This window comes from Silene latifolia, chromosome X (assembly GCF_048544455.1).
Source record: "Silene latifolia isolate original U9 population chromosome X, ASM4854445v1, whole genome shotgun sequence".
NCBI lineage: Eukaryota > Viridiplantae > Streptophyta > Magnoliopsida > Caryophyllales > Caryophyllaceae > Silene > Silene latifolia.
This window is the reverse complement of record NC_133537.1, coordinates 81644775-81716863: the sequence shown is the minus strand read 5'-3', so window position 1 is coordinate 81716863 and position 72089 is coordinate 81644775. Positions and strand designations below refer to the sequence as shown.

The following is a 72089-nucleotide window of genomic DNA, read 5'->3' as shown; positions in this document are numbered from 1 at the left end:
GTGTGACTTAGAAATTCCAACTTTGCCCACACCGATCACTTTACCCTTCTTGTTGTCCCCAAAAGTAACCTTTCCTCCGTTGAAAGTTTTGAGTGAAAGAAACAAATTTTTATCTCCAGTCATGTGTCTTGAGCATCCACTGTCAAGATACCATTGATTGTTTTCTTTCACTATTACCTGCAGAAATGATTAGATACAAGTTTTACGTACCCAAGCTAGGTTGGGTCCCTTATGATTAGTTACTCTATATACTCAATCCTTTCGTACCCATACTTGTCTAATGACTGTCTTTTAAACCTTGGGTTGCTTTGTCTAGAAGGGTTTCTAGGTTTAGGGATTTCTCTAGGTCTAACATGACTATTCTCCTTGTGATTAGTCTTGCTTTGTTTAGGTCGACAAGGAGTTTGTGAAGTTCTAGGTTTCTTGGTGCGGTCAAAGGACATATCATAGAACCAACGAATGTTGTTGTTCCTTTCTTCGTTAGGTTCTTTTGTGGGGGATTTTTCACCCTCGACTGTTGTGTCAACCCTTTTAACAAATTCGGTATTTTTTCGGATATCATGAACACGTTTGACACAATTGTTTTGGATGTGACCCGCATGACCACAGTAATTGCAAATCAAATATTCAGGAAGATCAACCTATTTTCTTTTTCTGAAATCGTAATCAGAAGGTGTTGATTTGCATTTAGAGTGATCTCTACGGCTGTAGCAATCATATCCTAACCCAATCTTCATATTATTGTCAGATTGTTCGGTTAGGAAGTTTAAGACTTTTGTGTTACCTTCCTACTTATCATGGACTTTCCTTGCGTGAAGAAGTAAGTCTTTTAGGTTCTTAATTTCTTCGAGACATTTCGTGTGATCTATGTCATTCTCCTTCTTATAATTGTCACGAAAATCTTGGAACCTTTTGTTAAGAATGAGTACAACATCTGAGTGTTGTTTCTTAACATTGATCATCTCAGTTTTAAATTCCTTCAATTGCTTTGTGGGAGAATCAATCTCTTTCTTCTGGTCTAAAATCACTACTTCATCAGATGTGATTTTAGTTTCAAGAAGTTCCTTGGCTTTTCTAAGTTCTAAAGTTATAGCTTCATTAGCTATAACTTTGGCTTGAAGGTGCTTAATATTAAGCTTTAGATCTGAAGTTATAGCTTCATTAGCTATAACTTTAGATTCTAATTCCTTCTTTTCAGCATTAGCAGTATCTAATGTTATAGCTTTATCAGCTGTAACTTTAGATTTCAACTTCTTAGCTTTAGCCTTTAAAGTATGATTCTCCTCAGCAATATCAAGAATTTGTTCCTTTAGATCCTTTAATTCCATATTCTGTTCATGACATTTATCGAGAGATTGCTCAAAGAATTCAATTAAAGCACTTTTAGATAATTTCTTAACACGTTTGTTAAGGTCAAGATAACTAACCTCATTATCGTCGTCTTCATCCGATTCTCCTAGAAAGCAATAGTTTGATTGAGAATTCGTGCTATCATCGTCGCTGTCGGAGATTAGGTCAAGACTGACGCTGCTGATACAAAGGTTGGCTACTTCGTCATCTTCGGATCCTTCATCGTCCTCTGAGTGAAGATCACCCCAACACGAAGCCATCATTACTTGTTTGAACTCCTTCTTTGTCTTCTCGCGTTTTACTTTGTCCTTGATTTTCTCCCATGTCGGACAATCTTTGATCATGTGATCAGATTCTCCACACTTGAAGCAACCTCTGTTAGAAAAGGAAGACTTTGATTCTGTTGCTGTCTTGTTAGACGACTTGTTATTGTTATAAGATGATTTTATTTGTTTGTTTCGAAAGATTGTATTTTTGAAATGGCGTGCAAACAGGACGGTTTCAACTTCTATGTCAGAGTTAACATCTTCACTTTTTAAGGCCATACTTTTACCTCTGCTAGGTTCCGCGTCATCCGCATTCAGAGTAATTTCATGGGCCATGAGAGCACCAATGAGTTCTTGGTAGGATAGGTTTTCAAGATCTCGCGATTCCTCCATTGATGTGACCTTCGCACGCCACTTTTTAGTTAGTCTCCTAAGAACCTTCCTTGCAATGTCCTCGGTACTGAACTTTCTTCCCAAGTTTTTCAATTCATTTATGATGCTTGAAAAATGTGCAGACATACTATCCAAGGACTCATTAGGCTCCATACTGAACAGCTCATATTTCTGCATTAGCAGATCTATGCGGTGCTTCCTAACAATGGAAGTACCCTCATAAGCTAGTTCAAGGCCTTCCCATACCTCCTTGGCCGTCGAGCACGAAGAGAACCGATCAAATTCATTAGTAGTCATGCCATTCTGCAATAAACTTATCGCCTTAGAATTCTTTTCGGCCTTCTTGTAGTCAACCTCGATATAGTCCTCTTCCTTTTTCTCGTAAGTAGTGCCTTTAGTGGAAGTGACCATAATTTTAACTAGTCCATTTTGGATAATCTTCCAACACTCCCAATCATGACCTTTCACATAGTGAGTCATCATGTTTTTCCATAACCCATAATTCTTCCCATCAAAGACGGGACACTTGAGGTATTTGGAATCCATTTATCACGTGATAGGCAGCGGAATTTAAAACGATTAGATAAATAAAGATAGATAGATCAGACTCTTTGCGGTTAGGCAATCAAGAGCAAGAGGCTCTGATACCAATTGAAGAGTCTATCGATCCGAAATACTCAAGAGGGGGGTGAATTGAGGATTAAAACTTTTTCGATTGTATATGTGTAATTAATTATTTGAAATTTATTGATTAAACTTTAACTAATTAACTAATTAACGAACAAAAACAAAATAAACAAACGAACGAAGGAGAGAGACACACAGTTTTTGAAGTGGTTCAGTTTCACAAATCGAAACCTACGTACACAATTCTCGATTAATAAATTTAGTACCTTTCTACGGATTACAAATTTACTAACCCAACTCGTACAACTAACCCTAGTTGTAACTCAAATGAGTACCGTTAAATACTCGAGTGACTAACTTACGCTAATAAGAAAACATTAATGATTCTTGCAAAGGTTCACGTTAATGAACAAGTAAGAAATCGATTGAGCACTATTATCTTATAACGAAAACTAATGAATTAATATACGAGTTTATAAACACACGACTTTTTTCGAAAATTGCAAAAACGGTTTTCTTGCTTTTGAAACACATGGTTTTGCTTTTAAAATAAAATCAATTTTTATGCTTTAGGTCTTACTTTCAAATATTGCACAAGCAAAGTATTTATAGGCAAGGAAGGAGTAGGGCACATGGTTTCATGAGAAACCCTAATTGCCGAAACACAAGATATGCAAACGAACATATCTTTGTTATTTCTTTCCTTAAACCCCTAAGAGATAATAGAGAATATTTCAAAAGATAAACTATAAGATATTCTCATATTATTCTTTCCTTAAACCTAAAGATATGATAAGATTTTCGATAACAAGTATATCCTTATCATAAATAATAATATCAAACTAAATATAAAAAATATGTCAAGATAAGATCTTAACAATGATAATCTTTTATACCTTTGGTTACGCGAAACAACAACAGCCCATAAGCCTCGTTTTTCCGTGAAAAACCCTAGCTCGAAATTAGGTTAGATTTTTAGGGTTTATGAGTAAGCTATATCAAAACCCTAATTAGTAATATGGCTCAACTCATAAGTTGATCCAATATGATTACTAATTATAAGTTCAAAATAAAATCATACTCCACATTAATACGGGCCTTCTTTAATAAATACTTTTGCTAGATTATTTGAAAGAAACAAAAACATTTTTTCAAAAACAATTTTGAAAACATTTAAAGTCGTGTAGTATAAACTCAGTATCTCAATGTTATAGTAGAAGAGCTATAACATTGAGTTCTTTTACAAGTAATGTTATAGCTGCCATGTAACACCCCCATTTATTCAGGAGCCTTTAGCTAGACATTCCCAAATAAATAGAACTGTTACCATCTCGGTTTTCCGAGGTAGTGAATAACAAAGTCCAACTTACCAAAGTACTTTAAATTAAAACTTAATATTTACATGCTTATTACAACTTAACCAACTAAAACTTAATATAAAATACAATATATCTCGCAGCGGAAATAAATAAAGTGATATAATTGTTCTATGTGATCTAGACTTCAACTATGGTCCAAGTCGAGCTCTCATCCCAATGCTCCCGAGTCAGCTAATATTTAGTACCTGTCAAATTTGCTCCCCATAAAACGGTTCACCGCAGGTGTTCACGAATACACAGTCAACCGCGAGGTGGAGTAGGAATAAATACTAACAACAAAAACATACGATAAATAATCCAATTTCCTTTTTCATTGCACAACCCCCTGACAACGTGCTCCTTTCTTTTACTACTCGTTACACTAATCATCCCACCAATCCCTGGCCGGGGCAAATTTCAACTGAAGGTGAGTAAACACACACTACATTACCAAAAGGTAATGTCCGCCTCAACATATAGTTGATTAATATCCACCAGATGGCCTGCACCAACTGGGCCCGCCGAGTAAATACGATAAATATCGTCTGCCAGAATAAATCTGTTCAACCACTCCACATTACTATAAGTAATGTCTGCCAGAATAAATCTGTTAATACTACAACAATACTCAACCACAATAACCAAAATATACAATGTAATTCGCCCTTCCAACAATTACGATATGATTAACCAACTTATGCAATATAAATCTCCCTTCCAACAATTACGATTATATCAACCAACACAATTCACATACGATCAAATCACTTTAATACAAACCATCCAACAAGCATTATCGAGTAAAAGTTGAGTAGGATTTATCCCTACCTGGCAAGTGATTCCAATTAAGCAGCTCAAGCAATCCAATAAATAAAGCAATCCGATCAGATTATAATTCTTCACAAACGTCACCTAATCAAAATATTATAATTCAATTCAATTATTCAATTATTTATTTATTTATTTATTTAATCCTTTTATTTAATTATTTAAACTAATTATTTATTATAATTATTAAAGGTTACGATAATAAAAACCCGACTCAATTACAAACCCGAGTCACCCAAATAAAAACCCGTCTTTAAAAAAAAAAAAAAAAGGTCAACCCACACAAATACCCATAAGTACGTGAACACCCCACACCCATACAATATACACCTTATTAAATCCCCAACCTCCCACGACAACACGCACCACCATCACAGCCCCACCGACCACAAACCCACCACGACTAACCACCACCACCTTGCCTGACCAATACCCGCAACATCACCACACTTGGTTGCCAAATACGAACCCAGCACAACAACAAACGATGCTAACTAATCCAAAAGCCCGTCATACACCACTCAACATTTAACTACTACTTACGACCACCAACAGCCTCTGACAACTCCATCCAACCTAGCCACCACTAGTCTGCAACCCAACGCACACACACACACCCTAACCACCCGCCATACCGCCACCAGCATCCCACAAAAAGTCGCCCTAAACAGCCCTCTTCAAATCCCGACACAACCAACATCACACCCTCACTCACCTCTTAAACCACCCTAAGACCACCAGTGGCCACCATGGTGGTCTCCCTTGACCCACGGTGGTCCCACCACCAGTCACGACCCCATGCAACAACTCATTACCACCCAGAACCGACACCAACAACCCACGATAGCCCCTCCCCTGTTCTTGCGTAATTCCGGCCACCACCGCCACAAACAACCACCCCAGATCAGCCTACTACCACCACTAGAACCGCCTAACCCCCACAAACCCAACCAACCCAGACCCAAGTCTGTTCGAGTCACAGCAAAGGGTTTAATGCGTGTTTTATGCGAAATCAACAACCATATAACCACCCACCAAAACCCCTTCGAACACCCCCTTCACCGCCGGTCTAAGGTGGTCCACGGGAGTCAAATTAGGTTTCTGTTGGTCCACGATCACAACAATGGTCACGGCCTGTCCTACGGTGGTCTAGTTTACAAGTTATAATATCTCAAAGTATATACATAAGACGGTCTTAAAGAATTGCCTTGAGGCGATAATAATATTAATTCCTTTGCTTTTCTCTTCCTTAATTCTTCTCTTCTTTCTTTTAGATCTCTTCCTTCTCCTTTTATGAATTATTTTCAGATTTATTATGGTATTTATAGTGTAAGATTAAAGAGTATGTGAGGTCAATTAGGAAACTTATTATAATTACCTTATTCTAATTATTATAGGAACTACCATTATAAATTATATTATTATTATTATTATTATTATTATTATTATTATTATTATTATTATTATTATTATTATTATTATTATTATTATTATTATTATTATTATTATTATTATTATTATTATTATTATTATTATTATTATCATATATTATTAGTCTTAGCATAAGTAGGATTCCCTCATACTATCTTTACTAATTTATTATTGCCATAACTTTATTATTATTCCCATATTATATTATTATCAATTCCCGATACCAATCCCGATTATACTCATACCAACTTAATAAGTTTCGGTCCAATAAATAATAGCACACGGCCCATATTATATTAGCTAAACCCAATTCCCGACTTGTACACTTAATTTATTATTTAATTAACGTCTTACTTGTATTCATTATTAGAAATGTCATTTAATCAATTATTAAATTACATAAATTACTTCCACAAATTATTATCAAAATACGGAGTATTACATGCCAAGCTATAACTTTACTAGTATAAGAAATTCATTCTTATGTTATCATTATGAGACATTCACCTATACTATTCTAATCTTCTTAGGAGATCTTCGAGCATAGGCTACTTCATCATCCAATCTTGATTAATCTCTAGACGAGCTTCGTTTTCTTATGATGCTTGAACAATTCTTCTATAATCTTGATCCATAAATGTGGGCTTGATCATAATATAGTCTTGTATACTTACATCACAATTCTCTAAGCTTGACAAATAGTAAGTCTAATATGAAGAGACTAAACAAACAATTACGCGCAACGAGTATATGAAATATAAAGCACTCTTGATATCATCAAAACATAAACATATATACTATATGATTCAACATAAGGGATATAACTAGAGATTTTAAAATTCGACATTTTACTTAAGAGCCTCATGAAACTAAAATGGTATTTATGCAAGTAAATTGATTTATTTGAGATTGTTGAGATCAATCCAAAGTACATAGAAATTTATGATTAAGAGTTGCATAGAGAGGCATGTCGATGTCTACGAAGGCTAAGCTAATTGTTAACTTTGCTAAAGATTATCATTGCTATACCTCACTATGAAAAAAAGTAAGGTATTAAAACCACTTTCCAAATGGGTATTTTGAAAGGGATATGTGAATGACATATAGGGTTTTAACTAATACTTAAAGAAGCAATGATTATTTCAATTCATGTAATGTTTCGAATGAGTTATCGAGAATGAAACATGTGTATATATGAACTTGAGTGGGAGCAAATGACTGTCATGTTAAGACATGAAGTTCAGTGGGAGATATCATCCTTCAAGAATTTCATAACTTATTACTCATTGGAAATGACGTGCAAATAGGTTTCAATTCTGGATGAAATTAGACATTATGCAAATCTATTATTACATGGGATGTTGGATTGGCACTAAGATAGGTATCTTATGTTGATAATGATCCTTCATCTTAAAGATATCAACCAGTTAAGTAGGTTATTCATGTGGATGAATATAGAATTACCATGATAGAGTCATGGTTATTTACTAAACCTAAGAACTGTTGTCTACATGAATTCGATAACCAGTGCTTCTGCTGTTCCGCCATTGGTATAATCATGTATGCCATCATGCACATGTCCTAGATGAATCTCATGCTTGGAGCAAGATAAGTCGATAACAAGTTAACCCATATGAGAGTCATTGGTAAAGCCTCAAGGAACCGTCATGAACTCTCAAGGAGAACTAATGGTCTGTTCTGGAATTTGGAAGGATACTTAGTTGTGTGTTAAAAGGTTACACAAACTCAAGTTTCCAAACTCATTTGGATTTGTAAAAATCCTAGGTTGGTTTTATTGACATAAGGAGTAAATGACTAGAAAGGGTATTTTATTGTCAACCATTGCAAGCTTCTACAAAATATACCTAAGTACGTTGTGATTAGGTGGTGTACTTTAAAACTACAAGTAGTATTGTCCACCGAAACCCACATCACAAGTTATATGATAAGAGCGAGAGCTTCTTTCAAGTTAAAGAGCCTGAGTCTAGAATGAAGTCTAGACATGTACTTAGTGGAATTCATGCTATAAGGGATGACATGAAATTGAAGGAAATCGCAATTCATAAAGTTTGAACACTTTGACACATGGTATGTTCACCAGCTAAACTTTTATTGCGTTAGGCAAGTGCATAAGTACACTTATGATTATAAGACATAGAGTAGTAATATGGTATTGACTACTCGTATATGATAATCATATTTATCGTTTGAGTTATTGTTAACTCATATTGTACTTTGTTACATCCAAATGGGTTGTTGAGACAATTTTGAACCCCATTTAAGTGAACTGGATTAACATAGTATTTGCCCCTAGTTACTTATATGAGGTGACAACTCGAAGTAACTGGAGTGTGATGCAATTGATGGCAAGTTCAAGTGCTATAGAGTCATGAGAGATGACTAGTCGATCACATACACAGACTGTGAGGGACACTCTGTCGGACTTATGACCGCTTATAGAGTTCTGGAAATTTTTATAGCCTGGTCGTGGCGAGAGCTACAATAGTATTCTTATGAGTCGATTATTTGAGTAAAGACTGTTCGCCTAAGATGGCACAGTTTCTGAGTGACTTTGATTTGTGTTCTACGACCTTCGTAATTGGGGTCTTATGGGCATGTTTTGGGTTATGATGAGCAGTGGCTATTCGAAGGGCAGAGTGCGATAGGAATTGTCCATCCCCGTCAGGGTTATCTTATATCTCAAGGCCAATCGAGGAGTAATGAACTGGAAATGCGCGGCCACGCTCGGAAGGTATCTATGGTATATAATTCCAGTCTGACAGTTATTCTCCAGATCGAGTAAACCACTCATGATATGATCAGATGCAAGTACGACCTGCAAGACACCTTGCATTGAGTGGGAGATAGTAATAGGACAAGAGAATTGGTGACGCACACTTCTCGTGGACAAGTGGGAGATTGTTGGAGTATGTGTCCTCGACAATAATGCGATCACATGTTTAAATCTCATATTAAGAATACTAAAGGGAAAGTAATATTTTATTGTCAATTGATCCACATTAATCGGTAATGATTGGCTGGCTAGAGTTTGGCATTACTGTCGTATGACGGTGGTGATCAGTTGATCCCTTAAGGTCATATCTCTAGGGAAATATTCTTAATTGATTAATTAATTAATTGTATGCTGATACAAGTTAATTAATTCCTTAAAATTGACAAATGATTTTGTGAGTAAAATTACGTATCTTATTGTAAGTTGATTAAATAAGATTGGTACTAAGTAATTAAATTATTTTAATACTTACGGTTTATTTAATGTTTATGAAACAATTAAAATAAGAATTAATGGTTTATTATAAATACAAGTAGTTGTGATTTATTATTCTATGACCCATTTTAAGTAATTGTAATTGTGAATTACTAGTTAATTTTTGTATGTGATTTATTTTATTTATATAATGATTTTTAATAAGTTAAAAATGCATTATTAAAACAACATGTCTAGTAACATGTCCCAAATGTCATTACACAAATTGACATTTGACAAACTTAAAATGGACCCATTCTATCTAAGGGTGTCGTGTAAATGGAGGGATTAGGACTTAATTAGTGCTCTAATTGAGAATTAGGCATAATGATTATGTCCTTTATAGACCTTAACCTAGCCCTACACTAAGTGACTTGAGAAGAACAAATTTGTGCAAGGATTGGGCATTCTACCCAATGCCACCCGGTCCCCTAAGTGAATAAGGAGAGTTTTTCCTCTTCTTATTCTCTACAATTTATTCTTATAAGATTATTACCTTGAAAATAACTTATCTCTCTAGTTTTTGCTGTTGAACACACTAGAAAATAAAATCTCACAAATCTCTAATATTATTCCTCTATTACTAGAAGTAGTAATCTTATAATATTAATTTAAGGATACAAATACTAATTTCTAGTAACTAAATTAGTACTGTATTAAAAGTGATTTCCTTGGTACAATCCTTGAGGAGTAGATTCTACTATTGAATCTAAGGGTTTTTGTTGGAGCACATGGATTTACTTAAGAAGACTAATTGGTAGGAGACCGATTAGTATAATGCATTCGGCTCTCAATGTAAGATTAATCGATTTCTTCTTATTTTGTATCCTTTTATTTTGCATGCATAAGATCCTTTTAGTTTATGACTTAACTAATAGGCATATAGTTATTAGAAGTGTCTAATAAGAGATTAATGAATCCTACAAGTAAAGCATACAAGGTTTTTAATAAAAGAACTTTATGCATCGAGGAAAGTGTTCATGTTATTTTTGATGAGAATAATACGTTTGATATATAGCTGGACAGGATGAGGAAGAAGATATGAACGAACCTGATTTTCGTCCATCTAGAGGTGATCTCCCAGAGCTGTATGAGGAAGACAAAGAAATTGAAGGCACAAATGATGAAGGTGGAAATCCTTCAAATGAAAAGGGAAAGAGAGTTAAGGTTATAGTTGATGATAGTATAACTTTCTCTCAAAACAAGAACTTGGAAACTGAAGTTATACCTGATGAAGCTATAACTTCAAATCCAAATCAAGGTATAGAATCAAGTGTTATGCCTGGTTCTACTATAACCCCAGGGATAAACCCAGGAGGAATGCTTCTTGGATCCCAATCATTTGAAGAAGGTGAGTCCAGTTCAAATGACATTGATGCATCTTCAGTCTCTAAGAAATAGAGATATATAAAGACTCTCATCCCATGGAGAACATTCTTGGAAATGTAAGGAGAGGTGTTCAAACTCGTAGAGGATTGAACAACTTTTGATCCTTCTACTGCTTTCTCTCCACCATTGAACCAACCAATATCAAAGAAGCCCTTGCTGAATCAGATTGGATCGTTGCCATGCAAGAAGAATTGCAACAATTCGAGAGGAATAAAGTGTGGCACTTGGTTCCTAGACCTAGAGATAGATCTGTTATTGGCACAAGATGGGTATTTAGAAACAAGCTGGATGATACGGGAGTTATTGTACAAAACAAAGCTAGATTGGTTGTACAAGGGTACAATCAACATGAAGGAATTGATTATGACGAGACCTTCGCTCCCGTTGCTCGTCTAGAGGCTATCAGATTATTAATAGCTTTTGCAGCTCACAAAGAAATGAAACTATTTCAAATGGACGTTAATACTGCATTTCTTAACGGTTATTGGAATGAAGAAGTCTTTGTAGAGCAACCCCTTGAATTTCTGGATAACAAGTTTCAAAACTAAGTTTATAAATTAGATAAAGCGTTATATGGTTTGAAACAAGCTCCCCGGGCTTGGTACGACAGATTATCTAAATTTCTGCTTGAAAGCAATTTTAAGAGAGGATCTGTTGGCAAGACCTTGTTCCTAAAATTTGAGGATTCAGATTTATTAGTTGTGCAAATTTATGTTGATGATATTATCTTTGGTTCAAGTAATGATAAATTGTGTAATTATTTTTCAGATTTGATGGCCTCAAAATTTGAAATGAGCATGATGGGAGAACTCAAATTCTTCCTTGGACTTCAAATTTGACAAACTAGTGAAGGCATTATGATCCACCAACAAAAATACATCAAGGAACTAATCAGAAAATTCGGAATGGAAAATTCTCATTCTATGTCTACTCCTATAGTCACAGATACGAAATTGATATTAGACGAAGATGGTAAGTCTGTAGATGAAATGACTTACCGAGGTATGATTGGTTCACTTCTTTATTTAACTGCTAGTCGTCCAGATATCATGTTTAGTGTATGCGGGTGTGCTCGATTTCAATCGTGCCTTAAAGAATCGCATACGATAGCAGTTAAGAGAATTTTGAGGTATTTAATTGGTACGTCTAGATTATATTTGTGGTATCCTCTTGGGTATAACTTTGATCTTATAGGGTACTCAGATGCAGATTATGTAGGTTGCTCACTTGATAGAAAAAGGACCTCAGGCATCGCTACGTTTGTTGGACCGTGTATTATAACGTGGGGGTCAAAGAAGTACAATTCAGTTGCCTTATCTACTGCAGAAGCCGAATATATTGCTGCCGCTTTGGTATGTTCACAACTTTTATGGCTTAAGCAACAACTATGTGATTATGGTATAGATGTTGATGCATTCCTATTTTATGTGATAATACGAGTGCTATAATTATTTCCAAAAACCCAGCACAACACTCTCGAACTAAGCATATTGATATTCGACACCATTTTCTACGTGACCATGTCGATAAGGGGAATATAAAACTTGAATTTTGCAGTACAGAAAAACAATGGGCATATATTTTGACAAAGGCATTGGCCAGAGAACATTTTGAGATTTTACGGTTGGAAATTGGTTTAATTGGTGGCAACTAAACTTGTCACAAATATTTACGATCTTTATGACTATCTAGAAATAGACGAGATTGTATGACTGTGTCCGTATTTTCCGCTGCAAGTATACTCTTGTTAAATATTATATTATTTTACGAGAAAATTCCGTCTTCTAGTCATATATTTTTTATGTTTAATTACAAACCAAATTCCTCCGTCACATTGCTTTTGGCCGAAAATCCTATCATATTTCTCTATCTTATTTTACCATATCTTATTTCATGTGACTTACCAAATATCTATCACCATATATTTACCATATATTTTTAAGAGATTTACCCTAATAAAATCCTTCCATATAAAAAAAAAAGGAAATCTTATAAAAATATTAGCCGCCTATAATCACTTCCATATACCTACCAAAACTCAATTACCTTTACACCTATTTATACTCCACCTCCCTCACGTCTCCATCACCCTCACAACTCTCAAAATTTTCAATTTCTAAAAACTCTCCCACACTCAACCTCACCATCCATCATCATCATGTCTCCACTCACAACTCGACTCAACTCACCCTCAACTCGGTCTTCTACTAAGACCGGGTCACCAAAACCACCATGCAATAAACCCAATCAACCCGCAACCACCTCCTCACCTCAACCAAACCCAAAACCTACCAATCCCGATCATAACCGGGTTGAGACTAGCATCGAGGGAAAGCGACGTAAGCTCAATAAAGTTAAAAAGAATGCTATTGGTGTTGAGGAATCGGTTGAAGGGACAGAAGTTGTGGTTAGCCGTGATGGTCATCAAAGAACCTTGTTTCGAGAACATATGTTGAATGCTACGGTGATGGGTCTTGATAAAGTTCGTTTTACCAATGTGGAAAGGACTGTGGTGAATCGTGTTTTGCGATATGGTATCCGTGGAGGACGGTCTTATCCCGAAAAATGGTATACAAAGATGGAAGCTTTGCAATTTTTCACCGACTTCTTGACTTTCCAAGAATGGACCGAGATTTGATCTATGACCGGTCCAGTTTATCCTATCGAGGTAATCAAATTTTATGCTTCGGTCTCGGTTAATAAGAATGTGTTGCATGCAATTGTTAATGAGTCCGAAGTCACAATCTCCATTGATGATTTTCGCACTCTGTTTTGCGTCCCTGATAATGGGGTGGAAATTAACCCGAGTGCGGAATGGGGAGATGTGACCGAGGAAAAGAAGCTTCAAATTAAGCGTTCTTTTGATGATGGTGCTATGAGGTCAAGTAATATGTTGGCGGGTTCGTTTTCGCCTAAATTGAAATTCTTTTTAAATTTTCTATGGAACACGGTGGTTCCAAGGTGCGGGGGCCATGGCAAGTTGTCCAGTTATGAGATGGTGTTGGTCTTTAAATGGCTTGGAGGTTTTAAGGTTAGTCTTTCCCGACTCGTTTTTCATCGTATTATCCAAACGAGTATTTCCGTAACCGAGGACAAATTCTACACTACTTTGGATTTGCCCTTCGGTATGTGGATTTCTCATATGTTGGAACATAAGGGAGTGGTTATTCCAAATAGCAATGGGGTTATGGTTAAAGACGAGATGTGTGATACGCATCTTAAGTTGATGAAAGTGGTCGCGGTTGGGCCCGAGTTAATTTTTCTGTCAAAAGGAAGTGTGGTGGAAAAGTCATCGGATGTGTTGGTGGTCGTGGAACAAAATTTGGACTCGTTTATGACGAGTATTTGTGAAAAAATTGATGTTCAAAATAAGTTGATTGCGGAGTTAGTAGCGGGTATGGCGAAGGAGACGGTTGTGGCTCCGGTTTCTAGTGATGTGACGAATGCCAAGGACCTAGCTTACTTACGTGGGTTAGAAGGGCGTGTTGAGACTATGGCTAGAGATGCGGATAGAGCGGCTCGTGAGTGTGTCCGTCAATCTCACTTGTTGGAAAATTTGGCAAGTCAAGGCGGGGCTATATGGCGGGAAGGTAAAGCTATGCATGCGGAGATGGGGCTTATTTTCGAGGCAATGAAAGCTTTATCGTTGAAAGTGCTTAATTTTGAGACGTGTCTCACGGCACAAGCAAATCATGTGCGGTCTTGATTCCCTTGGGTTTAGGACTCGTCTCGGTTATGTGAACCCAAATGTTGTGAAACACAACATTCCATATATCCGTCTTAATCCGACCCCTTGCCCCATTTCATTTTGCTCCTTTAAACTCTTATGGCTAATACTCTATTCTGTCCATTGGCATATTTTGTTTATTCGGCCCATAGGCTTTAACAATTTCGGTTTGTATTAGACTTACTTTATTATGCATGCTTGTCGTAGATTCGTTTCTTGTTCCATAATATGTGTTTGCATGTTTATTTCTTTCCTCTGTCTATATTATTCTAGTTGTTTTATGTTTTGTTCTCCACTTTTCGATGGTGTCAAGAGGGGGAAGAAAATGACTGTGACTTAAGTATTTGCCTAAGCTTGCTCCTTGTTAGAACCTTTAATCTCTTAAGGTTCTTAGATGCTATAACTTTGAATACAAGTAGGTTGTTCTTGCGTTCGACTGACTGTAATGTTTGTAGTATTATGTTAAGGGGGAACTTGTATTTAGTCACAAATCGTAAGAGACTTGTCATCATCAAAAAGGGGGGATTTGTTGGACCATATAGTTATATGATATGTTTTGATAATGACAAGTGTGCTTTATAATGTATATACTCTTTGCTCGTAATCGTTTGTTAGTCTTTACTAAATTTAATAAAGGTTACAATAATAGCAAGCGATGTTATAGCATTCGTGGTTATAACTTTGAAGATTTGTGAAGCATTATGGAAGTAATTTTATAGCTCCTTGAGCTATAACTTTGAAGATTCTTAAAGCATCACTGTGACTACTTCAATTACAAGTATGATGTTCACTCAAACAAAAGGCATGATCAAGTCTATAAGAAGCTCAAGATGAAGAGCTTATGATCAAGATGAAGAGATTATCCTACTACTGAAAATCTCCAGGAAGATTAGCTAGTATAGAACATCATCTAATAACGGTATCTTTGGAAGGAATATTGGAAAGGTAAAGTTATAGCTATTTCACCTATAACTATATATACCAAGCTTAATGTTATAGTCATTTGTTCTATAACTTTAGGTTGCATTTTGAAGGCACGAATTTAGGGTTTTAAAATCAATTTTCGAAAGCTCAAATCATTTATATATTTTCGAAAATATGTGTGTGTATGATTGATATGAGATACGAGTTTAATTAGGTTGAATAATTTACATTTACCTTGTTGGTTAGTAAAACAATTTATGGGTCATCATGCTACCTAGGGTTTGTTAAATTATCCAAACATAAACCCTAATCCACACTCTTTATTTCAACTAGGGTTTCGAATGAGTTAGGCTTATGAGCTGTCTCTCATAACGAGTATACTCCTTGCACAAGTAATCTACTAGATTAATTCTAGAATAGATTGTCATAAGATATTTTTATATTTTAAACAATTATTTAGATTTATTCTATTTTACTTAATTGAAATATTTTATGAATTAAATTAAAGGAAGATAAGATTTGTTTCTTATGAAACAATTCATCATGCCTCACGGCACTATTAGGCTTTTCGATCAAACTCTAGTTGTCTCCTCTACTATATATATACACATGTTCTTCCTTATTTCAAATGAACTTTTCGCGATATTAGAATTCCTTTGCAAACAAATCGAGTCAAATTCTTAATCGAGTAATTTATTTGTTTTTGCAATTCAAAAACCTTTACGAAAAGTCGTGCCTCAATTTGCTTGTTGTTTCGTAAGATTACGTTATTAGATAATAGTACTTAATATTGTTTCTTACTCGTTCAGTCGTGTGAACATTTAGAAGAACAATCAAGTGCTTTCTTATTAACATAAGTTAGACAAAAATCGAGTATTTAACGGTACTCAATTGAGTTACAACCAGAGTTAGTTGTACGAGTGGGTTAGTAATTTTGTAATCCGTAGAAAGGTACTAAAGTTATTAATCGAGAATAGTGGACGTAGGCTTCGACGTGTGAAGCTGAACCACTTCAAATATTATGTGTCCTTTACATCTTTCTTTATCTCGCTATTTACGTTTTGAATTGTTAGTTAGTTAGTCGAGTTTAATCCATAAACTTCGACTAATTAATTGACTTACCACGCTCATACGGACAAATCGAAAAAGTGGGCACATTTACATATCGGATCGATAGACTCTACAAAACTCATCAGTCACACTCGCAAGACCCAATCATTTCCTTTGAACACTTATGATCACAATGTTCTTAAGCACCCAAGGAACCATTCACGTTTTGCTAAGCTAGTGCCTATTGTACCACAACACACTTGCCATTGGATTACGCAATTCCATCAACGCAATTAACAATAATATCACCTTTGAAATCTTATCATCTGTGCTTATATAATAACCAAGCTTATATCCTCAAATAGATAACCTCCAATGTAATAACATCCTAAACTTTCTATGCTTCGTTTAACACCTTCAATGCTCCTTCTCCAAAATCTATATGTTATCGCAATTCACACTCGCATACAATATGCTACTAAGTTCTCAACCTCAAATAATCAAACATCAATCTCGAAGTATGTATCTAACATTGCTCGCCAAAGGATCCAAGCTTCCTCTACGAGATGATCACGAGTAGCTCTAAAGAGATTTCAAACATTTTCAAGTTACCATGAAAGAACAAATTACACGCAAACCAATAGGAACCATTTTCGTGCAATAACACAAGGATAAAGAACACATTCTTTTGAGAAGTAAAAGCTTAGAGAGAATTTAATGTGAAGAGGGTAAATACAAAAGTTCAAAGAGGAAGGAACTGGAGATGAAATAAAGAACAAATAGAGAGTAACGATAGATAACACAGACATAGGACAAAGATAAAAAGAAAATTTTGGTCGGAAGGCTAAAAAAGAAGAGGATATGGTTAACACATGCAAGGATGACAAGAATAGACGACTCCAAAAACTAGTTAATCTACCCGAAGATGATACCTTAAGATAAAATAAATAAAGTAGATAACCAGAGTCTTATAATTCTCGTACAATCATCACTCAAGGTAACAACTTCTCGTAACATCCTTTTATCACATCTTCATAATACCTCATGACCAACAAATCTCTATATAATTGCCCCTTTACAATCGCTACATCCACAGATTATCAACTCTCAAGATCGTAAAATCTCACGACCATGAACTCTCAAGTCCTTCCACTCTTAAGAATTCCATCTAATCACACTTAATGAATCAATCCATAGCAATCTCTATACCCTCAAATGATGAACACCACGATACATTATAATCATCATCAATATGGTCGTTCACTAAGGCAACGCTTGAACACTTTAACCTTAACATCTCACAAGTCCATAAATTATAGTTCGTCTCTTTCAATCAATCCTTTAAAAGGTACGATCAGTAAATAACTTCTCAACAGATAAATAATAAATCTTTCATAATTCACTGAATGTCATGAAATATTCTTGCTCCTTCAACAAGATATGGTATTCCAATTAAAGACGAGCATAATCTCCAAATTCCCGAGTTGCTCAATCCTAACTCCAGGATAACATTCAATTCATTTCCATTATTCTATCCTCGATCCATAAATATCTCGCATAAATTTTCCTTAACACAAGACAAAATTCCATAATTCTAACGGTAAGAGCATAAGTAACGATACTCCCATATAATACCATAAGATAAATCTACTCATTATGTCTCTCATATCTTATGAAACTACGAAACCACAATTATACGTCCCTCTATCATCAATAAGGATTCCTCAAGCACGTAAAAGAACATAACACCTATAATCCCAAAAGATTCATCGTCATAACAACCTCTATTCCCAAAGTGCAATTCATCTCAACAACCACTAATCTCAAAATAAACTCCCTCGTTACCAAACTCATAATAACAAACACTCTTTTCTTTCATACTTGAATATCTCAACCTGCCAAACCATCCTAACTTGATGCCTCAAGAAATCATAAAGGAATCAAACCTCGAAATCACCTCAAACATGGACAGCTCCACCAAATAATCCAAAAGGAAATAATCCAAAAGGATGAAAATACGATAAGAGTAAAGTTCGGGTTATTAGGGAATAAATATTTTAACAAACATATATATAACCAAACGTACGATACATAACATGCAAGAAAGATTTTCAAAACTGATCAGCTTTAAAATCAATAATACATGATCAACGGTCATAGTGAACAACACATTTAATACACTTAATAACTTTGAACATTAAGACATAAACTAACAAATACATAAACAACACATTTAACACAGTTAATAAAGATACGAACATTTAAATAAGGCATAAATAAACAAGTGCAAGAACAACACATGTAACACAATTAATAATTATACGAAACGGCAACACATAATCAAACAAGTACATGAATGACAACACATGTAAAAAAAATTAATAACGATAAGAAACATTAAGGCATAAAGAAACAAATACATGAACAACACCTGTAATACAATTAATAAGGATGTGAAACATTAAGACATAAACAAACAAGTCCTTAATTGTTTCAACCCCATTTACTCTCACTCATTTACTAGGTCATTTATTTTTGTCATCAACTAAGCGAGAGTTGGGAGCGTGTTCGCTCTGATACCAACTGTAACAACCCGGATTATAAAACAAAGGAAAAACGTATATTAAATGAATTATCAAAGTATAACAATGATAATTGGATCAAGGTGGCGGAAACACCTGACCAAATTTGGATCGATACTAAAACCAAAACCAAATCTAAAACATTATTCAAAGGTTCTCAAACATAAAACAAACTCCTAATTTATTATTCGTCTCGCTCCTCGATGCATCCCAAACAACATCATCCAAAAAGCGACGGGCATTTAACCTGAACAACCTGAGAATTGGGATCGACAATCAGTCAGGAGTAACTAGATGCTCTCCCAGTCATGTTTACAACAATTGAATATAACCAACAGTCATTAACAATTGAAATTTAAAACTATTAAACATGTGAGACCATCTATACTCATGGAAACTCGACAACAACTCACTGCCAAACAATGGCATAAGAAGATAATTATTCAAAATATTGACTTCAAGTCAAACAGCATATGACGACGCATAACACAAACCACATTAAGACATCATGCACATCATAGAACCATCATGACCACGTATCATGTGACCAAACCAACAACCTACAAGAGAGTATAACAATTGCCTCTAGTTACAAGCACAATGTATAAAATGAACGTCATTAGAACGTATAACAACTGCCTCTAACTGTCAGAGCGTATAACAACTGCCTCTGAACTGACGGAGCGTATAACAACTACCTCCATCGGTGTGGATCGTATAATAACTGCATCTAAGGTACTATGTATAGCGTATAACCACTGCCTATATGTATGTCTAAGATCTGGCCAGACTCTCGGTGCAATAATTGTACACTGAACGACACTCGGGAACAGATCGTATAACAACTGCCTCTGCTACCCCCCCCCCCCCCCCCCCCCGACCATACCATACACCAGACCTCGAAGGGTTGCATTAGTTCATTCCGTTTGGTATATAACTAATACCTCACGTCATCTATACAACTAGCCTATAAATAAAGCACAGTATAAATGACCATACATACATGTAAATAACATCACTATCAAATTATAGGATATTATAATTGACTATCCTACAATCATATGAACAAGAGTAATAAACGATACATGCTAACATAACGTCATATAATGACAACTAAACATCACATAACATATAAAACAAGTACTAACGATCAATGTTATTGGTCAGACTAAATCTTTTCGGTAACTTGTCGTTAGGAGCACCTAGACCAAAACACAATTTATAACTTCACAAACAACTCTACAATTAGTAAAGAGGCAAGTAAAGGTCGGATCCCAAGGGATGGGAATTGAGATGAGATTTCTATTGAAACTAGTGGTGTCTTAGGGGTGTCACAATTTGGGTTGATGTAGAAGGTCACAAAACTAAATAGCAATGAAAGTAAATAAGCAAGATGAATTGAAAGGGTTGTAAACAATTGATAAAAAGCACTAGGGTATCATGGGGTCATAGGGGAATCATGGGAATTGATCATACAAACATGTTCTCAAATTATAAGCAAGCAATTATTGTTGTGATGGATTGAGTTGGGTTATATCTTACAATCCTAGGAAAGTTTGGGTCCCGGAGCCGAATCGATTAGATTGTACAACACCTACAAGTCGACTTAATCTTCCCTACTCAACAACATGCATGGTCTAATGAGACTCGAGTTGGTTTATGTCTTACAAGTCTCATTGAAAAGATAGGTGATGGGTAAAAAATGTAAGGATTCATAGGCTCGCATTTCATCAAACATAACATGTGCATGAGTTGAGATCAAAACAAGCAAGCAAATAAACCATGAAAGCATATTAATTTAAGCATGAATCATTCCCCATATTGGTTTCCCCTAATTACCCATTAACCCTAGCTAGGTCACTACTCACTCATTATAATGTTGATCATGCTAGCAAGGTTGTCAATCATACCAACAAAATGAAACATGATGAACAAATGAAAGTAATTAACAATAATTAAAAAGGGATTAAGAGAATTATACCTACTAATGATTCCAATAATAAAGCAAAGAATAAAAGAAGTACTTGATGCTTGATTGAGAGGTTATCAATCTCCCAATAATAACCCAAATAATCTTCAATTACCCAAAATAAAGGATGAACAAAAGAGAGACTAAGAAAATAAAACTTGTATTAAAACTTGATTAATTGTTGATTACAAAACTAAAGAGAGATTTGATTGATATTAACTACTCTAATAATTGATAAGAAGAACCTACTCTTCTAATTAGACTAATGGGGTATTTATAGTGGAAATTAGGTGGATGCATTAGGGTTAACTAAGGGCTAAACTAGTAATTACACTTTTGAGATTTGAGCAGGGAGACGCCGGTATTTTTCGAAGGAAGGGCTTCTTTCTTTGAAGCTTGAAGAAACGGATTGGTGCGGGACTGGAATCCGTGCGTCTTAGGCACGGGACGGCCGGATTCAACGGTCTCTGCCCAGGCGTCTTTGAAGGAAGACACACGGATTGTCGTGCTGGGGACGGGCGGATTCAGGACAATCCGCACGGATTGCTCCTCAGTCTTGTTTCTTCTTCTTTTCTTCCCTTTTCTTCATAAAATCCTTGGGGATGCAAGGATCTTTCCTCGACATTGCTCATCTACTATAATATGTACAAAGGCCTTCTAATCTTATCTCTTCTTGATGCTTGGTCATTGAATTCAATCAATTTAGTCTCATTTTGCCATGAAAATGTAAGGTTTGCACCCCTTTCCTACCAAGGACACAAAACCTCAAAGAATATGCAAAACAAAGAACTAAAGACAATAAATGACCCAAATATGCACTAAAAAGCATGGGAACAAGGCTAATTCGGGGACTAAATATGCGCTAATTATGGTCACATCAAATATCCCAAAACCGAACCTTTGCTCGTCCCGAGTAAAGAGGTGACAAAGACTAGGACCATTATTTAAACTAACCTAATAACATGGCAGATATGAGACAATTAGCGGGTCTCACTCCACCCCTTCAACTCACAACAAGACAACCATGAGGTAGGATGCCTTCTTGCAAGGCAAGGTGGGTCTTGCCAAAATGGCGACACATCCAAATATAAAGCACACAAAATCAAATAATGGATGCATCTACAAAAGGAATAGCCACTTCCTCATCAAGTGGCGGAAGCAACTAAAAGAGAACAAATTTAAGAGCATATAATCCGTCAAAAATACTAGTTCAACAAATTACTAAAGCTAAGTAGATGGCACTAAATCACCTCCAAATGGTGTTAAACTAGACTACTTTCGTCCTCAATTTCCAAATGTTTTCGTCAAGAGCGATCGGATGGTGTGGAATGATGATCCCTATGATGCTAGTAGCATATGACAAGACAAGTCTCGAATTCTCTACAAAAGTAAAGGTCATGGATCGTCCCAAGCTCGACAAAGTGGCTTGACAAAAAGGCTTTTTGGGAATGAAATGCTCAAATCGTTATAAACAAGGGTGGATATGACTAGTATTCAAAAATTGACCTCATTCAACTTTCACATTTCAAAAATTAGAGATGGGGTTTGTCCCTTCCGGGCTAGTGTCCTTTGCTTTCGCCAATCGCTTATTAGGCAACCGGTTAACCTTTAGACAATAGCTTTTCGGGGTGATAGTCACTCTGTCTCTGGGCGGTTGAATACACAACCGTGTAGGGGCCCAATTCAATGGATCCCTCTCCAAAGCACATCGAAGTGCTACGCCTCCATCAAAACAACTAAAATTCTCAACATTTCAACCTTTCATAACATTTTAGGTTTCCTTGGCAATAAATTACTTCCACATAACAAAATCTTTGAAATGAGCCCTTCAAACTTATTGATAGAAAATATTTTTGGGTTGCCTTACCACAAGGTCAATCAAGGTCACCTAGACAAGTTAACCAAGTCCACATCGCATCACGGGGTTGGAATAGGTGACTCACATGCAAACCCTTGACTAGGCTTTGGGTCATGGGTCAAAAGACACTAGTATGACACAATCTAGGGTGTTTTACAACCATTCTAGTAGGCAAAATCTTAAGTTGAAAAAGTATTTGTAATGGCTTAGTTGCTCTTATCAAAGTTCTCAATTAGGAACTTTTCAAAATATTTTATCTAAATGCAACTATATGCCATGATGCAACTAATATATACATCCTAATGCAAGTGATTCTACCAACTAATATGACATATAAACTAAATGCAAGTCCTAAGTTCACAATGTTATACCGCATCAATCAAAATAAAGCCACATAGTCTTTAACATAGAGAGGAAAAAGGAGATTGGAAAGATCATACCATGCGGTCTTCATGATCCTCATGCCTCGGATGTGGCGTAGTCAATGAATGTGAACAAGGATAGAACAAACACAATATATACAACAATATATACACGACTACACCACAAAGGAAATGAACTTGTTTTTGGGTTTTCCAATTTTCAAATTTTTATGGTTTTTCGAAATTTTTCAATTTTTTGGATTTTTGAATAAAGTTAAGTTAGAATTCCCCATCCCCACACTAATATGGGCATTGTCCTCAATGGCCAAAATGATGGGAAATTATGCAAACATGATGCATGATTTCTATGCTAAATGCAAGCTACACTAATCTACACTACATGATGCATGGTTTTTGTTTATGACGGAGAGGATAATTTAGATTACCTCCCGTTGTGTATGCATGTACTTCCCCAAACCGATTTAGACATTATTGCTAATGTCCTAAGGTTGGGTGTAGTTCATGCACACACTATGCAATGCATGAAACTAATTTTGTCATTTTGGATTTCGAAAAGGTGGGAACAATAAAATGAGAACACCTCAATGGGGCTGAGGTGTTAGTCCTCTATGGTGCTAGGACTATTCCAACAATGATCAAGATAAATAAATAAAACAAAGAGAGAAATAGACAAACCTCAAGAGGGTAGGAGCCTCTAAAGCTTGCTAATCTTCCATCATATCATCACTATCATCATCTTCATCACTAGAAGTTGATTCATCACCACTTTCTTCTTCACTTTCTTGTTCACCTTGCTCATCATCCGCTTCTCCTTCTTCACTAGCTTCTTCATCAATGTTATCATCAACTTCTTCATTACCGACAACCTCATTATCACCCGGAACAACTCTAGATGCACTCGGAAAGAAGACTTCCTTATCCGCCCAACTAGGCAAAGGACATGAAGGGTCAAGTAGTCCTTGCCTAGCTAAGTGAAGGAGGAGTGGATATTGGGCTAAGTAAGCGTCTTTCCGATCCTCGAAGGCTTGCTTGTGCATCTCTTGCATAAGAATAGTCAAATAATTATTTCTTGCTTCAACACCTTCGGGCTTGAACTCTTGGTACTCGAAAGGATAGGATGGTGTGACAATGGAAGAGGAGGGCATTTCAATTTCACCCTTTTGTTGTCGGATAATGTACTCGGCCTCTTTTGAAAGGGGAAGTAGATAGTTGGTCCGATGGACACTCAATCGACAAATCTTCGAAGGCAAAGTGAAAGATCTAGCCTCACTAGTGAGCCATCCATACTTGGTGTCAAGAGGGTTATGGGTAACCCACTTGTACTTGTATATCATAGTATTAATATCAATGAGATGACCACCCTCTTTCGCCTCATACTTGCTATCCTTGTTGAAGTTTGGATCAAAGTATTTAGCTAAAAGAGTGACTAGGCCTCCATTCACAATAACGGTAGTGCCTTTCTTCCCACAATCAATATTTAGCCATCTATCCACCAAAAGCCTTAGAGAGTTGAAAGGCTTTGTGAATTCCCTTCCAATGTTCAAAGCCGACTCAAGAAGAACAAAATCGAGTTTGGTGAAATAGTTGGTGTCTTTTCTTGCAATGATGGTGTTCCCTATGACCTTGTGCCACACTCTAATGCCCGGATGGTGGACTAATAGAGCGCGACTAGCATGAAAGTCCTCAAATTTCCTTCCGAAAATCGCCTACCAAAGAGGGTTAGGGTCATACTTGCCAACATTCTTAAAATAACTCGGTGAATCACTAAGACCCAAAGCTTTACCCATTTCCTCAAAGGAGATGCGCCTACTAACATTAGCTAGATGGAACTCGATGGTCTCCATAGTCTCAACCTTATTAACTTTCAAAGAACTCAAAAATTCTAAAGTAAGGGAGGGGTATGTCAATTCTTTTGATTCAAACAATTTCTCCAACCCCATGGCTCTAAAGAAGGCTCTAGTTTGCTCAAGGACACCCAACTTATCTAAGGTATCTTCACAAATAAACTTGGTGGATAGAAATGATTTTCTAGCAAACTTGGCAAAAGTGTCCCTATGGGATTTGAAAATGAAAATTACCTCCGGATAATTCGAAAGTTGAGCAATTTACGGAGTAGTAGATGTTGTTGCTTCCATGGGAGGTTGTTCTTGTTGCACTTCCAAGTTTGGGTTAGCTACCACCATAGCCAATGCTTTCTTTGCTTGAAGACTCTTTTGTCTTGATGAGAGTGCCTTTGCCTTTGGTGCCTTTGCCTTTGGTGCCTTTGCCTTTGTTGCTTTTGTTGCTCCCTTAGTCCTTGCCATTGATGAATAAACCAAGAAAAGAGTGAAAAATCTTCAATTTCTAGTGTACCCAAATCGATTTAAAGATGAAAGGCTTTGCCTTTATGAATTCAAAAATCGACTCAAAGGTTGAAGATTTTGTGCTTGGTTTTGATTTTTATTGAAAGAGAAGTGATTGATTTGTTGTTAAAAGGATGTTTTGATTTGATTTTGGTGAATGTTGTTGAGGAATCTTGTTTTTGTGATGGAGAGGATGAGGGTTTTGGAGTTATGGGGTTTATGGGTAGTGTTATGAATGAAGGAATGAAGAAATGAATGTGGGAGGGGGTTTATAAAACCCGAAAAATTTGAAATACAGGGGGAAGACGGGCGGTTTTTGCTCGGGACGCCCGAATTCGGCCTGTTCTGGGTTGGGAAATTCTCGCCTAAAGGCGGGCGGATATGAACAAAGACGGGCGGATTTGAAAATGCGGGACGGGCGACTTTCAGAGAAGACGAGCAGATTCCTTTACAGGGATTTTTCTTGTTTTCCTCAGCCAAAAAGACGGGCGTCTTTCAGTGAAGACGGGCGACTTTTTGAAGACGGGCAGATTTGAATGCAGGACGCCCGGATTCGTTGACAATCAGAAATTTCAAAAATTCAGCTCATGATGGACGGGCGTCTTCTGCCCAATATGCCCGGATTGCCTGAAGACGGGCGGATTCTCCCGAACCCGCTCGAATTCGACCCCTTTTTACCCGGATTCAGTTCCATCTGTGTACTTTGCATATCCCTTGTCATTTTTCCATTCTTCTTCATATCTCGTGTTCTTCATTATGGGGGCACTACTAAGGCATGGATAGCCTAGGCAATTGCCATCCCCACACTAAGCTAAAGCACTACACAACAATTGAAATTATTAGTCCATCCCTCACTTCTCTCAAACATGATAATTATATTGATCAAAGTATAGAAATCCAAAAATAACAAAAATGCAATATAAGAATTGAAATGCGAGTTAGGGAGTTAGAAATATTTACAAATGGTGGTTTAGGGAGGACTCCACCAAACTCTCATTGTTGATGAGATGTCAAGGGGGCATGTTCAAGGTGTTGTTGATGTTGCTCAACACCTTGAAAAAGTAATCAAAAGCTTGTTCATTGTCATGATAAAGGTCTTCAATAGACCTTGGCCCTTGTTGTCGGTCTTGATCGATGGAATTACCAATGTAGGGGTTAAAAATCCCTTCAAATTCGTCGTCCCAAAGACCACAAACTTCATTAAGTTGATCATTGAAAATCCCTTGATTTGATGGAGACAACTCTCCCATTTCCTTTTCTTGGCCAATAAGGCCATCTTCTTTATTGCTTGACTTTGGTGAGCTTTGCAAGCTCTCTTTGTTACAATTCTCTTGCTCTTTGAATGGAGCATCTTCAATTTTCTTCTTCCATTGGAGTTCCGACTTCTTCCTATCATCCTTCCGACTATAATGATCAATCATAAAACACGGTTCATGTAAATGGGGAGCTCTCATGGTCTTGTCAAGGTTGAAAGTTATGCTCTCATCCCCTACTTCTAGAGTAAGCTCTCCATGTTTTACATCAATCACCGCACCCGCGGTGTGTAAGAAAGGTCTCCCTATAATGAATGGAATGTTGGAATCTTCCTCCATATCAACAATGACAAAGTCCACCGGGATGAAAAACTTCCCAATTCGTACGAGAACATCTTCCCATATCCCTAATGGTGTCTTCGTCGATCTATCGGCCATTTGGAGTGTGATATTGGTGCATTTAAGCTCTCTCATCCCCAACCTTTTACTCACCGAGTACGGCGTAACACTCACACTAGCCTCTAGATCACATAAGGCTTTGTTGATCGTGGTGTCGCCAATGGTACACGGTATTGAGAAGCTTCCCGGATCCTTGAGCTTTGGAGGTGAACTCCCTTGAAGTATTGCACTACTCACCTTAGTGAAGGCGATAGTCTCAAGCTTCCGGATCGACTTCTTCTTTGTGAGGATGTCTTTCGTGTATTTCGCATAGGCCGGCACGTGATTGATTAATTCCGTGAAAGGAATTGATACTTCCAAATTCTTCACAATTTCCATAAACTTTCCAAGTTGGTCATCAAATTTGGGCTTGGCTTGACGACTTGGAAAAGGAAGTCTAATCACAATGGGCTCCTTCTCCTTGACCTTGTCTTCATTTTTCTTTGAAATTTCTTCTCTTGATGATTCTCAATCTTTGGAGTTTTGCACAATTTCTTCCTTATCACTAGCTTCCACAAGTTCATCCTCAACTTACTTCTTCGGTGCTTCATACCTTGTACCACTTCTCAAGTGAATGGCACTAACCGTTTCATGTCTTGGGGGATTATTTTGAGGTGGTAATTGCCCCTTTTGTCTTTGTGAGCTTGAAGATGCTAGTTGAGTCAATTGGGTTTCCAACATATTGGTGTGAGCTAGAATGTTGTTGATGGTGGTTTCCTTTGCTTGACTATCTTTTTTTCATTTGAGTGAAAAATTCTTGTTGATTCTTTTGCATTTGGAGGACCGCTTTTTGAACATCAAAACCTTGGTCATTTTGTTGATTGTATGGATTTTGATTTTGGTAACCTTGGTTTTGGTTGTAAAAGGGTCTTTGATTTTGGTTTCTCATGGGAGGTGGGGTGTATGTTGTTTGAGGGTTTTGAAGATTTTGGCTTTTGTATGAGAGATTTGGATGGAATTTGGTGTTTTCATTGTAATAGTTGGAATAAGGGGTACCACTCTTGTATGCTTGGAAAGCATTCACTTGTTCATTTGTTCCCCTACATTCACTTTGGTCATGTCCCAAAGTTTCACAATTCTCACATATCCCACTTAGGATTGATGAAGATGCCGTCATGGCATTAACATGATGCTTTAGTGATTTTGAGGCTTCTTCAAGTCTAGCCATAGCTTTTTCGAACTTCAAATTGATTGTGTCGATATGAGCACTAAGTTGAGCACCCAATTGAGTAACGGAGTCCACTTCAAGCTTTCCTCCTCTAGTAGCCTTGCGAGGTCTACTATATTGTGAGTTATGGACCACCATTTCCTCAATTTTGTTCCAAGTTTGATTGTCATCAACTTCGGTGAACATTCCATTTGATCCCATGTTGAGAATGTTCCTTGAATCTTCATATAGACCGTTTCAAAATTGTTGTACCAAGAACCACTCGCTAAGTTCATGGTGAGGACATGAGCGACAAATTCCCTTGAACCGCTCCCAAGCTTCATACAAAGATTCTTCATCACTTTGCTTAAAACCCGTAATTTGAGCTCTTAGCATGTTAGTCTTTTCCGGTGGGTAGAATTTTTTGTAGAAAGCTAGAGCTAACTTCTTCCAAGAATCAATTCCGAGAGTGCGTGGGCTTGGAGGAAGATTTGTGAGATTAAAGATAGATTTAGAGATGCCTATCTGCAAGGAAAGTGGATGGAAGCTGATGATATGTATACTATCTCTAAAGGTTATGAATGGCTTACTTTTCAATCTCAACAAAAAGTGATATGGGCAAAGGCTGTTTGGAATAGGTTTAATACTCCAAGGCACTGTTTTATCTTGTGGCTCTTGCAGAGGCAAAGACTTCTAACCTTGGATAGACTGCAGAAAATGGGGGTTGTTACTTCTGGAGTATGCTTTGTGTGCAGCAGGGGGCTTGAGAGTCATCAACATCTCTTCCAAGAATGTGAGTATGCAAAAAAATGCTACCAGCTTCTTTTTTCTTGGTTGAAGATTACAATGACAGGTGATGTTTCTACTGGGAAGGTGCTAATGCAGAGGAAACTCTCTGGTTTTCAGAGACTTGTGATTAGCTCTTTGATTGTAGCTGTTCAGTATGGGATATGGCATGTGAGGAATGTATGTAGAGTGGACAAATATTTGATGCATCCAGAAACACTCTTACAGCAGGTCAGGAAAGAGTCCAAGCTGCGTATAATGGCAGTAGCTTTGGGGCAAGTCCGTTTAGCTGATAGTAACTGGTGTAAAAGTCTGGGTCTGATGTAAGGTGTTATCATTGTGTCTATAGGCTGTTAGTGTGTTGTTTTGCTAGATAGTGGTTCGGTTGGCATAGTCCTTTCGCCAAAGCATTATATGCAAAAATGGTTGTAATGGTGACTTTGAGATCCCTTTTGGGACGATTATAATACTACTTACATTTCCACCAAAAAAAAATTCCGAGAGTGGCCTTATCAAGGCCCTTCAACCATTGTTTCGCGGTGCCAATTAGAGAAAAAGGAAATAAGACCCATCGAATTTGGTCTTGAGTTACACCGGTTTGAGAAATCGCATCACAATAGTCACAAAAGGTTTCCATATGAGAATGAGGGTCTTCACTAGGCATCCCCCCAAATTGGCTCCTTTCGACTAATTGGATAAAGGCGGATTTGGCAATAAAATTTCCGGTCAAATGTTGTGGTGTGGGAGTACCATTGGGTAGGTTATCCTCGGTGGGTACGGAATGTGATGAAAACTTAGGCATTGTGGGTTGATTTTGTGTGGTATTTTGTGTTGGGTTCTCCTCACCTTCTTTTGCAAAAGGGTTGATGAACTCAATAGTTGGTTGAATATCTACAACCTAACTAATACCTCTCAAATTTCTCCTAGCAAGTCTTCTATTGGTTGTCAAAGTTCTTTCAATTTCACGATCAAAAGGTAACAAATCACCTTGTGACCTTCTAGACATGCAAAATATCAAACAACTCGAAAATAATTAGAACAAACCTTGAGGAGTTTTACTTCCCCAAGGCAAAGAAAGACACAACTAATAACAATATAAGAAAATCTAAATCAAGTTAACACCCTCCCCGACAACGGCGCCATTTTTGGTCGGACTAAATCTTTTCGGTAACTTGTCGTTAGGAGCACCTAGACCAAAACACAATTTATAACTTCACAAACAACTCTACAATTAGAAAAATGGCAAGTAAAGGTCGGATCCCAAGGGACGGGAATTGAGATGAGATTTCTATTGAAACTAGTGGTGTCTTAGGGGTGTCACAATTTGGGTTGATGTAGAAGGTCACTAAACTAAATAGCAATGAAAGTAAATAAGCAAGATGAATTGAAAGGGTTGTAAACAATTGATAAAAAGCAATAGGGTATCATGGGGTCATAGGGGAATCATGGGAATTGATCATACAAACATGTTCTCAAATTATAAGCAAGCAATTATTATTGTGATGGATTGAGTTGGGTTATATCTTACAATCCTAGGAAAGCTTGGGTCCCGGAGCCGAATCGATTAGATTGTACAACACCTACAAGTCGACTTAATCTTCCCTACTCAACAACATGCATGGTCTAATGAGACTCGAGTTGGTTTATGTCTTCCAAGTCTCATTAAAAAGATAGGTGATGGGTAAAAAATACAAGGATTCATAGGCTCGCATTTCATCAAACATAACATGTGCATGAGTTGAGATCAAAACAAGCAAGCAAATAAACCATGAAAGCATATTAATTTAAGCATGAATCATTCCCCATGTTTGTTTCCCCTAATTACCCATTAACCCTAGCTAGGTCACTACTCACTCATTATCATGTTGATCATGCTAGCAAGGTTGTCAATCATACCAACAAAATGAAACATGATGAACAAATGAAAGTAATTAACAATAACTAAAAAGAGATTAAGAGAATTATACCTACTAATGATTCCAATAATAAAGAAAAGAATAAAAGAAGTACTTGATGCTTGATTGAGAGGTTGTCAATCTCCCAATAATAACCCAAATAATCTTCAATTACCCAAAATAAAGGATGAACAAAAGAGAGATTAAGAAAATAAAACTTGTATTAAAACTTGATTAATTGTTGATTACAAAACTAAAGAGGGATTTTATTGATATTAACTACTCTAATAATTGATATGAAGAACCTACTCTTGTAATTAGACTAATGGGGTATTTATAGTGGAAATTAGGTGGATGCATTAGGGTTAACTAAGGGCTAAACTAGTAATTACACTTTTGAGATTTGAGCAGGGAGACGCCGGTATTTTTCGAAGGAATGGCTTCTTTCTTTGAAGCTTGATGAAACGGATTTGTGCTGGACTGGAATCCGTGCGTCTTAGGCATGGGACGGCCGGATTCAACGGTCTCTGCCCGGGCGTCTTTGAAGGAAGACGCACGGATTGTCGTGCTGGGGACGGGCGGATTCAGGACAATCCGCACGGATTGCTCCTCAGTCTTGTTTCTTCTTCTTTTCTTCCCTTTTCTTCATAAAATCCTTGGGGATTTCCTTGGGGATGCAAGGATCTTTCCTCAACATTGCTCATCTACTATAATATGTACAAAGGCCTTCTAATCTTGTCTCTCCTTGATGCTTGGTCATTGAATTCAATCAATTTAGTCTCATTTTGCCATGAAAATGTAAGGTTTGCACTCCTTTCCTACCAAGGACACAAAACCTCAAAGAATATGCAAAACAAAGAACTAAAGACAATAAATGACCCAAATATGCACTAAAAAGCATGGGAACAAGGCTAATTCGGGGACTAAATATGCGCTAATTATGGTCACATCAGTTATAGTAACCTTAACCATAACATAAACTCTGTATGCGAGGTTATAGTAACCTCGACTATAACTTCAACATATAACTTGGAGTTATACTTACCTCAACCATAACCTTGACACGACGTTCAAAGTTATACTAGTACCAACCATAACCTTGAGTCATAACTCAGGTTTGCGTTAGTCTCAGTAATAACCCTAACTCGTATTTCAAAGTTATAGTAGACTCGGCTATAATCCTGGGTCCATATTTCCAAGGTTATTCCCGTTTCAGCCATAACTTGAGTAACAACCCAAAGTTGTACTAACTTCAGCTATAACACTCGAATCATCATCAAGGTTGTACTAGCTTTAGCTATAACTTTGAATCCAACTCTTGGCCGTCTATCATGTCGCCACTAGGATTTTAATCGTAAACCCTAATTGCGCTCATGACACCCAAATTAAACATGTAAACAACATACGATATATAATTAAAACATTAAATCATATATAAACATACGAAAACACAATTAACATGATAATAAACAATCAAACATGTACCAATCACACAAAACAATTATTAAATCATATTAATTACATCAATTGGCATAAACACGATTAAAAGAGAAACAGTACATCACCTAGTTACGTTATTAGCAATCAATGATGCAAATTAATGAAAACATCCATGAAAGACACGATCCACAAGACTTATCTCCAACGTGTCAACGTCCCCATTACAGAATAACCAAACCCATGTGCTAGAAATTGTGCTATGCAAATCCTCTTTCAAAAATGCCAAAGGAAAGACATCTTCTTTACCCATTAAAATAAGAGACCATAAAGGTAGGTCTAAAGGCTCATACAATTTATTCTCATAAAAATAATTGGAGAATAATATGATGTAGAGGTAAGGGCCAAGATATGAAAATATAATTTGTGTATGAGTTTGGAAGAAAGAGAGATCCACAATAATGAAGTCAAAGGAAGAAAGAAGAACAAAAGAGAGAAAGAGAGGAGGAGAGGCGCGACAACCTCACACAAGAAACAAATGAAGTGACCTAGTTGCTTGCTAAGTTGCTAGGTTAATTTCTAATTATAAGGGGATTAACTAATGGGTTTTGGATCCATTAGCTCATATAATGGATTATTTGATTACAAAACCGGTTGGATATTATTAAAACGCTAAGAGAGCTTAAATAAGAAAAGTAATTATTAAATTAAAATAGTCAAATCGTACACGGACATTTTAACCCATTCAAAAGTAGGTCAAAACGAGAAATAATAAAATAGAGAACGTAAGCTATAAATATATATTTTCAAAATATATTATTAGACTTCAAAATAATTAATTTAATAATGAAATTTCCGAATAAAATATTATTATAAAATACGGGGTGTTACAGGTCCAAATTCAATTGCATGTGGGTAGAGTGTTTTGTGTGGTCCAAAATCATTTCCTTATTTCTTGTGCAAAATGGGAGGGGGAGAACTGAGTGAATATGAGGGAGTATTTCAAAACATTTTCTCTCAATTAGTTTTGAGATCAATTTTTTAAAATTTTTTTTTTTGCAAGAAAGTACATCCCATTTTATTCATCCATCAAGGGGAAAGAAAAAAAGGGAATAAGATCTTACAAAAGATGACCAAAAGTAGCCTTAAATAGAATGCAAATGAGTGAGGATCTCCTCATTTGCTTTTATATTACGGTCCAGTAGTCGAACCCCGACTTGGAATTGAATCTGCTGAACTAACACTAGTAAGGAAGTTTCCTTACCAGCAAAAGTACGACTATTTCTTTCTAGCCAAATGGTGGCTGAAATGCAAGACCGATACCAACTCCCTTTCCAGTGCTTCCTGGAATATCTAGAAAGGCACCAAGGCAGCTCCTTCCAGAGATCATTCGATCTATCATAAATCCGCATCCAGCCCAGAATGCATCTCCATAAAGCACTAGAGAAGTCACACTTAAAAAAAAGATGAGTGTGGGTTTCAAGAGCACATTTACAGAGCACACAACGATTAACCATGCAAATTCCTCGCTTTCCTAGGCTGCCCACCGTGGGAAGTTTCTTTTGAAAAGCTAAGGAGCAGATGAAACGATGCTTAGGAAGAACATTAGGATTCTGAATAACTGGTGCCCAGGTGACTTTGGCATAATGAGGACGAATGAGATCATAAATCTTGCTGATCTGAAACTTGCCACAGGTAGAAACACAACTAGAAAGGGACAGTGCAGCTATATCAGCAGTCCCAAACACCTGCAAAAGGAAGTCACGAGTATGGAGGATACCTCGGCAGCTTTCACAATGGTGTGGCTTTACTTTAACAGTCCAGATATTATCAAATTTCAGGTTATAGGCAGAGTTCCATACTGACCAGAGGGAGTCAGTAGGATTAATCAAGAGCCAAATCCACTTGCAGAGGTTAGCTTTGTTCCAAGAGAGGATTTCTTTTATATTGAAGCCACCTTCCTCCCAGGGACTGCAACAGGAAACCCAGCTCTTCATATACATTTTTATCTAAGCATCTTTAACTCCCCAAAGATAATTTCTACAGAATTTGGTCAGGAGCTTTAGAAGAGACTTAGGCAGCAGCAAAGTGTTGCACCAATAATTTTCTAGGCCAAAAAGAACAGAATTTAAGAGCTGCAACCTCCCAGCATATGAGAGATGCTTTGTAGTCCAATGATGCACAGATTTCCGAATTTTGCAAAGCAGTTCCTTATACATTGGCACATTAACCTGACTATCATGAAGAGGAAGGCCAAGGTATCGAAATGGGAAAGTTCCCTCAGAGTAGCCAGTTAGTTGCTTGATCATAAGCTTAGTCTCCATAGTCACACCTCCAAAGTAAATATTGGTCTTATCAGCATTGGCCGCTAATCCAGATATAGAACCAAATAGGGTAAGAGTTTGAGCAACTGCAAGTACTGAAGGGACGTCTCCTCTAACAAAAATCATAAGATCATCCGCAAAGATCAAATGATTAAGCTTGATTTTAGAACATTTGGGATGATAAGTCACTTGAGGTTTAGAGCAAATAGGCCTCAAATGTCTAGACAAAATCTCCATTCCAAGCACAAATAAGTAAGGGGACAGGGGGTCTCCTTGTCTAAGCCCCCCTTCACCTTTGAAGAAACCCACATTACCTCCATTTATTCTTAATGTAAACCAAGTACTTCCAATGCAGGACAGGATCCAGTGTATAAACTGAGCAGGAAAATTTAGGCAATGCAACATGTTTTTAATAAACTCCCACTGGATTGAGTCAAACGCTTTTTTGATATCCACTTTGATTAAGCTCCTAGGGGATCAAGTAGCATGGTTATAACCTTTGATAAGAGACTGAGAAAGCATAATATTCTCAAAAATGTTTCTTCCTTCAACAAACGCACCCTGTTCATAGCCAATGATCTTGCTCAATAAAGGCTTCAGTCTATTGACCATGATCTTGCTGATTGTCTTATAAAGGACAGTACAACAGCCAATTAGCCTGAAGTCAGTGACAGAAGAAACCACCTCCTTCTTAGGAATTAGAGTAAGCACTATAACATTAGCTTACTTAACAAGTTTTCCAGTTCTAAAAAAAGTTTGGACAGCATTAGTGAAGTCCTGACCCACAATAGACCAGGCAGTTTTAAAAAAAACCAGCCGAGAAGCCATCATGACCTGGGCTCTTATTATCACCAATTGAAAAAAGAGCAGACTTAATTTCCAAAGGAGTGACAGGAGAACACAGGAGAAGATGATCGTCAGAATGAAGGCAAGGTCTAGTGGCAATAAGAGCAGAATCAAGCTTCTGGACATCATGCTTGGTGCCAAGAAGAGCTTTATAGTAATCAACAAAAGCTTCATTGACATTATTAACACCCATTATCAGATCACCATGGTGATTGCAAATTTGACCCACTATAGTTTGTTGTTTCCTCTGGGCAATTTTGGCATAGAAGAAGGAAGAAGAGCAATCATTAAGGTTAATGTTATGAACTTTAGCCTTTTGATGCAACATTCCCAGTTCAGATTTTTGGAGTGAAGTATAGGTAGTGAGCAAAGCAGCTTCCTCGGCAATTAAGTGAGAATCATTAGGAGAAAGACTCAGATTTTGTTGACAGATCCTAAGATTATCCGCAACTACTTTTACCCTAAGAGAGAGGTCATTGTAGCAGTCCTTGTGAAGCTGGGTGAGCTTTTGCCTAACAGTAGAAAGCTTTTTAAAAAACTGAAAAAGGAGAGAACCCCTTAACTGAGTACACCAACCAGATCCAGATAGTGGGGATTATTAGTCCAGCAATTTAAAAAATTAAATTGCCTCTTACAAGATTGATCCTCAAACACATTCAACAGAAGAGGTGAATGGTCAGAGAGCCCTGGAAGAAGGACAGTAACAGTGGAGCAAGGGAACGTGAGCAACCAGTTAGGGTTAACCAACACTCTGTCAAGTCTAGACCAAACCCTAGTCCCATCAGTATGTTTGTTAGTCCAAGTGAACTCACAACCATTAGTGACCAAGTCATCCAAATGACACCCGCTAATGCAATCATTGAAATCTTGAATCTCTGAAAGTTTGGGAGGATTTGGTCCAATCTTTTCAGAGATATCCCTTATAATATTGAAATCTCCAAGAATAGCCCTGTTCTCAGTATTATTAGCTAGACCAAGCAAGTTCATCCAGAGGTCCTCCCTATCGCTAGCAGTATTACAGCCATAGACAATAGTAATATCTAAGGTCTGGTTTGTAGCATTATGCTTGAGCTCACAATGAACAAACTGCGAATGAATGATTGTAGCAGTAATAGTAATAGTTCTGGGATCCCAGAAAACCTAAATACGCCTATTATAATGAGCCTGATAGTTAGTGATTACTCTATATCTAGCAAATTTCTTAATGATAGTACTAGCATTATGTTCCTTGACATGTGTTTCTAACAGCCCAAAGATGTCGAGCTTATACTTACCCAAGAAGGCCCTAACTTCTTGGTGCTTCAGAGGGTCATTAAACCCCCTGATGTTCCAAGTGGAAATCTTCATAGAGATTTGGGGGGGTCTGGAGGCTTTTCCTCCTCAACGGAAAAAACCCTGTCAGCTGGCAGGAGTAGGACCTCCAAACCAGGGAAATCAGATAAGATTCCAGGAGTATTAGAAGTGACCAAAGTGCTACTATTTGTTTTTGCCCTTATAATACACTTCACCCTAGGAACTGCCACCTTGCCACCAGTTGTAGTAGGCCCTAGCTTCTGGCATTCAGAACCCTCAACAGTCTGAGGAGGAGGCAAGTCAGAACCCTGAGAGGGGGGAGAACCTAGCTGTGCGAATTCTGAGTTCACCCCAGTCCTAGTGGAACTACTCAACACTTCCTGCACAAAAGGGGGGCTAGCTCAGAGCATTCTGAGGTCACAACAACTGAGGGAGAGGGGTCAATAACAGGTGTGACAATAGGCTGGTAGACTTGCGTTACCTTGGCCTTGTCCAATCTGCAAAAATTCTTCGTGTGCCCAAGCTTCTTACACCCCTCACAATAATAAGGCATCCATTCATAGATAACTTTCTGAGATATGAGATCATGATATGGTGTGGGAAAACAGACTTCCTCAGGCAGGGGTTTGGAGATATCCACTTCCACCATCACTCTAGCAAAGGAATGTTTAGCTTTGCAAGTAGTGGTGAGGCCTGCAAAAAGTGGCTTACCTATTTTACTAGCAAGCCTACTTAAAGCTGCACTAGACTAAAGGACGGGATCAAGGTGTGGAAAAAGAATCCAAATAGGAACAGTAGTGATGGTGTCCATGTCCTGAGCAAAGGTAGGGGACCATTGCTTAAGGATTAGTGTATGAGCACCCATGTTCCAAGGCCCACCTTTCAGAACAGTATTCATGTCCTCCTCTGAACTAAATCGAAAGCTAAACCAATTCTTTCTGTAATGCTGGATTACAGGAGTTGATATGTTAAGCCAATACTTTTTAACATAAGCTTCAAGTTGCTGAACCTTAGGTTTCCCTCCCAGAACACTACCCATTAAAGTGTGCCTCCAGTAGGTAACCTCTTCCTCAACATCATCCTCATAAATTTGAACAACCTCAGCTTGAGCAGAATCCTCACAGAAAAACAAGCTCATTCCCTCCTTAGATTTAACAACGGTATTCCATGGTTTAGGTGTCGCAGTGGGTACTTGAGCAGGTTGAACAACAGTAGCCGAAGTATTAGCCACATCAGTGACCGTGATAACCGGAGATTTACCAGTAGACAATCCAATAGCAGGTGATTGTGTACCATTTCTAGGATTAGATTTAGGGATAGGATTATGAATAGTAGTAGAACGTGAAATTAAAGGTGAATTGTGAAGAGCAGAATTAATTAAGGAATTAACAGTAACAGGTGTATGCAGAATCTCACCCTGCGTATGATCAGTAGCCGGAGTGACATCTCTAGTAGGTTGGGCTCGCCCGCGCGGCCGTCCTCGTGCTCGGACCATGTTAATTAAGCAGGAAAAAAGGCGATCTACGGTTGCTTAGAAAGAAAGCTTTCTCTCTCTAACATGGTTCTCTCTAGATTCATTATTCTTTAAATTTTTTTATTTAATTTTGTAAGACTTAAAAATTAAAATATAGGTGAAATGAAAAAATTAATGAACTGTCATTTTAAATTTTAAAAGTGATATTTTTTATATACCGCGCTTTATTGCACGGGATCTAGACTAGTAACGGGATCAAGTCGAGTAAGTTTATGGATTTTCGATAAGTATATGTCTGACATTGTGTAATGTGTAGGTATAGAGTCTATTAGTATCATATCGTTTCAGCATATCATCAAGACATCAATGTATTTTAGTAAATATGGGTATGTAAAAACTTTACACGTCTTTTAGTGAAACTTAAACGGTGAAGTCCAAGCATCGTCAGGAACAAAAACTAGGTGTAACAAAAAGGATCATATTAGGCGGTAAGTTTTGATGTTATTTTTACGAGTTAGTAATTTGTTAAAAAAACAATAAAAAATAAAAAGAAGATAGTTAGCATAGTTTCTCGCCCAAAAATAACTTTATTAGATAATAATAGGCACAGTTTAGAACCAATTTAGCCTCAAAATATACAACTAAACTTTAACTACAAAACATTTATTTTCGCAGTACATTTTTTTACTCTACCGCAATACTTTTTGTACAACTTTTCCATTTACATACCCTTGATAAAAAAAATGCAAACCTAATTCTCTCAATTCCTAATCCTATAAATCAAATTTTATCAATTCTAGGTGATAAGTAGAACTTTAAAACACGTATTTGATTCGTGAATCGCAATTAAGTTACATTTTTTATTTTAATTGTTCTATTTAGGGTTTTGCGATTTTAATTGTTCTACCGAGTTTTAGTTTTGAATGAACTGAGGTCGCCAGCGGTGGGCAGTTGGAGCATGGGTGGTCAGGGAGGATGGTTATGGACTGGGGTGGGGGGGGGGGACTGGTTGTAGGGAAGCAGTAGAGAGCTAGGTTGCACGGACACGCCTAGTTTTGAGCGTTCCCGTGTCAGACACGGACACTCGTAGGACACACCTGAAAACGTTCTGGACACGCCTTGAACCATGTCCTTGGTTTTTATGTTAAAAGAAAACGTGTTGGACACGGCCCGTGTCCGCTGGACACACCAAATAAGCAGTTTTGAAATCAAAATCTAACTTTATCAGTTATCACGACATCTCACTTTTCTATTTTCCCCTTATATCTCACTTCTCCCCTTTTTTTCTCTTGCATTGCGACGCCTTCCAGCCTCCCCTCGCCTCGGTCCGGCCGCCGTCAGCCTCCCCTTCGCCGCCGACAACCTCTGCTCGCCACGTATCTTGTTTTTTCATTTTTCCCTAATTTCTCAATCTATGTTTTCTTTTTATATTAATCTATATATATATATTATACAAAATAATAAGTTTCTAAATAATCAAATTAATCAAAATCAATCGTTATAATGATTATTATTATTGTTATTAAATTTGTGGGTTTTAAATTTGTAGATTGTTGATTTTTCGGAAGCTAGGGTTTGTTTGATTTAGGGGTAATTTTCGGAAGCGAATAACTGAGTTGTTATTCCCACTTACCGAAAGAAGTTTAATGAATAATTACAATGGTGCAAAGGATGATCCGTGAACTCCTTTTTTTTAGCTTTTGGTGAGCATTGTTTGTCCAACTTATTTCTGGTGCTTTTTAATGTTAATATAGTTTGGGGAAAATATTCGGTTTGATAACTATGCCGAATAGTATTTTAAGTCTCGAATTTGGGTTTGTTATTTGGAACCTTTGATACTTTTTATTTAATTTTGTAAGACTTGAATTTTTATTTAAATTTGGGTTTGTAATTTGGAAATTTTTAGTTTTTAAGACATGTTGATTTTAACGTATAAGACATTTATATTGGTTGTCATTTTACGATTTTGTGGCCTTTAAATGACCAAAATTTAGATGTTGGTTATAATGTTCTTCAAATTCCCTTTATTTTAATATGTATATTGATTTTTTTTTTTGCCGTGTCCGTGTTCTAAAATTTTTGAAGTGCCGTGTCGCGTGTCCGTGTTGTTGGAGCTTCTGTCCTCCACAAATTAGTGTGATAACATTTATAAATCTCTTAAAGGTTCACAAAGGTATACTTCGTATTTTATCAGTTGATTAACGATTACCTAATAACGGTTGGCTTGCTAGAAAGTTTGACGTTATTATCATACTGATGGTGGTGATCAACTAGTCCCTAAAAGTCACACTTAAAGGATGTGTTTGAGAGATGTGGTTATGGAAATGTAATCACATGATGCCTTATATGACTAAACAGTTAGTCACCGTGTTGATGAGACGATTATTTAATGCCGATTAAATAATATTAGCTGAGACGAATTAACTGTCAATTCGTAAATTGAATATAATAAGTTATACTTAATTAATGTATATAATGTTAGCTTGGACGAATTAATATGTTAATTCTTAATTAAATGTAATCGGTTATATTTAATTAGCTAATTGTAAATATGCGATATTTATAATTAAAGTATATATTATACGATATTGTCATTACAAATTATTATAGACCGACATTAATATATCGACTACAAGCTGTTGTATGTAGACTTATTAATACGGAACGAATTAAATGGCAATTTATATTAATACACATTATTATACATTTTGGATAACAACTTAAAATAAGAAGATTTTTCCCCTTATTTGTTGTGTGGGTATCTCGGTCAAACCGAGTAAAATGGGAAAGAAAAATCCCTCCTTTTCTTCTCTTATTTTCTGTTGATATAAGGAAAAAGGAGGATTCATTTTCTAACCTAATTCTAACCTAGCCTCCTCTCATCAAAGAAAAACACAAAACCTAAAAATTTTACAGAAAATTCGGGATCGATTCTAGCAAGAAGCAAAGGGCATATCTCATATCATCTTGGGTGCAACTGATAGGTGAATATCATTGCGATATTGTTCTTTGGCCGATTTTGCTAGGACCGAAGGTTGTTTCTTCATTCTCTACTTTTGTTTATGCAATTTATTTTATAACTCGTAATCATCTTTATAAATTCGTTATAATCCTTAATTATAAGGGAAGTATACAGATTATTTCGCACAAGTGGTTTCAGAACCAAGGCCACGAATTTTATTTTTGATGATTTTCATACTTGAATTTAAACAAAAGGATTTCGAAAGAAAAAAAAAATTAATCGGCTGAAATTTTTTTTATGCCGAGAAGAAATTTTTCCAGCCGAGTTTTTTTTTTTTTTTTTTTTTTGATTTCCATTTTGATTTGTTCATATTGTTGTTTTTAATCAGTTAAGATGATAATATGATAATTTGTAGATGTTTTGATTTAATGATGATTAAATTAAAATGTAAATGGAATCGTCATGTTGATGATATAAAAAAATTGTTTTTGCTATATAGTTTTTGGCATATACGGTTAATCATGTTTCATTAATTCATACGCTAATCTTGTTCTAATAGCAAGCATAAACGATTTGTTCATCAAATTTTTTTTGTTTTAGGGCATAATGCCGAAATAAAAATATTAGGGCTGTTTTAATTTTTTTTCCAGCCGAGACATAAAGAAAAAAATAGTTTCTGTTTTAATGTTTCGTTTTTTTTACAGCCGAGAAAAAAATAATTTGTTTCTGTTACTGTTCACCGTGGGCAGATTTAATAAAAAAAATTTTTTTTGTATTTTTCCTTTAGGTTTTTGCTGAAAAGCCGAGAAAAAGTTTTTTTTTTCGGGCTGTTTCGGTTTTTGCCGAGAAAAATTTTAAAGAAATTTTTTTTTGTTGTTTTTGGCCAATAATTATAATTATACATTGTAATGTATGATTAATTGTTGTGAAAAGGTTCACATATTAAGATACCTAATTATTTTAAAGAAGTTTAAAATAATGTTGGATTAAATTCATATTACAAGTTTAATATGAATTAAGATTAAATCTACAGTGAGTAATTGAGGAATTGTCACTTAATTTGATCAATTAAATAGGTGGTTTGGGAAATTTATCTACATAATTAAAGAATTATGTCTTGCATGTTTAATTTTTATTTAGTTGATGCATTTTTTTGTTGAATGAATCGTTGAATGAATTTATTTACGTATTTTTGCAATCGGTTGTAATTTGTAATACCTAGTGTGGCCTTAGTCAAATTATGTTTTCGTAATGATGGAAACATAATTTTTAATGTAATTTGAGATCTCGTATCTCCGTTTGGTTTTCTTTATTTATTACGGTTTTGAAATTAGAATGTAAATAGGTTTATTATGTAATTTTAAATTGTAATTTTTGAGAAGACTAAAGATGGAGATTGGAGCTCACTTTCGCTACATGGAACAAGATGGAACATCAAGACAAGCTTCTCGGGTCCAAGGATGGATTCAAAAGTTGTATTTATGTTCATTTTGATAGATAGGCCACACTAGGACTTTTTATTGTTTTTACGTTTTCGTTCCTATTGCTTTTCATTCACATGATAGTTTATGCATCATATTCCGCCTAAACCAAACCACCTACTAAAATGCAAGAAAATTGACTCATATAGATTGTATGTTAGTTTTCATAGACATACAGATGTCACTCAGTTTAAGCCATCACCTTAGTTTATTCATTCACGCATGCTAGATATTAGTTCACTTAAAATGAATTAAAATAAAGTTGATGGGATCTTCCTCTAAAACGGAAATTGAGACTAGTCTTTATAAGGGCAAACAACTATGAATCCCTTCTTCGTCGGTAGGCATAATATGACCCCTTCTACGTTGGGTAAGTAGTTTGTGTTGACTTAGTTTATCTCAACATTATAGTCCGAAGAGTTTCTCGTGATTATAATGGACTAAAGATAGAATTTACAGAAATTTATCGACCAAGAGTTCTAACAGTAGAATTAGCCAAAAGGTTGGCTTATCAATTTACAGATAATTGAGTCTTGGGATCATTTATATAATTCTTGAGGGAGGTCAATTGTATAAATGCTTGAGTCTTCGCTTATAATAGTTTTGCATTAAGACTTAAAATCATAACGATACACATGCTTATTATTTTATTCTTCTTTTCGCAATGTAGAATTCATTTATTTTGATAATACTGTTACAACAAATGGCTGGAAATAACGAAATCCCAATGCCGAGTGCCACACTTGGACGCGAGTCCTGGCTTAATGTTTTTATGGACAACATGAATCAGTTCACACGACTAAAGAATGATGGGTCCAACTTTGCGGACTGGGAGGCAACACTACGGAATGCTGCCATTGCTGACGGTAAGCTCAAGTACTTAACTGAGCAAATACCGGTAAACCCAGGCCCCAATGCAGGAGTAAACGAATCACTTGCTTATAGTAATTTCGTCATGGAAGCGGGTGCGATAAAGAACGTACTCATCTTTGCAATGGAAACCAATTTGCAGAGACGCTTCATTGCCCAAGGTGCAAACAAGATTTTCACCACGCTCACTAACGAGTTCTCAAAAGCACCGAGAATCGTTACTTATGAGCATACCTGTCGCTTCTTTGATGCGAAACTCCAAAAGGGCCAACCGGTTAGCCCACACATTCTTAACATGATTGAGAATGTCGAGAAATTGGAGGCACATGATTGCAAAATCAGTGAGAGCATAGTCATTGACCGAATGCTTCATTCTCTTCATGATGGTTTTGCCCTTTTCAGGGCGAACTACTACATGAATGACTTAAAGAAAAGTCCTCATGAGCTACACTCACTTCTCGTACATACCGAGAAGGATATGATATTGAGTGGGAGAATGAAGCAGGATGTTCTCACGATTTCCAACAAGAGTAAAGGTAAGGGCAAAGCTCCAGGCGACCTAACTGTAGGTAAGCCAAAGTTTAATAAGCCAGGAAATGGTAAGAGTGGGCCTGGTGAGACTAGTGGCTCACAGGGCAAGGCAAAGAGCAAGGGCGGTGACATTGAGTGCCACCATTGTCACAAGACTGGACATTGGAGGAGGAACTGTCCCGTGTACCGTGAGGACATAAAAGTAGGCCGCGTCGTTCCTGTTGGTATGTCATCTTATATTCATATGATTGAGATTAACCACGCAAGTTTCGGAACTTGGGTACTTGATACTGATTGTGGTTCTCATCTGTGTAATCATTTGCAGGGCCTAAGAAACATCACACCTCTCGGAAAGGGTGATGTGGACCTGCGAGTCGGGAATGGAGCTAGAGTTGTTACTGTCTCGAAGGGAACATATGTAATCCAACTCCCTAGTGGTTTTGAGTTATTTTTAAATAACTGTTACTATGTACCCAGTTTGTCTAAGAACATTATTTCAGTTTCCGTATTTGATAAGGACGGTTTTTCATTTTTAATAAAGGATAATAGCTGTATTTTCTCTTTCAATGAAATGATTTATGGCAAAGCAGTTTCCATGAATGGAATTTACATCTTAGATCAAACTACGGAAGTATTACACGTGAATAATAAGAAATTAAAGGTTGGTGACAAAGATCAAACCTATCTATGGCATTGTCGAATGGGACACATAAATGAGAAACGTGTAAAGAAACTCGTCGATAATGGGACTATTCCCGCATTCGATTTTTCTACATATGGCACGTGTTAATCATGTCACATTGGCAAAATGACTTGAATTTCCTTCAAAGGTGTTGGAATGCGCGCTAGTGACCTATTAGGACTCATACATACTGATGTTTGTGGACCTATGTCAATTACCGCTAGAGATGGCTATAGATATTTTATCACTTTCACGGACGATTTGAGTAGATACGGATATGTCTACTTAATGAAGCATAAAAGTGAGTCCTTTGAGAAATTCAAGGAATACCAGAACAGGGTTGAGAACCAACTGGGTAGAAAGGTTAAAGCACTTCGTTCAGATCGGGGTGGCGAATATCTTTCAAATGAGTTTGATCAACACCTTAAAGACTGTGGAATCGTTTTGCAGTTAACTCCACCTGGAACACCTCAATTAAATGGTGTGTCCGAATGGAGAAGTCGAACCTTACTTGATATGGTTCGATCCATGATGAGTCACACGGTAGTGCCTGATTCATTATGGGGTTATGCTCTTTTGTCAGCTGCTCTTATACTTAACCGAAGTCCGACTAAAGCTGTCGACAAGACTCCATATGAAATGTGGAAGGGAACGGTCCGTAACTTGTCCTTTATTCGGGTTTGGGGCTGCGAGGCTTATGTCAAGTGGAGACACGAGGATAAGCTCGGCCCGCAATCGGTCAAGACATACTTTATAGGTTATCCAAAAGGAACGTTTGGTCATTACTTCTATTCGCCTACCGAACATCGAGTTTTTGTTGCGGCTAGTGCGACGTTCTTAGAGAAAGAATTTCTTGAGAACAAGACAAGTAATAGAACCTTCGAGCTGTCGGAGATTCATGAACCAACAACCGAGGAATAGATGGAGGAAGTAGTTCCTCCAACTGATGATACGGTTAATATTCCTAAGGAACCTAGGAGGTTGGGTAGAGTCTCTAATCCTCCGGACAGATACATTGGTATGGTCGAGGAGAATGACGTTTTACTCCCAGAGAGTAATGAACCCGCTACCTATAAAGGTGATATGGCCTGTTCCGACTCAAAGCTATGGCTCGAAGCCATGCAATCCGAGATGGACTCCATGTATGAGAATGACGTATGGGATCTAGTTTACCTAATAAGGTATAACCTCTACAGTGCAAATGGCTTTACAAAATAAAGCATTCTGTAGACGCGCAACCAGATACCTATAAGGCACGACTAGTGGCAAAAGGTTTCACTCAAGTGCACGGACTGCATTATGATGAGATTTTTGCACCTGTAGTCATGCTAAGTTCCATTCGGATAATCTTAGCGATTGCCGCATTTCATGACTATGAAATTTGCCAAATGGATGTGAAAACCGCCATATTGAACGGTTATTTGGAGGAAGAGTTGTACGTGGTGCAACCCGAAGGTTTCATAGATCCTGAACATCCTAAGAAAGTATGCAAGCTTAAGCGTTCCATTTATGGACTTAAGCAAGCTTCTTGGAGTTGGAATCATCGTTTCGACCAGGTTATAAAAGAGTATGATTTCACTCGATCGGTCGAGGAACCATGCTTATATATCAAGTCGAGTGGGAGCAAGATTGTTTTCTTGATATTGTATGTCGATGACAAACTCTTGATTGGGAATGACATTCCTCTCTTATCTTCGGTTAAAGGATGGTTGAAGAACCATTTCCAGATGAAAGATCTGGGTGAGGCACAACGCATATTGGGAATCCGTATCTACCGAGATAGATCACGACGGACGTTGTCACTTAGTCAGGAGTCTAATTTGGATAATATTCTTGGAAGGTTCAGCATGACCAACTCCAAGAAGGGGAACCTTCCTATGACGTCTGGGATGCAGTTGAGTAAGTCTCAGTCACCAACGATGCCTGAAAGAATTGAGCGCATAAGTCGTGTTCCTTATGCATCTGCAATAGGATAATTCATGTATGCCATGATATGCATACGTCCAGACGTGGCATATGCATTGAGTATGACAAGTCGGTACCAAAAGAATCCAGGTGAAACACACTGGATAGCTGTTAAAAACATCCTCAAGTACTTACGGAGGACTAAGGATAGGGTATTGACTTATGGAGGCGATACTAAGCTATGCTCTATCGGTTACGCAGATGCTAGCTTCCAAACGGATCGAGATGATTCAAAATCTCAGTCTTGGTTCGTCTTCACTCTTAATGGTGCTGAGGTCAGCTGGAAGAGTTGCAAACAGAGTATTGTAGCAGATTCTACTACTGAATCCGAGTACTATGCCGCTTCGGAAGCAGCTAAGGAAGCTATATGGATGCGTCAATTCTTACAAGGACTTACAATAGTTCCTGGTTCGAATGACCCGATCACCATCTATTGTGACAATAGAGGTGCCATCTTCCAGGCTAAGGAGCCTAAGTCTAGCAACAAATCTAGACATGTACATCGGAAAGCTCACCTGATCCGTGATTACGTGGAGCAATAAGAGATAGTGATTGACAAGATAGCTTCGGATGATAACATCGCGGACCCTCTCACTAAACCATTGAATTTTGATAAGCATGAAGGGCACGTTATTTCCATTGGAATTAAACGTGTTCCTGAGTTGTAGTAGTTGATTATGGATTTGATACATTATCTTTTTCATATACTATTTATAAATTCATCGTTTTAATATAATATTTTGTTTTCATGTGGATTGTACTAACATAAATTGAACGCCACAAAGTGAACTGAATTACATTATATTTGTTTTGGTCCGTAATCGCCTTAATGAGCTGATAACTCTAGCTATTATATTCTGCAGTCGATTGATGGTGGGTTCAACGAGCCATAAGTCAAACGGTTGACTGATCGATCACAAATGCGAGATTATAATGATACTTCGTAGGACAAATTTTTGGTGACAACGTAATGGAGTCCTAAATGTATAAAAACATTCGGTGCCAGGTCGTGGATAGGACATCCATTGTGTTCCTAGAGTCGATTCTTTTGACTATCGATTGTCTCTTGAGATTAAGGCAGTTTTTGGGTGACTTTGGTTTCTTTCTCATGGTCTGCCGTAACTGGAGACTAAGTAGATTTTTTCTGGGTCATTTCATACTGTGCTTACATCTACAGGATACGAGTTGAGGAAAATATCCAACCCTTCTCAGGTATAGTTATTTCTCAGGGCCACTCGAGGAGTTGTAACTGAAATGCATGGCCAAGCTCGAATGATGATTCGTTTATCAGTTAAGTTACTCTCTAGTCGGGGAAACCACTCTTGATGCAGATCACTTGTAAAATACGACCTTTGTGAATACAGATTTTGCAAATTGTTTTACATTGAGTGGGATAAATTTTAGGATATGAGAATCGGTTATCGCACATACACTTGTGAGGACAAGTGGGAGTTTGTTGGAGCTTGTGTCCTCCACAAATTAGTGTGATAACATTTATAAATCTCTTAAAGGTTCACAAGGGTATACTTCATATTTTATCAGTTGATTAACGATTACCTAATAACGGTTGGTTTGCTAGAAAGTTTGACGTTATTATCATACTGATGGCGGTGATCAACTGGTCCCTAAAAGTAACAGCTAAAGGATGTGTTTGAGAGATGTGGTTATGGAAATGTAATCACATTGATGCCTTATATGACTAAACAGTTAGTCACCGTGTTGATGAGACGATTATTTAATGCCGATTAAATAATATTAGCTGAGACGTATTAACTGTCAATTCGTAAATTGAATATAATAAGTTATATTTAATTAATGTATATAATGTTAGCTTGGACGAATTAATATGTTAATTCGTAATTAAATGTAATCGGTTATATTTAATTAGGTAATTATAAATATGCGATATTGATAATTAAAGTATATATTATACGATATTGTCATTACAAATTATTACAGGCCGGCATTAATATATCGACTGCAAGTTGTTGTATGTAGACTTATTAATACGGAACGAAATAAATGGCAATTTATATTAATACACATTATTATACATTTTGGATAACAACTTAAAATAAGGAGATTTTTCTCCTTATTTGTTGTGTGGGTATCTCGGTCAAACCGAGTAAAATGGGAAAGAAAAATCCCTCCTTTTCTTCTCTTATTTTCGGTTGATATAAGGAAAAAGGAGGATTCATTTTCTAACCTAATTCTAACCTAGCCTCCTCTCATCAAAGAAAAACACAAAACCTAAAAATTTTACAGAAAATTCGGGATCGATTCTAGCAAGAAGCAAAGGGCATATCTCATATCATCTTGGGTGCAACTGATAGGTGAATATCATTGCGATATTGTTCTTAGGCCGATTTTGCTAGGACCGAAGGTTGTTTCTTCATTCTCTACTTTTGTTTATGCAATTTATTTCATGACTCGTAATGATCTTTATAAATTCGTTATAATCCTTAATTATAAGGGAAGTATACAAATTATTTCCCACACGTGTCGTGTCCGTGTCCGGTTTCGTGCAACCTAGGTAGGGAGTAGTTACGTATGTACTACATACTTGTTTGTTCTTTTTTTCTTTTTCCCCCTAATTCTACGCAATACTGCATTACGACTTTAATGTTAGGGTTTTTTTCCCTGAAAATTACAGTATGTAATACTCCCTCCATTTTTTAATATATGACGTTTTACGTTTACGAGCTAAGCCTTTGACTTTAGTATTTAGAGAAATATATTTGTTCAAAAATTATAAAAATGTTACAATTAAATTCCTCACGAAATGCTCTTTCATATGAGTATACATATTATATTATTTAGTCTTATATTTTAAGAGATATTGAAGAGAGAAGTGAGTGTCTCGAAATGTGAGAAAGTCATATATAAAAAACCAGAGGGAGTACTTTTTTTAATAACAGTCCTTAATGCAGTACCGTTTAATGGAAAAACATACACTCATAACAAGGAAAAACAATAGATGGGAGAACAAAGGAAAGGATTGAAGGTTGTGAAAATGAGAGGGGTAAAATTGTCAAAAGGGTATTACAATGAGTAAAATGTGTACAGCGAAAACAAACGTCCTTACGAAAACTATTTTTCATTATAATATAAAACTATTTTTTTAAAATCATCTAAATCTTTTTTCTTTTTAATAAATTTGTAATACTTCAAAACCGGAAAAAGTCGCATGATAAAAAAAAAGGATTAATTAATATCGATCGAGTGATCTTCATGGTATAAAGCATTCGATCGACTAGATAAGTGGTCGATCGAGCTATTTTAGCACGTTAGGCACTATGACACCTTCCGAAATCAGCTCACGCGTTTTCAAAGCGATAGATTCAAAGCTCCGGCTCCTTGTTCTCCATAAATGTATGCAAAAAGGGACGAGTTTGGGCTCGATTTATCTCCTCTTCGGTCTATACCTGCAATTTACACAAGACAAACCAAAGTAGACTATTCGGGGGTATTTCTAGCTAAATGCCACGTAAAATAGTACAGAAATGCGTGTAAAAATGAGGTAAAAACCTTTTATAAAATACACGCATCAATGCACAAGACTGCGTTCACTACACATTGGGGTATATATTGCTACACAGTCATGCCCTTCGGTCTAATCAACGCCGGAGCAACTTACCAAAGAACCGCCACCGCTCTCCTACGTGACATGATGCACAAGGAGGTGGAGGTATATGTCGATGACATGATCGTCAAATCAAAAGAGCGGGACAACCACATCAGCGCCCTTTGGAATTTTTTCACTCGTCTTCGGAAATACAACATGAGACTAAATCCTCAGAAGTGTGCATTCGAGGTCACCTCCGGAAAACTCCTGGGACACGTCGTCAGTAAAAGGGGCATTGAAATTGATCCTACCAAGATCGAGGATCTCCAGCAAATGCCTCGGCCCAAGAACGAGACGGAGATTCGGGGATTTCTCGGTCAAGTCCAATACATCAGCCGCTTCATAGCCAAGCTCACTATGATTTATGAACTAATCTTCAAGAAGCTTCGCACCTCCGATCACACCGATTTGGACGACGATTGTCAAAAGGCCTTCGACAGGATAAAGGAGATCATATCCAAGCCTCCTGTCCTCATGCCACCTCAGCAGGGAATTCCCATATCCCTTTACCGGACTGTCACCGACACAGCAATGGGAGCAATGCTAGCAGAAACAGACGACGGCGAAGAACGAGCCATCTACTACATCAGCAAAAAGTTCATCGAGTACGAAACAATGTACACCCAACTGGGAAAGACATGCCTTGCCCTAGTCTGGTCAATAAAGAAGCCGCGAGATTACATGCTCAGCTACACGGTTCACATCTACTCCAAGATGGACCCGGTCAAATACATCTTTGAAAAACCCGTACTAAACGGAAGGTTGTTCAGATGGACACTCATGCTATCCGAATTTGACCTCAAATTCGTACCCCTTAAGGTTATAAAGGGAAGGGCAGTCGCCGATTTCCTAGCAGAAAACCCCGTCAACGAGGATACAACGATCGACACATGGTCACTTCCTCACGAAGACATCCTTTATGCCGACACCGACGCATGGGACCTATACTTCGATGGTGCATCAAACGTGAGAGGCTTCGGGGTTGGAATCCTTCTAATATCACCAGAAGGAGAACATGTTCCGATCTCGATCAAGCTAGACTTCGTCGTCACCAACACTGCCGCCGAATACGAAGCATGCCTCATCGGCCTACAAGCAGCCATAACACTTGGCATTAAGAAGTTGAGGGTCCACGGCGATTCCTCACTCATCATCAACCAGGTGTCCGGATCATGGAAAATCCAAAGCGACAGCTTAGCACCTTACCGAGCAAAAATCAATCAAGAGACCAAATTCTTCGACTAAGTCGACTACTTTCACCTGCCACGGGAGGAAACTCAATTTGTTGATGTCTTAGCAAAACTTGTCGCGCTCGTCAACATACCTGACATGGATGCCCTTATGTGTCGAGAGAAGGAGTGATCTAGCTTAGATATGCGCCATAAACAACGACGAAGAAAACCATGTCGAACCTTGGTACCAACCATCCTCAACTACAAAACCAAAAACGAATTCCCTCCCCACTCTGATACAAGAGGACAAAGAGCCATTTGTTTACTTGCATCACAATTCGTGATGAACCAAGAACAACTATACAAAAGAACACCCCAAGGGATTATTCTCCTTTGCATTGATCACCAGAAAGCCAAAAAAGTCATGGGAGAGGTCCACTACGGAGAATGAGGCCCTCACATGACCGCAATGATGCTAGCCCGAAATATCATGCAGTTAGGCTATTATTGGACCACCATGGAAACCGATTGCAGAAACTACATCAAACATTGCTACAATTGCCAAATCTTCGCCAACATACAACACATACACCATCCCTTTTATATACCATGACATCATCCTGGTCTTTCTCGAACTGGGGCATCGACATCATCGGAAAAGTCAACCAAATCGACTACTTCACCAAATGGGTGGAAGCACAGTCCTACACAGTCTTGACCGCCAAACAAGTGGCCAGGTTCATCCAGGACAACATCATCTGCAGATATGGGGTACCCCATGAGATCATCAGCGAACAAGGCTCCCACTTCCGAGCGAAAACACAAGCCTTGTTGGACAAATACAAAATCAAGTGGCATCGATCGTCCCCTTATCGTTCCCAAACCAACGGAGCGGTAGAGACAACAAACAAAACTCTTGTCACCATCATCAAGAAGATGCAAGACAATTACCGCGATTGGTCGAGCAAGCTACCATTCGCACTTTGGGGATACCGAACCTCCATTCGAACACCAACAGGAGCCACACACTTTAACCTAGAATACGGTATGGAGGCGGTTACACTAGTAGAGTTGGAGGTCTTATCTCTATGCATCCTACTGGAAAGTCAAGTTCCTGAGGCGGAAGAGACCCGTCGAAGGTACGAACAACTCACGCTTCTAGACGAACAACGACTCAACGCCTTGGACAACGTCCAGCTATACCAACTGTAGATACCCAGTATCTGCTGAGACTCCAACAAACACCCGATGATTATCGGACTACAACATGCTTTGGAATCGCGGCGTTCGATCGACAGTTTGTGTACAACTTTACGTCGGAAAACTTAAACCGATTTCGAAAATAAAATATTTCAAAACATTTCAAAAATACCTGGAGTGTTTAATGCACGACGACGGGGTCGCAATGACACTAACTAGAGTCAAAACCGACACCGGACCAAAAACCGACTCAAAAATTCAAATCCCGACTCCAACAACGAGTCAAACCGAGTCAACCACCAAAAATAAAACATTTCAAATCTTCTACCTTAAGTTTTCTCGGATTCGTGTTGGTCAAGTACCAAACATGTGACTACAAAACCTAAGATAGAACAAATCATGATTGCGTTTGTTGTGAAAGCGACAAGACAACTCGAATAACCGCGACGTGGCTCGCACCTCTTTGAGCAGCCTAAGTGGCCACGTCTATGGACATAGCCACCTACACGCTGGGCCAATCTGCGGATGTATAGCGGTCTTCTTGAAAGCCACGCTCGGTGGCGTAAAAATTCTTTCGACCGGATCGTTTTAGATCGGTCGGTTTCGTCTCGGTAAGGGTCTCGAAACGATTAGAGATGTTCGAAGTCGCCACAAAGCATTTGTGGGATGCCTGGAACCCGTTCGAATTCCACTTTATACCTCAGTCAATTCGAAGCACAAAGCAGCGTTTGACATAGGTACTAAAGATAAGGAAATCGTCCCTCTTTAGCATCCTATCTCTAGAATGACTTTCGTACGCCCTGGATAAGGTCGTCCACTATCCAAAGTTTCTGAGTAAGAGGTGAAGGTACGTATTGGGAAGCCCTTTAATCAGACACCCAATCCCGCCCGCGTTTAGCGGCCTCTACTGATCGATCTTGGTTGGTTGAATGCAAAAGTTGATAAAACGGTTTAAATGCATGAATGCGCATCCAATGATTTAAACCTAACATGTGAGAGCTTTCTAAGTCGGTTGATTTAATCCAAGTATCAAGTATAATATGTCGAGTTGGATTAAAGGTTGATTTGCATGCAAGACGGAAATTAAACATCCATTTACCGTATTAGGTTTAGGGTGCATAACATGATCCATTTGTCTTAGTAAGGCATTTTGCAAATATGGTTTTGGGTAATCAAATAGTCATCTGATCCGTCCTATATCCGGGTGAACCGGAGTCGGGATCGTTCTAGACTAATGCTGGAAGGGAACAGGCCCTGTACCAGACGGCTATATGAGGCGCGAGCTAGCCAGCGGAGTAAGGGGCCTCCCTCTGGTTTTGAAAATGAGAAATGGAGAGCCTGTTTAGGCGCGGGTTAGCCCACGGTTTATATGCCGTGTTCTGACCTTTTAGAACGTGTTGGAAATGGGTATTTGAACTCGATTTGATTTGAAGGGGTTGTGTAGACCGCATTTGTTGATTTGAAGAACTAGACTCGAATAATCATCATTATTTGATAATATTCGGCGTCGAGTTTGGTTTGACAAACTTGACATGAATAGTTTTGAAAATGATTATGGACTAATTGTTTTAAGTCAATTTGAATGTTATTAGTCGGTACTCATCATCGTACCCGGGTTAAAATCCGGCATGGTATGTAGAACCAAGGATGACTTTGTGTTGGTGACTAATATGTTTGTTTGAAAATGTAAAGAAATGAAATAAAAGGCTTTAAAATACCTTTTAAATGTCATTAACCAAATATTATCACCGAAACACGAATTTAACCGTCATGGTATGAGGAACCAAGGGTGAAAAATGTTTTATGGTTAAAACAAGTGAAATAAAATAAAAAAAAGGGGTCGAAAATACTTGAAATGGTGAAAATCGATTATAAATATGAAGATGAATTAAAGGGAAATGACGAGAACAAACACGGTTGATCTCTGGTCTGAATACCCCATTTAGGCGCGAGCTAGTTGGCGACCTAAGGGGCTTCTGCCTCAGAACAAAAATCAATTTTGGCTCGTTTATCCCATGTTTTGGTTCATGTTATGCATGTTTTAGCATGTTAGAGTCATGAAGCAAATGAAAACATAATAAAAGAGGATTTTTACACCCTTATACTTACATGTTTGGTTATGGCGAGTGACCGACGTAAGTGTAACAACTCGTTTGATCGGAAAAAACTCGGTTTAAACCGGTTTCGGTAAGTAAAAGAGTGTTTTAGATGTTTAGTGATGGTGTAGTGGTCGAAGTGGTCGGTCAAGTGATTTAATGCACGATGACGGTACCAAACAATGTGTAAGGCTCGTGTTTACGATCGGTAGGTCGTAAATACGCGTCGGATTGTGACTTAAGAAGTCGAGTCGAGAATTTTAAGGGAGAAAAGAGGGGGCGGACACTCGCGTAAATCTCAAATGGGTGGCATTTGATGGGTATTTATAGGAGAATGAGTGGTTGTGTGAGTTTTGAGCGACGTGGCCACCTGGGCTGCTCAAAGAGGCGCGAGCCACGTCGCGGGTCTTCGAGCTGTGTTGTCACTTTCACAACAAACACAATCATGATTTGTTCTATCCTAGGTTTTGTACTCACATGTTTGGTACTTGAACATTCATGAATCCTTGAAAACTTAAGGTAGAAGGTTTGAAATGTTTATTTTTGGTGGTTGACTCGGTTGTCGGGATTTGAATTTTTGAGTCGGTTTTTGGCCCGGTGCCAGTTTTGACTCTAGTTAGTGTCATTGTGACCCCGTCGTCCTGCATTAAACACTCCAGGTATTTTTGAAATGTTTTGAGATGTTTTATTTTCGAAATCGTTTTAAGTTTTCCGAGGTAAAGTTGTACACAAACTGTCGATAAAACGCCGCGATTCCAAAACATGTTGTAGTCCGATAATCATCAGGTGTTTGTTGGAGTCTCAGCAGATACTGGGTATCTACAGAGCTCCCACTTTGACTGAGGCTTGGACAGGGCGAAAGTCAAAGTAGAGCCCCCAGGTCAATCAAAGATTACAACCTGGAGACCCAAGCGACGTCGAGGCGGCTCGAAAGGATTCGGGCCAAGGACCTGCCGTCGGGAAGGGCGACGCAAAAGCGACTCGAGGGTGCGAGCCAAGGACCTGTCGTCGGGAACAGTTTAGAGCCTGTCGAATGTCCGTGCGGGTCGTTTAAATTCCGTTAGACTACGTACAAAGGCTCGCCAGCCATAAGAAGGAGTCATACATGAGGCATCTTCGAATATGTCCTTGCACGTTTGCGGATAAAGGCTCGCCAGTCGCTGGTAAGGAAATGTACCCGAGGCATCTTCGGGATGTGTCCTTGAAAGGTTTCGGACAAAGGCTCGCCAGCCGTGATAAGGAAATGTACCCGAGGCATCTTCGGGATGTGTCCTTGAAAGGTTACGGACAAAGGCTTGCCAGCCATGGTAAGGAAATGTACCCGAGGCATCTTCGGGATGTGTCCTTGAAAGGTTGCGGACAAAGGCTCGCCTGCCGTGATAAGGAAATGTACCCGAGGCATCTTCGAGATCTGTCCTTGAAAGGTTGTGGACAAAGGCTCGCCAGCCGTGAGAGGAAATGTACCCGAGGCATCTTCGGGATCTGTCCTTGAAAGGTTGCGGACAAAGGCTCGCCAGCTATGGTAAGGAAATGTACCCGAGGCATCTTCGGGATGTGTCCTTGAAAGGTTGCGGACAAAGGCTCGCCAGCCGTGAGAGGCGGTCGATTAATGGACCATGGGAATAGCCGCGTCGAATGGGCTTGTTTTGAAAGTAGCGAACTCGTGATGCCGCTGCGGGAATAGTGAGTATGGATTTTCACTATCACTGTTTTTGGAATGAGCGGGTTCCGCGAGGAAGCCCCCTACTGGTATTTGAAAGAATAGTGAATTTGGCATCTTCACCATTCGTCGTTCTTCTTTGAACTTGAAGTGGCGGTTTTGATCGCCGTTTGTTTGAATCTTGAAGGAATATAGCAAATTTAAAATATGCTATTGCGTTTGAAGTGACGGTTTATATGCCGCCGTTGACATTTGAAAGAAATAGTGAATTTGGAACCTTCACTATTGATTGATGTGACGGTTTATGTGCCGCCGTTGACATTTGACGGAAATAGTGAATTTGGAATCTTCACTATTAATTGAAGTGACGGTTTATGTGCCGCCGTTAACATTTGAAAGAAATAGTGAATTTGGAATCTTCACTATTAATTGAAGTGACGGTTTATGTGCCGCCGTTTAAAATTTGGAGAAATAGCGGTTTTCGAATTTTCGCTATTATTTTTTGAAATTTTGAATGGCAATGGTGAATTTTGATTTCACCATTATTTTTGAAATTGGCGGTTTTGATCGCCGTTTGCTTGAAAATTCTCGAAAATAGTGAATTTAAATTTTCACTATTCCATTGGAGGGACGGTTCATGTGCCGTCGTTTAAAGCTTTCGAAAATAGTGAATTTGAATTTTCACTATTTGTTTTTGAGAAAAATGACGACCTTCAATATCGTCAAATGAAAGTTTGAAATTTGTCACGGGAAATTGGGCTAAAGCCCAAAATCCGCTGAAAGAGCAAGGGGGAGGCCTGCTTTAGGCGCGAGCCACCTGGCGAACCAAAGGGGCTTCCCTATTTTCTGTAAAAGACGCGAGGTCAGGCCGCATATCATTCATAAACTCGTCTTCCTTCTCTTCGACAAAACAAAGCCAAATCCGCCATTGTTGGACCTTCTAGCTTGTTCGAATTCTTGCCTTCATCAACAATGTCGTCTCAAGGTAAGTATTTCCTCTTCAATCCATTCAAATTTGTTGATCTTTAGATTGATTGAATTAGGGCGAATTTTGCCCTAAAAAATCGAATTGGGCGTTTTGATTGAGCCCATTTCGAGTGAAATTGATGCTTGCATTAGGTTAGAAACCTGTTTAGGAGTATAGGGGTGCTTTTAGTTTGCATTTTGGTCCCCGTTCCCGCTCCCTATGCTCGAAAAACGTGAGTGAGGCGAGAAACCGTCTCACTTTGCAATGCCAAGTTTATTTGCTTGGGCCGTGGGTCCAACTAGGTTGCATTATAGTTGGGAAAACCCGTATTTGCCATTTAAGGACCTTCGTTGGATGTTTGTGGGCAAAATTGGATTTTTGCCTTTTGCGACGGTCTTACGTCTGACCAAATAAGCGCCTGTTTGGGCTTGAATTGAGTCAGTTTGCCTTGAATTGGACCTTATTGGTAATTTAGGTCACCTTGAGGCGTGATAAAATCACGTTTGCCTTTTCGCGGTCGTTTTGAAATTTTGACCGGTTTGGGCCCAAATTAGCGTATGAATTGCCCTTTTGAACCGCAGAAAAATCCCCATTGTGTCGGGAATGTATTTTGGGTTGTTGGCGGACCTTGTAGGGGTCTTGAAATGCCATTTTTGTTATTTTGACTCGTCTTTGCTTGAAAAGAGAGGCGAGTCGTTTTTGTGTTTTTTTTGTGAATGGTTTTGTTTGGTTGGATTTTGGGCGGGATTGCCCTTGTTTTTGCATTGCATGTTGTTTTTTTTTGTTTTTGGATTTATCCATTTCATGCCGTCGTAATGCCGAAATTCCGGCTGACGTTTTTTGTTTGTAGGAGAGTGTTCGGGGCAGGCCGAGTTCATGGCTGCGACTCTTGAGGAGTTGTTCGGGTTGGGCCCGGTTAGCACGCCTGCCGTGGTTGTGGAGGACGTCACTGAGGAGGAGAGACCTCCTGAGCAGACTGTTGGGGCCTCAGGGGCCGTCGAGGTGCGTGAGGAGCCCGTTGTTGGGGCTGTTAGCACTGGGAGAGCTCAGACTGGGGCTAAGGCGAGTACCTCCGGGAGGAGGGTTTCTTCGAGGGAGCGACGTCCTCGGGCGACTAGGCGGTCGTTGCGGGACGTCAACAGGGTCGTTGAGTTGGGCCCTACTCACCACATCGAGTCTCGCGGCCATAAGAGACGGAGAGCGGAGACAGCCGAGGACGATGCTGACATCGCGAATTGGAGAGCCAGGCGAGGTACGGCCCCGCGGGGGTTGCTTTTATGGGCGGCGCCTGAGTGGGCCGAGGGTTTTGACCGTAGCCAGTTGTTGCTTCGACTGGACCGACACCTTTGCTACCGTGCTCACGAGGGCATGGTGAGTCGTATTCCCTGGTTGAATTTTGTCATTTTTGAAGTGTCGGGCCTAAATAGGCATTCTGACGTTGTCTGTTTTTGATTTCAGGAGATTGGCACCATGAGGACTTTCTCGGGCTTTTCTACCTGCTTGGGTCTCTACGACGTTCTCCGAGCCGGGTCGAGGGCGTTGATAGAGAGGTCGGCTTTTGGGCCGTTGGTGGCCGCTTGGCGGGACATTCACAGGTCTTCGATTAGGGCGAACCTGTGTTTGATCCGCGCTATGTTGGATCGGTATTGGGATACGACGTCGTCGTTCCACATGGAGTTTGGGGAGGTCGGCGTGACTTTAGAGGACTTCGCCATGGTGTCCGGCCTTCCCTGTGGCGAGTTGCCCATTGAGTTTACCGAGACGCCGGAGAGAGTGTCCTCTCCTGCGGTCACTGCTTTGATCGGTACTGCTTTGCCGGAGCCTTCCGACGTCACTCCGTACTTGATCGCCAGTTCGTACGTGAAGGACCACTTCACTGAGAGGGTCGCAGGTGTTGCTCCGGCGCCGTTGGCGAGGCCGGAGGCAGAGGTTGAGGCCGACGCGAAGGAGGCGCGGCCGTGGTTGTGGTACTTCGTGGGTGCCACGTACTTTGGTGACAAGGGTGAGCGCTTGTCGACCAAGGTGCTTCCTCTCCTCACCGACCTTGACACTTTTGGTCGGTTTGACTGGGTTACGCCGGCTTTGGCGAGTTTCACCCGGTACTTGTACGCGGCGGTGCGTCCGGAGCCACTGAGAGCGGGTATTGCTCCTGCTTTGGTTGGTCCCGGCTTCATCTTTGAGGTGCGAGTTTTTTCGTGGTAGTTTTTTTTTTAGTTTGATTTTGATTTTGACTTTGGCAATTTTTGAGAAATTGGCTAATTTGTGTTTGCTGTGTTTGATTACAGGCTTGGTTGTATGCTTACTTCACTCCTCTGCGTCCGGGGACTACAGACGGTGTTCCCTTGGCTTACCCTGCTGTGAGGGGTTGGACGGTGGCCCGGAAGAAGTCGACTACGTCGACTTACGAGGACTGCAGGCGTCGCGGGAACAAGCTTCGGGTTGCTGATGTAAGTTTCCGCTTTCTTTCCCTTCTCCTTTATAGAAATAGATAGAGATAGGATGATTAGGTGGCTCATGAAGCCCCCCCAGTCAGTTGAATAGCTTTGTTTTGAGTGTAGTTTGTTGGGCGGCCTTGGGAGCACTACACGGGTGTACCGGATGCCATCAGGGAGCGTTTGCGGCCTCGCAACTCCCTGCGTCTGCACTTGGAGACGGCGATTGAGCCGGTTTGGCACTTGCGTGAGCGTTTAGTTCGCCAGTGCTTTACCGAGACTTTCGTCGTGCCGGTTGACCCGCCTAAGGTGTTGTTCCAGGAGTCGACTCCTGATGAGGTTGAGGAGCACCTTCACGATCGGGGAGGTGAAGAGCTGTTGCTGTAGGACGCCGACTACGACACCTTCCGGTTGTCGAGGCATGCTTGGTACCCGATTGAGGTATGTTTTCCTCTCTTCTTTTGTTTTCATCGCCTCCCTTGATAGGAGGGTTTGTCATTTTTGATGTGGATCCAAATGGTAGGGAGTCGACCCGCTGATGAGGACTCAGCCCCCAGATTTTCCGACGCAGACCACTTTTCAGGGGTCGGGTGGTGAGGAGCTTCAGTTGCGCTTACCGGAGCTCGCGGCGGCCGAGGTGACCGATGGCGGCATGGAGTAGCGGTTGATCATTCTGAGGGTGAGTTCCTGACTTAAACACTTTCTCCGATTATACTTTGCCTTACATTGTATTGAAGGACATTTTTGTTTTGTAGGTGACGACTGTTAGTCACCAGAACTTGTGGCGGATGGCTAACCGCTGGAGGACGCTTGCTGGTGACCTGGCTACGAGGGAGGCTCGGCTTTCTTAGGTACGTTTTGTGTGCTGTTTTTGTGTATTTGGTGTTATATTTCACGTTTTTAGATCTTGAGGATCTGTTATTGTGTTTTGCAGAGCACTGCGGATCCGGCGGAGCTTGCTCGGGTCCGTGCTGAGTTGGAGGCAGCTAGGTCGATGATCGAGGCCCAGGGGTTGGGAATCACTCGTCGGGACCAGGAGTTGAGGCGTCGTGATGACGAGCTGCGGAGTCGAGACGCAGAGATTACCTCCCTCAGGGCTCAGTTGGCTGCGGCGGAGGAGGTTCGCGTCGTGATGGAGGAGGAGACGTTGGAGAGTTCTCCGGAGAGGGAGCCTGAGCAGGTGGTGGTGTCTGCGTTGGCGGCGACCCCTAGTGAGACCAGGACTGGTCCGACGGGAGACGTCGAGTATTTTTTGTAGCTTGTCCGTGTCTTGGACTCTTGTTTATACATATTTATATTTTGCGTGAGGCGGTTTGTATATATGTGTTTTTGGACTGTGGTTTTTTATGTGATTTTTGGCTTTTTTGTGTTGTGTTTCGGAGGAGCACTGTCGGCTGTCGATTCTCCTTTTGCTTTGCACTAGTTCCTGCATCGTTAGTGTAGAAAACAAGCAATAGATAGCACATATGCATAAACGTAAACACGTAAAAGCATTTGATTGAAAACAAAAATTAACCAAGATGACTTGAAATTAAAATTTGAAATGAATTTTGAAAATTCCGTGATAAGTAGTCATGTTCGGAATTCAAAAGGAATTGATTTGAAAATTTGAGCAATTAACTCGTGTCGTGAATTAAATTGCATCGAAATTATTGAAATTGACTCAAAAAATTCAAACTCAAACCGTCAGGGAAAGAATTTTAGAAAAGGATTTTTGCGAGTATATTTGATTTTTGAGGTCAAGACTCGAATTTGTGAGTGCTTGAATTTTTGAGGAAAATTGATGTCGTGTTATCAATCTTCGGTTTTGATTTTTGGTGGAAAATTGCGAAAAAGCGAAAAAATTTCGGAATTTCGACTGACATGGAAACGATCGATCGCGGATCGGGGCGACTAGCCCTTCCCCCCTTTAAAAAAAGAAATAAAAATCCGTATGTTTAAAGCTGCGTCATGGAAACCGTGTCGGATTTCGTAAAACGCGAAAACAAGGAAATGTGAGTGTGAGGAAACACAAAATGTTCCGGATTATCCCGAAGAGGCGCGAGCTTCCTGGCGGGAGGTTTGAGGTGTCAGGAGAAAGCACAAGCTGAAAGAGACAAGTCAACAGCGGGAATCCTGGAGAAGCCTCAAAGAGGCGCGAGCAGCCTTGCGATGGAAGCCAGCTCTCCCCTTTTTCTGCAAAATGCGCTGATCATTTTGTATAAATAGGGATGTTTGCGCTTCATTGTTTCATCATCCGAAACACAAAAACATCTCTACAAAACCTCTTCATTTTCCACAAAAATATTTCATGGATGCTTTTGAGAACGCATTGCGACAATGGTGCCGGGATTTGTCGCCTGCCGAAAAGTATCAACTCACTTGCATGGGAGTTGGTCAATTATTGGTGCTTCATCAAGTCAAGGTGCAACCTTCGTTTCTTGAAGCATGTTCTCGGGTTTGGGATTCGAAACACCATGTTTTCGTTTTCCCGAAAGGCGAGCTTTGTCCTCTTGCCGAAGAAGTTGGAGCCATTGGTGGGTGGCCGGGTTGTATTCCGGTGTTTCCTCCGACTCGGTTGTGCTACAAGGAGAAATTCCGTTCTATGTTAGGCTTATCAACAAGCCAAATCAACTTTCTTCTTGCTCCACATGGTGTGGATATGTTGGCTCTTATCAACATCTTTTCAAACCGATTAGATGTTAATGTCTCGGAGGTGGCTAGGAGAAGGGCTCTTGCATTTTGCCTTGTCCATGTGTACTTCTTTGTTGATGTCTTGAAGAAGGAGGGGCCAAGATGCCATGGTAGCATGACCCTTATCCATGTGATTGAGCAAATGGAGCATGGTAGAGATCAATCACGGTTGGTGCTTGGAGAGATTATCCAAGCTTTGGACAAGGAAGGCTCTTGTGGAGAAGCTCCCTCTTTCGGATCCCCAAGGATCCTCCAAGTGTGGCTATTGGAGAGGCTAAGGTATGTAGAGCTTCCGGTTAATCCTTCTTCTTACTCCTTCCGTCACCTCACTATGAGGAAGAAGTTGTACCCGGATAGTTTTGCTTCCACCGAGGCCTATTGGGCCGCAAGATTGGCGGAGGAGGGTGGTCCTCATATCCGTTGGGTGGTGCCGTGGTGGCACTTGAGGTCCTTCACGGGGTTGCCCACTTCGGGTGCTAGTCCTCGTTCTTTTATGGTGGTGGGTTTGAAGGCTGTTTCCTTCATATATCCTGAAAGGCTCATAAGGCAAATGGGGCGTCAACAAAAGGTGCCCGCTTAAGATACTCTTGTTCAAGAGAATGTTTTCCGGAATTCCGAGCTTGTGGAGGTCTTCGAAAGGTGGTGGGCCACTCGTCCGCTTTGGGAGGTGCCAAACCCCGTTGCCACGACATGGGTGACTCCTGCTTATGTCAAGTGGTCACGTGCTCCGTCCTTGGAAGAGAGATCCAAATTCCGTAAGGACGAGGTTGTCGACTTGAAGTATTGAGAGGTTGGCAAGGCCAACCGTGTTTTCTTTGAGGAGTATGTTGATGGAGCTACCCCCAATGTGATGAGACCACCGAAGAGGAGGAGTTCAGGCCCCAAGAATATGGTGGGCCGTGCTTTGGCTCGTCTTGGGTCAAATATGGGGTCTTGTGCTAGATCGGAGGCCGTCGCCGTCTTAGATCCGTTGAGGATCCGTTCCGAGGAGGAAATCCATGCTAGGCGGGCCAACAAGAAGAACAAGGGGAAGATGTACCCCGAGGGAAAAAGCAAGGGTAGAATTGAAGAGTGAAGACCTTCATTACCCACTTTATTATTATGTTGTATTATTGTTGTGAGTTTTTATTATGTTGTACTAGCTAGTTATTGTGTGTTTCGAGCTAGTTTTATTATGTGAGGTGTTTTAGTTGACACCTTAGCTTTGACAAGTTGTAGACTCGTCGAGCTTTATTTGTTGAAATTGTAATCCCTCCCATTATTAATTAAATAAGAGGATTCGTGTCGAAAATTGTGAACGCTTATTTCTTCCATCCATTTTTAAAGGCAATTCGATTTGAATCGTCTCAAACATTTGCACTTGGGAAAGTGGTATTTTGTGGAAAGGGAGAAAGGCTCATTTTTGTATTTTTGTGGGGAAAGGGAATGGTTTTCCTTTCCTCCTTTTTGATGGGGATGTTGTGTATGTGGGAATTTTTGTATGGGGATGATTGTTTTTGATTGTGGGAATGGTTGTTTTTGGAATATGTGTCCTCCGACAATAATGCGATCACGACTGTTGATCCTGATGATCACATGTTTAAGTCTCATTCTAAAGAATACAATTGGGAAGTATTTTTTACTGTCAACTGGTCAACATATATCGGTAATGATTGGCTGACTAGAGTTTGACATTACTGTCGTGCGACGGTGGTGATCAGTTGACCCCCTAGGTCATACCTATAGGGCAACACTCTTAATTGATCATTTAATTAATCGTATAACGTTACGAGTTAATTAAATTATTTGAAAATTGACGGACGATTTTGGAAGTAAAATTTACGTATCTCATTGAAATTTGATTAAATGAGATACGGTCTGAGTAATTGAATTGTATCATTACTCAGATGAAATTATTGTTTAAAGAAACAATTAAAATTGAATGAATTATTATAAATACAATTTATTGTGATTTGTAAATTGGTAAAATATTTTGGTACAAGTAATTATGAATTACTAAGTCGATTTTTGTATATGACGTATTTTTATTAATACGTTGATTTTTAATATGTTAAAAATACATAACAAATTTATGTAACATATGTCTTGTGACATAAGACAAAATTGACAAAAATAAAATGGATTCCATTTTATGTATGTACCAAAATTAGGGGAAGGTTTAGGCTAATATTGTGTTGTTTAAATTATTGGAAAACATAATCATTCACTAATAGCCTAGCCATGCAACCCTAGTTTGCATTGTTAAGAACAACACACTCATGCATTGGCCCTCAGAACCTCCCCCCTTACCCGGTTTTTGGCAAAAGAAAAGACCAAGGGTTTTCTCTATAATTTGTCTAACACATTACTTGTTTGTGTGTGCATTAAAAATTATTCATTCATCTCATAAAATATTTTTAGAGAGATAAAAATATTTTTCCTCTTCTCTTCCCTCTAAACCGGTTTTTAGAGACAATACCAAAATTATTTTGGGTCAATATTCATACAAGATTAATATTGTACTAGTATCTATAATATTAATTTTAATTAAGAGTAAGCTTTGGGTATAAAACTTTGGGAGAGATCCTATACTTGGGTCTTTGTTCATCCAAAAGGAAAGCTCAAGAACAAGAGAGAAAGGTGATCTCTCTTGTGCCCATTTGAACCGAATTTCCAATGTAAGACAATGATTTCTCCTTTATATTGTTCATTAGTTTGCATGCATAAGATCATTAGTTAATTTTATGACAAATTAAATTAAAACATATATGAATATGTAAGTATATAGATCTACTTTTCCTTCAATTGGTATCAGAGCCATGGTTGTTTGCATGCAAATCGGTTAAAAGTTTTTCCGAGTTATAAGAATAACATATAAAACTTGAATAATTTGTGTTATTATGAGATATCACGAAATAAATTTATGCATGATAAATTTCTGGTCCTAAAATGATTTTAGGATATTTTGGTTAATTTACGGAATTTTATTGTTCATATTATACAATAATGGCATTAAAATATGATTTTATGAGTAAAAATGTCATTTTCGGACTAAAATTAGCTATACTTCGTATTTTCCAGTAATTTTTGGATATGTTGTCACATATATTATTTTGAGATAACCTGTAAATTTTCATAATTTTTGGACTTCTTATGCTCGAAAAATGGATTTTTCATTATTAAATTCGGATTTAGGTGAAAAATAGGTTAATATGAGATAAATTTCGAATCTGGTCATAGAAATTTAGTATGTTGTCACATGCAATTTTACAAGATGTGTGTAAAATAATGGGCTATAGTGAAGTCTTTTTGCATGATTTATGGATTTTTGAAGAAAAATGGCATGAATAGTGACTTAATTTATGAAAAATTAATAAAACATACTCTATGAGTAAATAAAAACATCATATGTTGCATTTTATTATCTTTTTCAGATCTAAAATTGAAAAGTTAATGAATATAATTTTTCCCATGTTTTTATGATTATTTTGTTAAAACCAATAAACCGCAACATTGTTTTTCCGGAAAAATTTCGAAATTTTTTAACCTAAGTTTTTGAACATTATGAGTGTCATGGTATTTTCCAGAATGTTCATGAGTTTAAATTTCAAATTTCAAATTTATTTGAAATTTTGTGATTTATTTGAAGTTTATAGCTTATTTTTGTAATTTTAAGTCCATTAATGAACAAATTTTATAAATATGAGTTAATTATGGTCAAATAATTAGTGAAGACTAAATTTTGAGTCCTAAGAGGTTAGGGTAATTAACTTATGCATAAATATGAATTTATGTAATTTTTGTGATTGTAAAATGTTGAAATCACGCAAATCCGTAAAAACCGAGTAATATACGATATTGGCTAATTAAAGGCGATTTAGCATAAAATTGGGCATGTTCATACATATTATAATGCTGCATTTTCTTTATGATTGTCATAATTTTAATTTATGTAATTTTTGAATTATGTAATTTTTACTTAGTATGGCCTTAGTTTTAATTGGTATTTCCCGAAATGTATGGGAATATCGATTCGGTTGTAATTTATTGTGATCTCGTATCACCGTTTTGTAATTTAATAGATTTATTTTATTTTATTTTAGTTACAAATGTATAATAGGAAATTATGTAATTTGCTATGTAATTTAATTTATCTCGGAGTTCCCGAAACGGATTTCTTCAAGATGGCGATACATAAAGACGGTGTTACCTCGAGATGCGTGCCACAACCGAAGTTCAAGGGGCCAATGGAGTTGGTTTCCGAATATGTAATATTTAAATAGTTTTTCTATTTTAGGAAAGGCCATACTAGGATTTATTTTATGCTTGCATTTTATTTTTATGTCACATGCATCGCTAAATCGCCATAACTAAAACATGCATCCTCATTTCATCGAGTTTATCGACCGTGTCAATTAAAATTATCGTAGTTCACCGCTTTAGTTCACTTAAAACGTGATAGATAATAAATTGACATGACCTCTCGCTAAAATAATTAATTGAGACATAGCCTTACCAAATAGTAGAAACCATGAAAACCTATTTCGCAAGGGAGTGCACTCGGCCACACCGGGGTACAAACCTTGTTACGTAGGGGAAATGGGTGATAAATGTCTATCCACCGAATTCATGTTGATAAGGGATGTATCGGCCACACCGTGCCTAAGTTAATATGGGTTTGGATAATGGACACATTTATTCGAAATTTGGATTGAACTCAACAAAAGTTTTTGATAAGTGATGTATCGGCCACACCGTGCCCTTGTCGGATTTGTTTGGGCTAAAGATAATTGTTAATGTAATATTATCGACCAAGAGTTCTAAAAGTAGAATCGATTAAACGTTAATCCACCAAGTTATATTAATAAGGGATGTATCGGCCACACCGTGCCCAAGTTAATGTGAATTTGGGTCTTGGAATCATTTATCTAGTTGGGTAGAGGTCACTAGAAAAATGCATAAAACTTGTTTAAATTATAATTTTTACGAGTATTATTGTTAAAACGACATTTGTTTTACTCCTTCTATTTTGTTTTGTAGACCACTTCTTTTTCTCATAACAAATGGCAACACCAACTCCTAACGCCACACCTCTAGCTAATACATCATGGCTCCAATCCTTCATGGATCGATGTAAACTTGAAAAGAATGGGCCAAATTTCTCCGATTGGGATGCCCAACTCAAATTAGCCGCCCAAGGTGACGACAAGCTTCGTTACCTTACCGAGGCCTCTCCACCCGAACCTACCACTAGGTCGACCGCCGCCACTAGGGAAGCATATGAGGCTTACCAAAAGGAGTCCGCCGCAATGAAAAATGTCTTGATATTTGCGATGGAGGCGGATCTCCAAAGGAGAGCCTTTAAAATGGGCAATGCTAATGAGATTTACTCCAAGCTTGTGACAATGTTTTCACAAACTCCGCGGATCGTCCAATATGAGGCGGCCGCGACATTCTTTGATCTCGACTTCAAAGAGGGCCAAAGGGTTAGCCCTCATGTGCTCAAACTTATGGAGCTTGTCGAGACCTTGAAAATTCAAAAGGTTGAAATCCCCAAAGAACTTATTGTAGATAGGATTCTACACTCCTTGTCCAAAGTCAAAGCATATGTTCAATTCCGTGTGAATTTTAACATGCAAGACAAGGATGTGTCTCTTGAAGAATTGCACAAGTTACTTGTGCAAGCCGAAAGGGACATGGGGTTAAATGTGAACCCACCTAAGGATGTGCTTAACATAAGCACTAAAAGTAAGGGGAAGTTCAAGAAGAATGGGAGGAAGGGTAAGAAGCAAGCTCCCACATTCACCAAAGCTAGGACTTGTGAAGCTAGCACTTCAAAAATCAAGAAGGGTCCTCTTGATAAATGCCATTATTGTAATGGTATGGGACATTGGAAAAGAAATTGTTCCAAATACCTTGGTGATATTAAGGCTGGAAAGATCACTCCAGTAGGTAAATGACTATCCTTTATTTTATGTTTCTAATTCAACTATGGTATTATGATACAAAGTTGTGATAATGTATCTCCCTTTTTATTGTAAATAGGGCCTCCACCAAGCAAAGACAAAGGAAAAGAAAAGCAAGCTTAAGAATCCATCAAGGAGCTAGGAATAGCTTTCATGGAGCTTCGCTTTTTATTGTCTTATTTTATTCATGATTTTGAATTTTAGAACCTTAAGTTTCCGTGTTCGACATGGAAAGGTATTTTGGATAATGGGTTGTATTTTGGATAATAGTGACTTGGTTTGCAACCCAAGTCACCCGTTTTATCATTTTATCCTTTTGTTCTAAAATTCATGTTTAAATGCTTACTCTTAGAAACATATAACTTAAAGTGATCTAATAGACAAATATAATGACGGGTTTCATTATATGTCCACATGCTTAAGGCTTGTGTATGATCATTTATAAAGCGATTTTGAGTCTATGAACTCTCTTAAAGGAATGTCCATCACCAAGTACACTTACGAAATCTATAACTATTAGTCAATCTATGAGATAGTTCTCCTTAAAATTTCAACATCATTATTTGTGTCTCATATGCTATCTTTGAATCTATAGTGTATTTATTCTAAAGATAGAGTGGGAGAAATATGAGGACACAACACACAAGACAAGATAAATTTGTGTACTTGTGTAAATGAGATCTACGCAAGGTAAAATGATTTGAATGAAGGTATATCTATTTACATAGTATACCAAATAGATGAGATCTATGGTCTCAACTAAGTTCTATATGACTAAAGAGACCAAGTGAAGTAATCGTAAGAGAAGGTTCTCAAGATAACTTCACGAGGAGACCAAAAGAAAGTTTTGGAACAAAACGACTAAAGTAAAGTCTTAACCAGAGTTTTGACTAAGTTTATGAATATTTTGACCAATAGTTTCAACCTTGAGATTTACTTAAGAGCCAAAATGAATCAAAGTAACATACTAGTTATGATCAAGTTGCAAAGATTGATATACCGATATCTTCAATAGCCAAAGTTTTAAACCACGTAGATGTCATTACTTAACCTCATTATGAAAATGAATTGGTTAAACATCCTTCTAAAAGGGATATTTTGAAGGATGTGTATTAGGTATTACTCATATTTAATAAATAACATTGCCACACATCATTATGACATGAGTGTGTTGGAGATTAAAATCTCTGTTAATAAGGTTAAGATAATGACCACTTCAAAATAAGTATTTTGAATGGATATGATGGGAACATATATGGTTTTATCTTAATAACTTGGCAATGCAATTTATGTTCAATTCTTGAAAAGATTTGATTGAGAAGTCAATTTCGAAACATGTGGAATTGAGTGGGAGTTAGGAAATTATCATGTGAAGACATGGAATTTAGTGGGAGCTATCATCCTTTGAATGTTTACAACTCACCACTCATTGAAGAATGACGAGCTAATACCTTCCTTCATAGATGAAGATTTGAGTTTTCAATTCTGGATAAAAATGGACTATGATGAATCCAATTACATCAAGGGATGTTGGATAAGTATTGGGAGATACACATCGAATCAACAGAAACATAGGTTATTCATCTAAATGAAATGGAATTGCCATTAGCAGTCATGGTCGTTCTTTGAACCTAAATATAGTTGATGACATGATTAAAAGTTACTAATGTTTCCGCCATTAGAATAATCATGCACATGTCCAATGGTGAATCATATGCATAAGAGCATGATGATTCATTGGTAAGCCATAATAGAAACGTCATGAATTCTCGAGTAGAATCCGATGAGCGATTTCGGTGTTTGACGGAATGCTCTATTGTGTGTCAAGAGGTTGCACACATTATAGAAAATCCGAGCACATGCAAGGATTTATGAAAATCCTTAACCTTTCAAGCTAGAAAGAGAAATAAGAAGTTTTGGAAAGATACTTAGTTAGAGAATAAGTTGCTCAAGACTAATCTTTCCTAATATGCTAGGACTTGTAAGAAGTGCTAGGCTAATCACCTTGACAAATTGTTGCAAGACTCTACAAAACATGTACCTAGTACATTGTGTGTGGATAGAGTACTTGATCAGTACAAGTTATATCATTCACCACAAATTCGTTCGTTATGTGATAATCAACAAGGAAGTTCTTTCAAGATAAAGAACCAAAACCAAGGTCGGGAACCTTGATGTGTACTTGGTAAGGTTCATGCTATGAGAGAGAACATGAATGTTATGGAAAATGCAAGTGTAAGAAGTTTGAACACATGGACACATGGCATGTTAAGCTTCTATTGCAATCAATAAGTGTTTACACTTACGATATACATCACAAGGTTGTAATATGATATTGACTACCCGAGTGTGATGTCGACATTTGTCGTTTGAGTTATCATTAACTCACCTTGTACATTGTTATATCCAAACGGGTTGTGGAGACAATTGAACCCCGTTAAAGTGAACATGGATTAACATTGTATTTGCCCATAGTTACTTACATGAGGTGACGTCTCAAAGTGACTAGAGTGTGATGCGATTGATGGCAAGTTCAAGTGCCATAGAGTCATGTGAGATGACTAGTCGATCACATAGGCAGACTGTTAGGAACATTTTGTCGGGCCTAATGACCGCTTATAGAGTTCTGGCAAATTTATATAGCCTGGTCGTGGCGAGAGCTGCTATAGTATTCAAATGAGTCGATTCTTTTGACTAAAGACTATTCGCCTAAGATGGCACAGTTTCAAATTAACTTTGATTTGTGTTACTACGACCTTCGTAAATGGGGTCAAATGGGCATATTTTGGGTTATGATGGCTCTGGCTAGTCGAAGGAAATGAGTGCGATAGGAATTATCCACCCCTAGTCAGGGTTATAACAATATCTCAGGGCCACTCGAGGAGTAATGAACTGGAAATGCGTGGCCACGCTCGGAAGGTATCTATGATAGATAAATCCGGTCAATCAGTTATTCTCCAGATCGAGGAAACCACTCTCGATATGATCACTTGCAAGTACGACCTTACAGACACCTTGCATTGAATGAGAGATAGTAATAGGATAAGAGAATTGGTGACGCACACTTGTCGAGGACAAGTGGGAGATTATTGGAATATGTGTCCTCCGACAATAATGCGATCACGACTGTTGATCCTGATGATCACATGTTTAAGTCTCATTATAAAGAATACAATTGGGAAGTATTTTT

At 38.3% G+C, this 72089-nt stretch overlaps 2 protein-coding genes and 1 non-coding gene across 3 annotated transcripts; 2 read left to right on the top strand and 1 right to left on the bottom strand.

Annotated features, from left to right (window-relative positions):
* The first annotated feature begins 28872 nt into the window (after window positions 1–28872).
* Window positions 28873–28979, top strand: LOC141624417 (small nucleolar RNA R71). Its single transcript, XR_012534223.1, has one exon. It is a non-coding gene; the product is annotated as a small nucleolar RNA R71 (small nucleolar RNA).
* A 144-nt stretch (window positions 28980–29123) lies between these two features.
* On the top strand, window positions 29124–29696 carry LOC141617716 (uncharacterized). The gene has a single exon (XM_074434881.1). The coding sequence runs from the start codon at window positions 29124–29126 to the stop codon at window positions 29694–29696; it is 573 nt and encodes a 190-aa protein (XP_074290982.1).
* A 4150-nt stretch (window positions 29697–33846) lies between these two features.
* LOC141617715 (uncharacterized) lies at window positions 33847–34704 on the bottom strand. The gene has a single exon (XM_074434880.1). The coding sequence runs from the start codon at window positions 34702–34704 to the stop codon at window positions 33847–33849; it is 858 nt and encodes a 285-aa protein (XP_074290981.1).
* Window positions 34705–72089: the final 37385 nt, after the last annotated feature.

Excerpts from the sequence above, each read along its gene's own strand:
- LOC141617715 (XM_074434880.1), bottom strand. The coding sequence starts at position 34,704 with ATGTATATGAAGAGCTGGGTTTCCTGTTGCAGTCCCTGGGAGGAAGGT.
- LOC141617716 (XM_074434881.1), top strand. The coding sequence starts at position 29,124 with ATGGAAGCTGATGATATGTATACTATCTCTAAAGGTTATGAATGGCTT.